Source organism: Mizuhopecten yessoensis, unplaced genomic scaffold, assembly GCF_002113885.1.
Source record: "Mizuhopecten yessoensis strain PY_sf001 unplaced genomic scaffold, ASM211388v2 scaffold6759, whole genome shotgun sequence".
Taxonomy (NCBI): domain Eukaryota; kingdom Metazoa; phylum Mollusca; class Bivalvia; order Pectinida; family Pectinidae; genus Mizuhopecten; species Mizuhopecten yessoensis.
This window is the reverse complement of record NW_018406710.1, coordinates 544,298-616,386: the sequence shown is the minus strand read 5'-3', so window position 1 is coordinate 616,386 and position 72,089 is coordinate 544,298. Positions and strand designations below refer to the sequence as shown.

Here is a 72,089-nt window from a genome sequence, read left to right as displayed (position 1 = left end):
CCTAAGATCACTGATCGTTCTATCTGTAACATAAAACATTTCTCTTTAGTTTCTCCACTTCCCCCTGCAGGTTGAAGGTGTAACAATACAAGTTGAGCACAGGGACTTGTATAGACTTATATGATACATATTAGCTAGAAATACGTGTATATATAGGTATTTCTAGCTAATTTTTTCATATAAGTCTATACAAGCCCCTGTAGGTTGAGCTTACCAGAATATATTGCAATACAGAAGGAAAATATTGCGATAGTGTCGCAATAAATTCTCATAAGAAAAAATGGTATTTTTTCTGATAATTGGGATTAATGGGTGTCAAAATGCTGTCATTAAATCTGAGATAATTTGTGTGATACATTTGTATTGAACTGTATGCTAGTAATAGCCTGGATTATGGTTATTAGCATATCTATCTGACAGTTGCGATTCAGCAATATTTTATTATCGGCTTCGCATTGTGATAGATACATGTACGATATGGCCTGTGTATTGCGATATACTGGTTTTCCAATACATTGTTACACCCCTATTCCGTCTTTGCGTATTGCAGAGTTATCTTCTCTTTAGAGCAGGTATTGATTGTTACGTCATTGGTTCGTGTGAGAAAATTACGTCGTTTTCTCAAAAATTGATGACGTTACTCTCACAAACATATGACGTAACAATCAATACCTGCTCTCAAGAGAAGATAACTCTGCGATACGCAAAGACGGAATAGTCTATGCATGCTTTAATAAACCATGATCACACTAAATATCCCAATTAAGCATTGTAAGATAGCTGATATTTTAACATTTCCAGAATACACAAACTAAAATGGAAGGAAGCACTTCAACAGCTGCAGCAATACACTGCAAGTCATTAAAATTAGTTGGTTTAATTTCTAAACTTCATTTCAGTGGACTTGTTTCAGGTATGGATTCATTTTGAGCAAGATAAAATGTGTATTAAGCAAAACTGCATATTTATTCGTGTTTTTTAATCGGTAATTAATTCTTGTTTTCCGGACGTACTTCCGGTAATTTTTTTGTCAGTTTACAGACGATGGCCAAACATCTAAAATATCTTTGTGTTGTGTCCAGCAGGTCACGTAGTAACGAGATAAAGCTTGATAAAATGGCTGCGCGGAAATATATAACGCGCGGAAACCAATGACTAGACGATATTGACAGTTTTACCAACAAATTATTTTTACTGAGAATTATCACCTGATAATATGGAGTTAAATAACCACCAATACAATACCAGTACAAACTAGTGATAGGGATTGGAAATTCCTTAATTATCAGCCTTTAGTTTTGGTGAAAATGATTTGCTCCAATATGCATGTTCAGTTCTCTTATATCATTTGTTTTTCATTCTAACAGATGAAATATCTCATCCTTGCACTTTGGCATGTTTGCAGAAGGCCAGGGAATGTCACAGAAAAAAAAAATGAAATTATTTGCAGTTTTTGTGTTTTATGGTCATAAAACATGGAACATTTTCTTCAAGTAAATCAATCACATGCTTTCTTATTATATCCTAGTAGGTTGGCATGGTTACCTAAACAGCGTGTATGCATACCTGGTCATTGTTAGACCATTTTGATTGACAGGTGGAAATATGTCAGTTGTAGCTTGGTCAATGATTTATTATACTGAAAATAACAAAGGATATGTTTTCCTTATACACAGTATAATTGTTGTTGCTGTTTTTCTATTGATGCTCATTATTAAAATATGTCATATGATGTTTTGTTTATCCTGGTATTTCAAAGTCTGTTCATTTCATTCTATATTATTATTTACCTTATTTTTATTTCCGTTGTTTGTGACATTTAGAAATTAAACTTATCATTACTTTTATATAATTTCTACAGCAACCAAGAAGGTTTTTATATGTCTTTCAGATTACTTTACATATTTGTTAATTTGATCATTAAATTTTATAATTATAATGTTTTTCCCGTGTTTGTACTATGGTGTTTGTAAATCAAACACGAATACCAAGGGAGATAATCGTGCCCGGAACAAAAATATGGGGTAAGATTTTCCCTTTACAATGGGGTACAACCTACTATGTTTCGTAAAGAAAAGACGAACTTTATTCTCATTAGTCGAAAATGGCATTAACAGTATAAATAGATGTCGGGCTTTTTGATTGGCTGGTTGAGGGAGCTTGATTGAGTGAAAAACACGCTGCCGCGATCATGTCGTCAGCCATTTTCCTAGTAAGTTGGACGGCGATCTAGTTCCGAAAATAGTAGAAAAGACGACTCTAAAGCGTATCCAAATTGTATATGCATATATAGTATGTGATGGGGGACTTAAAGACTTAAACTAGTCATTAGATGGCTGTGGGTTAGAATACAGTCTTTAAATTGAATCTTGATTGATTAATATTTATTCAATTATTGATACTATCCCATGTTTTGTGACGAATAACTAAATCTAGTTGTAGGTTCACTACCTAGTACGATAACATCCAGAAGCGCAACCAGCATTCCACTCATACCCACGTCAACTTAACACAAGTCACGTCGATGGGACAAGAGGACTTTTGTTTATCTTCAACAGTTCATGGAAGCAAAATGATATTTTATGTTTTGATATCTTTCGATATGAGTGCAGAACCAAGACGTTTCAGTAATCCATTGTCTATCGGAGGATCCTATACCTATGTATACATATTCTTTTTCATTTCTGCTTAGTTTTGAAATTATTGTTTCACGTTTATCTAAATTTTCTTCTCAACAAACAAAAGGCCCAGGGTACTGATATTGGGCCAGTAGCATGCTGGGACGAAGGGCTATCAAATTTGTTCAAATGAATGACCTTGACCCACTTTCAAGGACACATGGGTCAAACGTGTTTAATCTTCAAACGACTTCTTCACAATCACCAAAAGGCCCAGGGTACTGATATTGGGCCAGTGACATGCTTGAATGAAGGGCTATCAAATTAGTTCAAATGAATGACCTTGACCCACTTTCAAGGTCACAGGGGTCAAATGTGTTTAAATCTTCAAATAACTTCTTCTCAATAACCAAAAGGCACAGGGTACTGATATTGGGCCTGTAGCATGCTTGGATTAAGGGTTACCAAGTTTGTTCAAATGAATGACCTTGACTAGTGTTCAAGGTCACAGGGGTCAAATGTCTTAAAATCTTCAAGCAAATTCTTCTCAATAACCAAAAGACCTAGGAGCATGATATTTGGCCAGTAACATGCTAGGATGAAGGACTACCAAGTTTGTTCAAATGATTGACCTTGACATATATTCAAGGTCACATGGGTCAAATATGTTTAAAACCTTTACACGTCTTCTTCCCAATAAGCAAAAGACCAAAGGTGATGATATTTGGCAATTAACATGCTGGGATGAAGGACTTCCAAGTTTGTTCAAATGAATAATCTTCGCCCATATTCAAGGTCACAGTGGTAAATATATGTTTAAATCTTTAAATGACTTGTTCTGTATAACCAAAAGGTCCAGGGTACTGATATTTTCCCAGAAGCATGCTGGGTTGGAAGACTATAAAGTCTGTTTAACCGAATATCCTTGTTCGATATTCAAGGTCATATGTTTAAATCTTTTAATATGTTCTTATGAATCAAGCACTGATATTCTGCCTGTAGCTGTATTTTTAGTCCACTTTTAAGATTACAAGTGTCAGATTACATTGTAACACCAGGTGAGCGATTCATTGTATTAACTACGATTTAGTTATCCCCATAGTTTCTTACCGACACGTGCAGTAGGTCCAGAAGCACAACTGTCATTCTCCTCATACCCGCGTCAACTTTACTTAGTTTTGTTTTGTTTTGTTTAACGTCCTATCAACAAAAGCTATGGTCATTTCAACTTAATTTAAGTCAACTTTACTTGTTTAGCCTTGTGTTGTTTAGTTTATACTGAATGTCCTTAATTATGACTTTTACTCTGCACCCGTCCCTTTGTTGTCATACAAGTGACTTCCCACATGCAGGGTTTATGGTATAAGTTGCTAATAAAAGATGATTTGCGTATGTCACTTTTGCAGAGTTACTTTCCTTGTTTGTAGAACGGCAAAGGGCAATTATTTATTATTTATTTCTTTGTACTAGGTAAAGCGCACACCTGTTACCTTTATAGTCGCCCCGGATTCTAATCAGCTAGCCAGTTATGAATTCATTGTCAACCAATCGTTGCAAGAATCCACCTATCTGGTGGGACGCACGTTTGGTTATCTTGAGACCTTAATCTTACATTAATAATTAACAGCTTCCCACTTAGCCCGTTGTATCTTATTACGGAAGTCTCTTCCTGACCCCGTGTTTAATTAACGTTAACAATATTTCACGTTGTTTCATGTAACTTATCGGCCAGGAACCTTGGTCTCTAACAAGTGGTAAACTGATGTCTTATTCATCAAAGCTTTACAGTGACATCGACTTAATCTATTACTACATCGTTACGATTTGGTTTGTTTTGTTTCTGGTTTACGTCCTATGAACAGCTATGGTCATTTAAAGGGGCCATTTAGTCAAGCGACAACCTGAAAATCGAGTCAATACTGAAAATATATATCTCCTAACGAAAGTTTTCGTAGTCGATAATGACATGACCTGACGCCAACGTCCAGTGTTACTGTGTTGTCAGTTTCAACTTTTGGGAAAGCCTGTGATAAAAATAGCTACGACAGAAATAGCGAGTTACGATTCTGAATTCACACATAACGCATTCTTGAATTTGCACAATATATCGCATGTAAGAATTAGTATCATAATATATCCCTCTAATTAGATATTTCTGTTCATATTTGGATTTGAATAAAAACGAACAGGTTTAATTTGAGCATGCACGCACTGAGAGGGTGCCGCAGGGAGAATTTCAATAAATCATTTGATCATTTATAACGATGTTTGAGATTAAGATGATGTTGGAAGATGATTTTTATTCAGAATAAAAGGATGCACTGGTATTCCAGAGAGGCTATGTGAATAAAGCGAGAAGATACCTTCTCCCTTGGACCGGAGAGACCTTTTTGTTAGTAAGAAATTCACCGACAGCTGCCGCTACAACGTACGGCTATACAGTTAAGGATTTCTCCATTACTGATTCAAAACATCGCCTCTTGTCAATTTCTCGACATGAATTGTTCATAAGGAGTAGCAAACTATATAATCATGAAGAATTTTGTGACAACGTTTTAAAAAAACTTACTTCACTAAATTGTCCCTTTAAGAACGTGCCAGGTTTTCGGGGTGGAGGAAAGCCGGAGTTCTCCAAGAAAAAACACCCAGTGGTGGGGGGCTAGTGGTGCCAACAAGTTAGACGCCTTAACCACACTTAGCCATCGCGGTCCCTCATTGTTATAATAACATCAAAAAACTTCGTCATAGTCGATAGCTGACAGGGTTGTACATCAGGAAAATGACATTATTAAATATATTTAAGATAAGTGGTCCAATAATTGCACTTTGGGGCATATCACTTTCTGTTGGATTTTAAGTCCCGAAACACCATGGTTATAATCTGACTACATATTTAGTATGGTATTTAGTTGAATGTGTAGACAGATCCATCAGAATAATGGCTACGTACTGAGTTTCGTCTAATTCTAAATTCCAACCTTAAAGACGATTACTGGCATAGTTTGGCATGCATATGGTCTCAAACAGCACACAAAAGGGTCACCAAAAATGAGGCCGGAAATCGCCACGTTGCTTTAATGAAGGTGCTCCTTTATATAATCTGCGATATTGATGGTATTACACGGACTCAACGACAGCTACCATTTCCTCTGAATAGGTTGCATATGTGTGTATATCCATATCCTACTCTGTATCAACCCGAGACTCCCATATCAGCCCCTAGGACTGATACGGCGAAGGATACGGAAATAGTCATATGACAAACTGTTTAGCATATACTGCTCTAACATCAAAAGTTTGAGGAATAAGACATACAATTGGCAGAAAATTGATATTTTATGAGCGTAACTATACTAGCGGAAAAAAGAAACTGCATGCCTTAAATGTATTATAAAAATAAATGTGTATGACGTAGAACAACAAGATTTCAGGGACAATTTATTTGTTATTTAATAACAGTTGCATCCCATTTTCCACGTTATGGAATCAGTAAGTTCCGCTCAGGAGTGACGTAAACACAGCAGGGGTCAATACTGAGTTCACAAAGTTAATACCTCGTATGTCCACCGTTTGCCTGAATGTAAGCTTGGGAACGTCGACGCATGGAGCCTATCAGACGGTTCAAGAATGCTTGTGGGATGGCATTCCAGATCTGAACCAACGCTGCAGGCAAATCGGCCAACGTCATCGGTTGATTAGGTAATGCCCGTAATCTGTGCTTCATTTCATCCTAGACGTGTTCAATGGGCGACAGATCGGGGGATACAGCAGGCCAGGGCAACACGTCAACGTTCTACTGGGCCAGAAAGTCCATAGCGACACGAGCTGTATGTGGCTTGGCGTTGTCCTGCTGTAGCGTAATGCGACGTTGCTGCCTTTGCACGAATGGAACGACGTGAGTCCGGAGGATCTCGTCACGATAACGTAGTGCGTTCAAATTCCCGTTAACAACCACCAGAGGCGTTCTCCCGTTGGCTGTGATGCCGCCCCAAATCATAACGCTGCTCCGCCGAAAGAACGTCGTTGTACCACACACGCGTCACGGACACGTTCTCCAAAATGCCTTCCCAATCCCGTCTGGTAAATCGCAGATGCCTTCTGCACCAGTCCAGACGTGCTACACGATGACGTGGCAGAAGAACTGGGCGGATTGCAGGACGTCGCGGACGGATAGCTCGTTCACGCAATCGGTTCCGTACAGTTCTCGGGCTTATTGGTAGCAACCCAGGAATTGTCCGTGCAGTCAAACTTGCCGTTTGGAAGCGATTTCTCAAATGGACAAGCGAATATGGTTGTTCTATTGACTTGACGTCACACGTGGACGTCCCGCACGAGGTCGATCGCCGACGTGGCCAAACTGTTGATGTCGTCTCCACAAATCCCGGATTGTGTTTCGATGGACATGAAAACGTGAAGAGACAACGGCTTGGCACATACCAGCTTGAAGCATACCAATAATCCAGAGGCGGTCATTTTCATTTAGCCTCGGCATAGCATTAATCACAAATTAAAACGTTATAATGCTGTTTTTACTGTTCACTGGTCTCAACAGAGTGACCCAACAATTGAAAAAATATACTTTCATTGTCGAATTGGATGGCTGGACGAGAAAAACGTGCAAACTGGTCAACGCCTATAGAGAGCAAACTGCACGGGAAAAACTGTCAATGACACACGGATAGTGTGTTCTGTGTATGTGTCGTACTCGGTCATGTGTGTGAATTTTTATGTATATACAGTTGGTAATACATTATCTATAACAATTCTCCGCATGCACAGTTTCTTTTTTCCGCTAGTATACAATTATTTTCTGCTTTAAAAAACCCAACCTGAACAGAATAGCAAATAGAGACGGATTTGCAATATGTACACTACTAATTTGAGATGCAATATTTGTGGAAAGTGTTCAACCGGAAGTTTAACGGATATGGTGCGTGCTTGGGCGGAAATGAATTGGTGCGGGATATGGCACCATGTACATCCCTTCTCTGTATCCTATACTCTAAACGATTGATAATGACTATTGTTTCGTATGAAAGATAAAAGTAACACACATGTGTAATGCACTAGTTGTGCACAGGCCGTTTAACTTCCGGTTTAACACTTTAAAAAACAAATTCACACCTCAGACTGATATAATGACCTTTGAATAACATTATCAGGCGAAGTTAAAATAAGGCCACGGACTGTGAAGTAACGGAGTTGGTGAAGATGTAGTCTGTAGACGGTGCACTCGGAGCTGGGCTATAAAGCAAACCTATGAATGCACACCTACACTATAGAAAGTATCAAAAGAATTTAGACCCGCCATTTTTTGTCTACAAGAAATCATGCTCAAAAACCCAATCACGCTTAGAAATTTCTCACTCTACACTAACATTCCAACTGTAGTTAGCAGGGCAGCAGGTGGCGCAGCGGTAGCTGTCCATAAAAATATTCCTCACAGAATGATCAAGTTAAACACAAATTTACAGGCCGTTGCTGTCTGCTTTCAACATATTTACGCAAAATCAAAAACTTCTGCCAACATTTGGTATCCGAATTTTGAATTTCCTGCAAGAACTCAGCATAAAATTGACGGACATAGCTGAATTTAACATATCTGATGTTCCTCCGTGGACCATTCAAACCCCCGATTTTAACTTTACATTACATGAGCGAGGGAAATCAAGTGTTATGCCCGAAGAACACAAATCCTCCTTTCGGGAATGCATTTCGAATTACCCTTCTCATACACAACTTTACACCGATGGCTCCAAAGAAGGTGAGAAAGTGGCAGCAGCCTGCTGTACTGCCAATACTTGCACTTCAGTCCGACTACCAGACGGCGCCTCCATCTTTTCTGCTGAAGCATGCGCCATTGGTTTGGCCCTCGACCATATCGATGAACACCGCATTAAAAAGGCAATTATTTGTTCAGACTCTCTATCTGTCCTACAGAGTTTACAGTTACGAGATCCTAAAAACACAATCGTACAAAACCTTGCTCTTCGAATATCTCGTATATTAAAAAAGTCTAAAATAACTTTACTATGGATTCCGAGCCATGTCGGAATAAAAGGCAACGAATTTGCTGACAGGGAAGCAAAAAATGCATTGAATCTCGAACAAACAAATATCAAACTACCATACACAGATTTTAAACCTACTATTCGTACAGCCATTCAAAATGAATGGCAGAAACGCTGGTCTCTGGAGACCAACAACAAACTTTTTAAGATACAACCGAAACTTAAAACATCTATTCCCAGTCGGAAAGATCGTAGAGAGGAAGTTGTCCTCGCTCGGCTCCGCACTGGGCACACATATCCTACTCATTCGTACCTTTTAAAACGAGAAGATATACCTTCATGCCACGCATGTGACACTCCATTTACAGTGGAGCATTTTTTAATAGAATGTTCCGATTTTAAACACATTCGTGATAACTACTTCCGAGTCCCGGATATGAAAACACTTTTCAGTTCCGTGGATTCGAAGGCATTATTTAACTATTTGAAAGACATCGGTCTATTTTATAGACTCTGATGTCTTTTAACCCACCTTATCCTTTTTGACGTTATATATATATCGCATATTCCATATCATCTATTCGTTATCTCTTTTATTATTTTAACCCCCTTTTATTATTTTTAATTATCTACACATACAATGCGAATACTTTTAAAATGAACCATTTTATCTGATTTTATCTTCGCTATTCACATGTTTGTTAAAAAAGTAAAATAAATAAATAAATCACCATGGCCCTAAATGACCACAGTCGTCGATGGGCCGTTAAACATAAACAAACAAACAAATAACGCGAAGGCACCCAGTACATTATTTCAACTGGTCAGATTAGACTGACATTTGCTAAAGCCAGAAGCGAGGTATTGCCAAGTAAGGCGCTAGGGAATAAAATGTCGTTAGAAGTAGAGAGAAAAACAATAATCCGAAGTATTGAAATGAACGCAAATCCCCGATTCCGCAGGGGTTTTCCGGATAAGCTGCCTCTTTTCTTGTGTGTGACTTTTTTGGGCGGGGGTTGGGGGTTGACGTTAGCACAACAATCAGGGTCATAAGAGGACGGGTGCCTTGGGAGACACTGCCGGAAAGGGAAAAAAAGATTGTAAAGAAAGTGGACAGGAAAGATGGGAAACAAATCGAGAACACGGAAAAAGGCTTCCGATTCTTCAGGGGGAGTCCCCCATTGACATGCAGATGACAACAGCAGATACATTCTTGTCTTTATTCCCGACCTTTTTATTCGGTTTTTACTGTATTCCGTTACACTTGAAGGTGGTATTTTCTTGTATTCGCAATGTTTCTGCAGTAACTACATCGCTACAATAAATCAAGCTTAAATCAAAGTCAAATGTTAATTCAAGGTCCAATTATCAGAAGACAAAAGAACCCCAAGCTCGAATATGTATCGGGTCTGACATTAGTCACTTGCGATATGCGTTGGGATACAGACGATCAGGATGCACGGTAGTCTAGTGGTAGGATGTCGGGCTCGTGACCGAAGGGTTCGAGTCACGTCACGGCACTGTGTTGTATCTTTGAGCAAGATACTTTACTCCGATTGTTCCTGTCTACTCAGCTGTAAATGAGTACGGTTTAGCAGTGCTAACCATTGTTGAATGCTAGCTTTGAGCGCCGAAAGGGCAGTACCTGCTGTATGCTCCCAAAGGGAATCGAGAAAGATATTTGCTGGTTGCAAAGGCCCTATAACAATGGATAATAGTGTGTGAACTGATTTGAGACGACCTACGAATTATGTGGTGATCAAGCGGTAACTAAGAACCCCAAATCATTATTATTAGTATATGTTATTTCCCTGAACATGCACATGCGATGAGGACATTTTCTGCAAACCAATTTAGCATGTCGAGAATAAAGCTAAATGTAATTTGAATTAATGTATAATTTTTGCACTTTAACAAATTGGTTTAATCATGGTAAATATGTCGTAAAATGCTTTGACACGAACTGTGATATTTTTGTATTTTGAGCTAGAAAAGCTGTGTGCGCCGTTGAACTTTATTCTGTGTGTTTTGATTGACACAGGTTTCACTTCCTATCAACAGTTAAGGTCATTTAAGGGCGTGCCTCTATGTGTTATGCATGCGTGCATGCGTGCTCGAGGCCCAGGGTCTGTTTGTGTATCCTCTTCATTGTAATTGTGCAGATCTGTTGACATTTCCAGTTGGTAATAAACCGGTAAACCGAATAGATTAATACGAAACCAAAATATTCGCTTTACAGTTGCTTGGTTTATTTATCGCTGTCTACATATATTTTCACGGACAGCCTTCCAATAACTATTATATATTTTCTCACTTCTTAGGCACAGGCGTGGTGGTATAGCGTTGGTAATCACCATGTGGGTTATACGTTTAGAGCATTTTCATTGATCAATACACCCGGTACGACCTCTAAATCAAAGTTACTCACTCACAAAATCCAAACATAGAATGCTTTACGATGTCATTCATATTGATTTGACACAGAAAGGATGAACGGCCCATCACCATCCAAGGTCGTACAGGGCCAGACGTGAAAGGAATAAGATAGTATGTGTTTGCAGAACGTTCTGGCGACAGTTCAAGTCATTTGATACAATTTCTAACGTTTGTATTTCGAGAGGAATCAATGCTTCTACCGAGATGAATGGGTTTTGTTTGTCAGAGTAAAAACAAGCAAGATTGACTAGAATTTTATTGTTATTGAAAAAGCACAAAAGCAGCCTGGTTTTCAATCACCATGTAACTTTTAACTAGTTGTAAAAATATTATCATTCATACTAGCCTGCTTTTATTTTAAATTTTGAGAAGACATTGTTGTTGGTCCTAATGTAATTAAGCCTAAGTTACCCAATATATCTATTTCGATGTCGATAGCATACAGTGTACCACGTGCCAGAAATGCAAGTTCGGTGAAAGAATAGTCTTCTCCTCTCCAAGAGGCGTCTGTTGTTATTAGTGGGCAATGACGAGACCTAACTTGAGATACTGCCCCGATCACAACATTTTGGATCAGTGTTCTTTACTTTCGTTCTTACTTGCTCTTTCATTTCAACAGTGTCTCCCTACTAACCATTCTTCATACCATCTCAGCTGTTACGAGGTTGTTTTGTTCGTTTGATTATGTTTAGCATCCTCTTAACAGCTGATCGTCATTTATAGACGTGCCTCCATGTGAGTAATGTATGTGTGTATGTGTGCTGGAGACAAGATATGCATTTTCAAGGACTGATACTAGTTTTTCCAGCCTGGGACAGAATCCATTGACCACCCCACTTGGGCGCCCGTACAAAACTCGAACTAACAGTAAGGTATTTCAAAGCAATGCTCTAGTAGACTACAATTGGGAGCAAACTTAACTTGGTAGCCTGGTGCATTGGAGTTAACACTGAAGTGAACTGATCTGATGTGCACTGGAGTTAAATACAGTACACAAGGTAATTTTCTTTATCGTATTATGTCTGGCGTTATCATCAGTTTATATATACTGTTATTTTCTCCCCTCCAATCCCATGCTCAATAAATCAATCAGTAAATAAAATATTTGATGTTAGCTATTCATATACTTAAAACATGGGGATGGGGGAGAGAGACAAAGCATCGTATACACACCAGCTGCATGCGTGCATGTATGTGTCTGTGTGCTGGAGACAGGGAATGTTGTTGTTTTTGCCTCATTGTGATAGCGCAGACCTATTACCAAAATATATTTATTCTTGGTACGATATATTTATGCTTTTGACGTAGAGGGAAAAAACGGCATGATGTCCTGGTTAAATCGTGGTATCCCAAACGCTACGTTGGCGTGGAGAAAATGTAGATTCGTGACGATATCTTGTGCAGGGTATTTCAGATATTTCTTTTTACGTTTATTTATAAACTTCATAAATTGAATTTTTTTTTTTTTGCAATCTGAAATTTATATCAATTGTGTCAGTATATGTGGCTTTAATTTATATATAAGGACTTCTATTATTTAATAGTAATAATGAACGTTTTCTGCCCAAACATGGAATATCGCTCACGCAATTGAACATACCATATCTTGCATCAATCACAGACGACATAATTCCCGTCCTCCAGCATTTTAGACGAGCAGAAAAAAATGAATATGGCCTCGTGTCAGACCATTTTTTTTCTCCGTTCGTGTGCCGAAAGCGGGATTATGTCCCAATTTTTTAAACGTTTTAGAACACGTTGCCTCGTTCCCTGTGGTAGAAGTCTATTGTTGTCATGTCGAGTCCGTACGCTTCTACCACAAAATTGGCTATTGCAAATATTATATTATTTCATTACTTAAGGCCCATCAACACAAAGGAGGTCATTAGGACCAGAAACGACACTGTAAAAAAGACATTCACAAAAATTAACACATCAAACTAGAAACAAAAAGAATTTAAACGTTTACAAATAGAAAAAAAATATATGAACAGAGAACGGATTGGTTGTAAAACATTTTTTTTTTTTATAAAATGTAGATAATTTGATATTGATTGTACAGAAACGGCATCAAATTAACACATTTTTTATAGATGTAACAATGTACATTATTGAATCTGTCACGTATTTGTTTTAAGTCAGCGCATTTAATCATAAAATGTTTAGAGTCAAGCATTCTGATAACAGGTGAACCACTTGTTGACGGGTGAAGCGGCCACTTAATGAAACTGCTACAATTAATGTTAAGCGGAGAATAACACCTACCGACATGGGGACACAATCCATCGTCTTCATAATCTTCGTTTATGTTCGTATTAAAAGCCAAAAAGAGAGGTATCACCAGGGAAGGTGGCACTAATAAAGAAATATAAAGAACCAAAATAACGAATAGGTGTTAACAATTTATTTTGGTCGCTTTTGTGTCCTCACAAGAGGGTACACACGTAAATCCCTAACTCTGCAGGGGTTCCCTACATAAATCGCTTATCACGATCATGCAGCGTGTGACAGCAAGTAAATTGTGTTTTTGATCCCCGTCCTTCTAAGGTTTTGTTTGGTTTAGTGTTGTTTAAGCAGCTATGGTTATTTAAGGACGGCCCCTCTTGCGTGCAAGATGCATTCGTGTAGTGTATGCGTGTGTGTTTTGGGAGGCTGCGATATGTTCGGGTTTGTTTCCATGTGATAGCGCGGAACTGATGCCGACTTTATAGTGCTACCTCACTGAAACATACTGCCGAAGACACCCAGCAGGACACCCCACCCAGTCACATTATACTGACAACGGGCGAACCAGTCGTCCCATTACTAAATTGCTGAGCGTTAAGCAGGAGTAGAAAATACCATTTGTACAGACTCTGGTTTGTCTCGGCCAGGGGACAGAACCCACAGCCTTCCTTAAAGGGGCGAACGCTCAACTAAAGGCCAAGTGTGAAGCATTGTCAAGGGAGATATTAGGAAGAAGAAAGTTGTTTAGAAAGAAGAGAAAAGATAAGATCCCAAATTATTGAATCGCCTCTTACGATCATGTAATGGGGACAGCAGGTACAATTCTTACGCCCTACCTGCAGGGACTCATGCTAAGGTTTCCTCTGGTGAGTGATAACCGCAATCTCCGGCGTGCGGGTTTACAACGTTATGTAATTACCATACTTTTGCACAGCTACCACGTGGTACATGTTTTCAGTGGTACACGAGCAGTGCTCTGAACTATGAGATTTTTGTGTTTCCTTTCAAATACAGGCAGGTCCTCTTGCTCTTTTCCCCCATGTAATATTGCTGTAAATGAAGGAATTATGACATCAATAGGACACGTTTTTGTAGACTTTTTTCAAGTCTGTAGGAAATCTCCGATCTAAGTTTGTTTTTATTCGGTTTAACTCACTATTAACACCCAAGGTATTTAAAGGACTTGTCTCCATATTTTTCATTTCAAAATATTTCATTAAATCAAATGATTTAATGGGAATTTGGCAACAGACTATGCCTATACAAGCTTTTGTTTGTTTGTTTGATTTTGTTAAACATCCTATTAACAGCTAAGGTCATTTAAGGACGGCCTCCCCTGTGTGCAAGATGCATGAGTGTAGTGAATGTGTGTATTTTTGGAGGCTGCGATATGTTCGAGTTTGTCTCCTTGTGATAGCGCGGAACTGATACCGACTTTATAGTGCTACCTCACTGAAACATACTGCCGAAGACACCCAGCAGGACGCCTCACCCGGTCACATTATACTGACCACGGGCGAACCACTTTGTTATGTCTCGGCCAGGGGACAGAACCCAAAGTCTTCCTCACAGGGGCGAACGCTAAACAAATGGCCAAAAGTGAGGCATTGTCAAGGGAGACATTAGGAAGAAGAAAGTTATTTAGAAAGAAGCCTTCTCCCTTGGGTGACATACATTTCAAACAATAACAGAATTATAATTTAGACATTCACATATTAGCACTGGCTTGGAACATTAAATAGTACCTAATAGTCTCTATCTATCTCTGAACTTAGCAAAATTAAAAATTGCCGAGGTAAAACAAACATAGTAGTTATTTTTTCTTTACATAGTAACCAGTATATAAAAAAAAAAAAAATCAAAATGGAAATCCATGTGTGTATACTGCATTTGTAAATAATCAAATTTTATTAATTTTACAACATATATTAATATCAAAAACTGGAACCTCCATTCAATACAGTAAATATTTTGTAACACCAACTAACCCTCCATCACCTCTACTACTCCAGATAACAATTATAACTGGGCAGCACTAAAATGTCCAAACACCACCACTGTGTGTTTACCTAGTCATTGATAATCCAGAGCAGGAGCCATGTTAAAGGAGTATTCATATATACATGTATACATACACATTGTGTCTCCATATGTGGTGTGTGTGCGTGCATGTGTTGTATGTGTATGATTACTGGAGCCAGGGTACGGTGGTGTAATTGCCGCCGTGTGATAGTGCGGATCTGATGCCGACTTTATAGTGATATCTCACTGAAAGGCCATGCGGCTATACTGGTTAAAGGAAAATCATTTGAACAAAATTGACAAAGGGACTCATACCGTCCATTTATATTTAATTGAGAACACGCCAGTAACAACAAATCGGATAGTTAGATCATTAAGTGCCCTTTTCGAACCATCTGTCAAAGATTTAAAAATCTGTTATTTTCCACATTTACCCCAATTGTCCCACGTGTCATCAAAAAGTGCTTTTCTGGTTCTTTGCTCTTTGGTTTAGCTTTTTACATTATTACGTCTTTTATAGTCTGCTATACCATTAACATATACAACCTATCAACTTTCTTTATTGATGATATCTATTGGAACTCAGCCAGGATAGAGGTTTTGATTGATGTTGGAATTTCCCCGTCAGCTCATCGAAACCTAACGCCAACAATCTATATTAAGCGTCAAGTGATGTGTGGGTGCATGTTCGATAACTTGCGCTAAAGTATCAAATCAGTCCACGCAGTGATATCACCGGAATTGTCTGAGCTTTTTCCATCAAGTATTACCTGAAAATTGATATAGAGATCTGTCAGAACTAAGATTCCGCTAGATATCTTGCTTAGATATGTTTTATTGATGGAACATTGTATTTATGACACCCTTGCAGCGATTAGAAAGCGATCAAAATAAATCTGCTTCATTCATTGCAATCAATTGTTATTTTTTGTTCTTGCTTGGCAATACATCACTTTTGGCCTAAGTGTTGTGCTGCTCTGTTATTTACGGCCACTGGCGGTCTGATTAAAGTCAATTGTTAGATGGCTTCGTTCATTAACGTACAACGAAGCCATGGATTAGACACATTTAAGTTGGATTTCAGACAGGCTTATTAGTTAACGAACCCATTAAAAGGATGATTTGCTTGATTGAGATTAATTCCTCGCAATAGCCGAAGGAATGTGTATCCCCGAACACATATTTTTTGAAAATTCCTTATCGGCATTTGTGTTGTTTTTGCAGTTAAAGTCTAAAATAGAATAGTGATTGTTAACAAGCAGATTTTGTTTTCTGTTGAACAGTATGTAATGAGCTTGTTAATTCTTTTATATATAAAGATGAGTTATTCCTATATTTCTGAACAGTAAGGTTTTGACACTGATGGGAGATTCCAAGCTGTTTTATGTAGTATGTATTCTGTACGACACATATCATAGACATTCCACCTTTGCGTTTATACTGATAAAGAGAAACTTTTTTTTAAACTTACATTAATTGTTTTAAGAGGTGGTGAAAACCGGGCACACGATAGTTATATTTACAGGGCAAACTGAATCACTTGTGAAAGGTACAACAGGTCCGAGTTTTACATGGCTTCTTAAGTTAACCAAAAGAAAAAAGTCAACTAAGAAATTTCTTAAATACAATCCTAAGTTACAAGTTGTCTGTTTTGTTAGAGCGTTTGCAACGTATTGTCGTAAACTTAACTATGCAGAAGCTTAACTAAATACTATGCAGAAGACACCCAGCATAGTATTGCGTATGGTTTATTGGGCTTTTGTTGTCTCCCGGGGCACAAGTTTTAATATTACTTGAGGTTAGATGTTGTGGGGACGATAAAATACAAACAAAGTATTGAATATGCTTAACAAACAAGAATGCAATATTAACCCAGAGCTGGACAAGTTAATTTCATGAAGTGTTAACAATGACTTATTTAGTTTGGTTTGGTTTTATATAGCTTAACTTCCTATAGCAGCTAAGGTCGTTTAAGGACGTGCCTTCATGTGTGTTGTGTAAGCGTGCATGTGTGCCGGAGACAGGATATGTTGATGTATTTACCTCCTTATTATCGCCTGGATCTGATGCCGACTTTATAGTGCCATCTCACTGAAATACCATGCCGAAGGAACCCAGCATTCCGCCTGGTCACATTATACTGAAAACGGATGAAGCGGTTGTTGTTATTTTCTTAATTGCTAAACGTTTAGCAGGGTATAACAACTACCATTATCTAGGACTTTGATATGTCCTGGAATAGGGAAAGAATACATTGCTAACATAAATGGTAGTTGTAGTTCCCTGTTTAACTTTCGGCATTTATTTTTTATCGAAATAAATGATTTACGGTTGTCAGTATTATGTGACCGGGTGGAATTCTGTGTTAGGTGCCTTCGGCATGGGCTTTCAGTGAGATAGCATTGTAAAGCTGGCATCAGGTCAGTTTTATTCAGTTCTGTTTAATAGAAGTGACAAAATATTTATATTTTCGAATGTTATAATCATTTTATGAGTAAAATGTAGGAAACATAATACAGTATCATAAACAATACGTACGCTTATGCATGAAGCTTTGCCGTATTCATATGTTTTATAAATACATTTCTATTTAATGGATGTCCAACGTTTCTCACTGAATTGGTTTAAGCATTTAGGACCTTAAACCTCAGTCTTCAATGTCATTTTTTTGCATGCGGCAATTTTTTAACGAGAAAAATTAAGAACAATTTTCTAATAACAGGCGTCGATGGTTTTTAATGGCACATGGAAAGGCAGGCATATTGAAAAATTTCGTTGTATATGTGATATACTTCAAAAATATTCACTTTGACTTGATCAAATAATAATAAAAGGCAGTCACATTGTGTATCACACTTTCAGCATGTTAAATATTTAATATAATTGAGCAATCATAGAAGAAACTTCTCTTTCCGTGCGTCCACGTAAAAAAATGCAATATGTTTATAACAATAATTACAAAACAATTAAATAATTAATAAAACATTTTCATATATAATAAATACGTAATCAACATAAACCCAAGCACTTGTTGATTGGATATACCAATGAATTCTTTGGAAATCACGATATCCTTGAAAAAGAAAACAAAGCACTTACATTTTATATAAATAAGTCTATTGACGTCCACTGGAAACTTTGTGTGATTGTATCGGATATTCTTTTGAAATCACGATATCCTTTCGAAACAAGAGGCCCATGAGCCTAAACGTCCAACTGGGTCCTACAGTATTTATTTTGTTGTTGAAATATGAAGTGGAGATAATGATGTCAATCATCCCTACCAAATTGAGTAAAATAGTTAAGTATATAACGTAAAGTTAAGTTTGTCAGGACTATGAGCTTCAGTTAAATCGGCCCAGTAGAACTTGATTTTAAGTTGGAAATTGTTGGGTTTTTTTCAAAAAAGAAGAAGAATACTTTGCCAGGACCATGAATCGATAATTCTTAACAAGTTTCAATTCAATCGACCAAGTGGAACTGGACTTCAAGTTAGAGATAATAATTTTCAAATTACGGCCTTGGCGGCCATATTGGATTTCTGATTGCCCCAAAAAATAACAACACTTGGTCAGGGAGATGTCAATAACATTACCATGAAGTATCAATGAAACCCCTTAAATAGTATTTCAGCTTAAGTTGAAAATGTAAAATGCTAACTGACGACGCGGCGCACGACGACGGGTAGCAATAGGTCAAGCTCAAGTGACCTAAAACACAAAGCACTTACATACTGTATAAATAAGCCAGGATGACGTCCACTGGAATTTTTATGTTATGATCTCGATTAAAACACCACAAATAAATCTCCAATCAGTTTTGTGGATTTTTTAAGTGATCGTATTCTTTGGAATTAGCGATGTTTTTGTACAAAGGACAAAAGTCGTTTATACGCCGTCTGTTAGATGACGATGACGACGATGAAGATGCCTGACGGTGTTGTAGTTCTATCCGTATCAAGTTGATTTCACCTTTACAGTACATCCCACTGGACTCTCGGGATTTCCTTTCAACAACACGTCTTTGAGAGGAATTATTTCTATTTCGCCTTCCACGGAAATAAACCATCATTTTAAACGTCCTTCTGAATTTTCTTGAAACAAAATTATACACGATAGGGTTAAGTGCATGATTAACATATAGAAATATTCTTGCTGTGTAAACTATTGCAAGATATTTCTCCAGTCCTAAACTTGCCACATTTCTACTGCTTTCAAATATTAGCCATAAGCTTACAGCTCTATACGGAAGGTGACATATGAAAAACATAGAAACTATAGTGGCTATGATGTTCACGACTTGTTTACGCAGACGCAGTTTTTCCGACACATAACGCTCGTACATATCAAAAGGGCATTCAGAGTCGGGGATAAGTTTACGACAAAGGCGGCAATACAGAGTAAAAAGTAGAGCACACGGAATTACGTAAATAAAAAACGTTGATATGACAATATATGACTTTTGAATTGTGGTTCTCACAGGAACCCGACAGACTTTTATCGGAGTGCCATCAAGAAGACTGCTGTCTTTATATGTTACAATAGATAAAATTGGCGCACTGATAAAGATGGCGGTTAGCCATATGACGACAATCACTTTGGCGACGTATAGCACGTTTTCCACCGTAACGGACAAAGGCTTGCACACGACTTTATACCTCTCCACGCTGATGGCGATGATGGTGAATACTGATGCTGATGCAACTACCATCTCCAGGAACGGCACAGTTTTGCCTGTAACAGAAAACAATTCATCACATAACTGCTTCTAATTTTAAGTAATATCCCATTTTGTAGCTTTGCTCGGTATAATAATGATTCGAACGAATCAACACATACATGCGTTCTGTTGTTGCACCGTGAATAGGAACATCTTAAGAGGCGACTAATGACTAACCTCCTCCTACCCTTCCTTGTTTGCTGTTAAGGGGACACTGAAGAAACCAAGAAACAGATAATTCGAAGCGACTAAAGGACCCCCTGCTGAATCGGGGGGGGTGGGGGGGGTGNTAGGACGTTAAACAAAATTAAACCAAACCAAAATTTTCTGTCCACGTTCTTTCTTTCTTTCTTTGCTAACTATTTTCTCTGAACTCCACATGACCCTGGCTGTTGCGGGCGAAGACGTTAAACTGCAAACAAGACAACGGTTGGTTTGGAAAAAATAATAGACAAGCTGTATCCCACTGCATGTCGTGAGAGGCTGCGTTTTGCCTCCACCATGCAGAATTGGTACTTAATTTCTTCAGTGCGTTGTTTGGTATTATTTTGTTTCACGTTCTTTTAACAGCTGAGCTCAAGCCACCATGTGTGAAATGCATGCATGATTGTGTTAATGTGTGCTGGAGGCAGGGCATGATGATGTATATGCCTCCTTGCAATAGTGCCGATCTGATGCCGACTTTGGAATATGCCTGCGTTACCCCACCGATGTCTGAAGAGCCGAGTTACGTGGGGCTCCTGCATATCAACGTATTTTTCCTGTTTTGGCAAAAAAAAAACTGCTGCTAAGTATCCTAATCGATCTTTTCCCGAATCTACACAAGTAATCTACTTTGTATAATCAGTCCGCCATAATCACGCTTCAACTGCAAAAAACATTCGGTTCAACATTTAACTCAAAACCTTTACTCTTCAAGCTATGGTATTTGTGAAGATCATAGAATGTTGATTGTCCACACCGTTTGTTAAATGTCATTTGCAACCTTGAAATGAAGGTTGTTTGGCATTTAACCTCCTCGTAATATTAAAGGTCATTAAGACGCGTGTCTAGAGGTAGACTATCTACACAGGCCACAAAATACCTAGTCTACTGAATCATGCCCATTTTGCATCTTACATTCAAAATTAGTGTATTGACACACAAACACACTTTAAAGCATACACTAAACACATGGTTACATATCCTTAATGACCCAATATGCTAATAAGACGTTAAACAGAATAAAACCAAACCTAGAGTCGTTTAACGCAAATGTTTTGTGAGAGCATAATGCACAAGACAATCAGGCAACAAAAGTCAAGTCCCTTGTGTAGTATAACATCTTATCACATACCTATTGAATCTTGTTATAGTAATACAAGCAATTTTCAGACGATGGAATACAACGTTCTGTATTGCGCATGTGCAATACGGAATGTTGTATTTGCTTACTAGCCGGAACTACTTTTAATTGGAATCCCATTGTCATGGCGAACTGAAAAGTTTATAAAATCTTTGTGTCGATCTCTACCAAGTGCGGAAGCTATGTAATAAAAGCAAGACCTCACACTTGTGTTTTTCTAACGAATCAGAAAGCACTCATTTATTGCGCGGACGTATATATTCACTCGTGCGCTCCGCGCACTCGGGAATATATTCGTCCGCGCAATAAACTCGTGCTTTCTGTTTCGTTAGAAAAACACAAGCGTGTGGTCTTGCATATTTATTTATATAATGTTACGGATGATGTAGCCTCCATATTTATCGGATCAGTGTGGCTTTTGTTTGCTAATGGAAGTAACAGAAATGTCCGAAATCTCAATAAAAATCAAAGAATAGAGCATTATCAATGTAAATGTCACAACGAAGCTTCATGTAGGTTGGAAGAAAACATTCAGTGAAAGATAAGTTAAAATGCAACAGACATGTATCAATTTGTTTGTCGTATAACGTTTGCAAAACACATCATTGTCGGAGTAAATGTTGCAACAGTATATAACGTTTCATGCAGATTTGTTGCAAAAAGTCAAAAAACCGAACAAAAAAAGAAGAATAAAATTATTTAATAGAGAATGTCAATGATTTTTTCTTTACTTACAATGCAGCAACAGACGAAAACCCCATACAATCAAAACATATCTCTGGATTAAATGTTTCAGCAACAAATTACATTTTATGTTGGGATTCAGGAAACAAATTAACCAATAAATCGATTCGAGATTGGAGATCCCGGTTCATAGACGCCACAGGCGTCTATGCTGAAAGTTAAGGAATACCAAGGACAATTTATGATGTTTATGCTTGGGCCTGTTATTTTTATGTGGAACAACCAGTTTGTCTATTTGTAAATGTAATATTTGCGGGTATAAATCCTGGCAGACCTGCAAATGTTAATGCAGGGCTTGCAAGGCTTTGTCAAGAGGCTCGCCGGAAAGCAGCATAAGATTACCTGGCCCGACCTTATTTCATAAACGAACAGCTGTGGTCCAACCGTTTGGATAGCGATAAACGAAAACGGCCCTTGTTTCGGAACGGAATCGATTGCCTTCCCACCAGAAGAAGTCATAAGGATCAACAAGTCGTCGTTAAAACATGTTAAAAGATATACTATAATATAACAAACGAAAAATAATTTAACTTTAACATCAAAAAGAGGGTATGGTTTGATGCATCTTTTAAAAAAGACACCCTTATGCTTAATCTCAATTGGTTTGTGCCATTCAGTGAGACCAGACTGTCAATTTGAGTCTGCGTGCCATTTTCATGGTATTTCCGTGAAATAGCACTATAAATTCGGCATCAGATCCGCGCTATCACAAGGAGGCAAATACACCAACATACCCTGTCTCCGGCACACATACACAGCACACACAAAGCCACGTCCATTACTGACCTAAGCTGTTCATAGGACGTTAAAACCAAATTAATTTTATTCCAGCCTATATTATATGACCTTAGCTGTGATTAACTATTGTACAAACTGGTTCATTTTTCAAATATTGTTTCAGCAATGTATGATGAAATAAATAGATCCCAATATTTTCAATCACAGTTTGCAAAATTTGTTATATTTGTCGTTGCCAGTGACGTCTTATACTTTTGGCTCGACTCAATAACGTTTTGAAAGACGTATTTTATAATTGCAAATTATTTGGTTCGACGGAATTCTTGCTGCAAGATATATGATTTTCTTTGTAGACAAAAACCTACTTACAGGCATCGCTTTAAAGTTAAAATTAGAATTTTAATCATAGGCTAACGGTCTGGTTAACAAATACCTTGAAGGTGAAACTAGCTGTCTAGCTAAGGATCTTCATCCAAACATGTTTTTGTAAAATCGTTGGAAATAAGTGTAATTTAAATAAAGAAATTCATGCACATCAAGATGAGGAGATGAACTGTGAATAGAGAATGTGACCGTTTAATAACAATATATAATCAAACCTAAAGGATTTAGGGCACGGTATGTTCTCTGTGTAAAAAAAACAACCCATTAGAACCGCTTACAGTGTAATACACATATTTGATAATATTGTAGATATCTTAATAGGTTAATAGCGGTCGTTCATTGCTCTGTTTTTACTCAATTATGTTAAAGCATTGGATATAAAATCTAATCTGACGAATGAAATATTAGGGTGAAGGGGTTGTCCGAGAACAAAGGATTTACCTATTTAATTACAGTATCTGGTATAGCCGAAAGGATTTTGGCCAAGGTATTCTGTTTGAAAACCAGATTGCTGTTTTCACTCATTTACCCTAAATCATTGGATACAAATCTAATTTGGAAAAATATCAGAACGAAAAGTTATCTGTGAACAGTGGATTTTACCGTATAATAAGGATATTTTGTTAGCTGAAGGGCTTTTTAGAAAAAAGCGAAACCTTCATTACAGTAAAATGAATATATAAGCAACTTTCAACGAGCATGCAAGTGTGCCTTCTTTCGTACTTAAATGCCTGAAAATGCAGCAATATTACAGGTTCCAGCACACAAGTGGACATTACCAGCAAAGAAGCACATTATTTAGTTACCCCAAGTCAAACCTTACCAATGACAGTAACCTATTACGTGGTAAGTGTTTGTCGTTAGGATCATAGAAATCAGCTGAACCAGCAGAACTTTTCAGGAGCTACGACTCATCACATATTTTATATTTCTCATGACACAAATATTCTCAATGTGTATTTGGTTGTGTTAGATTGAACGTACACACAACAGCTAAGGGGCATACGAAAATTGTTGGTTTTATAGGGTTTAACTTCCTATCAACAACTTAGGCAGTTTAAGAACGCGTCTCCATGGGTGCATGTTTCCTGAAGACGGGGATATATTGGTGTAGTTACCTCCTTGTGATAGCGCGGATCTGATGCCGACTTTATAGTGCTATGATGCCGACTTTATAGTGCTATATCACTGAAAAACTATGCCGGAAGCATCCAGCACAACATTCCACCCGGTCACAGACGGATACAAAGGAGGGCACCGTCGAAAAAGAAAGATTGTTTAAGCAAGAGAATAAAAATGTGAGAGAATGAGACCAAATATTTCAATCAGGAAGCAGATACATTTTGGTTTTTTTCTAATGTCCCCGTACGAAGAAGACAATGAAGAACTCTTCCCCTCCGACTTTGCAGGTTGCCCAATATTAGTCGCCTTATTATATCATTTATAAGCCTGCATAAATGATATGAGAAAGTTTTACCCGAATTTCTTGCTATTAGTGTAAAACTCACCTGTACGCACATACGGATAACGCTTCGATATGACCTTTATCTGTATGACAGGCCTTGGTCAGAATAGCAAGTGTACACTACGGCAAGTGCGTAAATATACCATACAGGGGAAATTAGTTTTTTAGTCACTTAAAACAACGTTTAATGTATAATCAAAGGTAGCTTCGATACCTGTTACATATGTAAAATAAACAGATTTTCATGCGAACTATAGATGTAGTCAGAAAATTCCAAAACGCAGAAAAATATAAGCAATGGCCGGGCCGTGAGCTGACATGTTTAGAGAATGTTATGTTTTCTTAATCAGGTTACTGTGAAAAAATATAATGGCTTCCACCAGTCGATAAATCACTATTTTGTTTCCATTTTATTCAAATTAGGGCTATGTTTTCGTCTTAAAATGTACATAGTTGGGACATACGGTAATGGAAAGATTATAGTAATAGACAGACTTCTTGGTTCCAAAATGGACACAATTATGTAATATTTGTCATAAAGTGGTTGAAACATTTGATTAAGAAATAGGAAAGCAATTTTGATTATCAGTGATTAACGGGCCGTTTCGTTGCCGAAATGTAGTTGGGATAGATATGCATAGACACATCACAGAGTTATCCAGCACATATGGTTGTATCGTATGAATCAGCTATGCCCATAACGGTCACCACGCACGAGAGTTTGTAAGGCTTGGTTTGGTTTTGGTTTTATTTAGTTCACCGTTCTATGAACAGCTAGTCATTCCAGGATGTGCCTCCATCCACGTGTGTTGTACATGCGTGTATGTGTGCTTGGAGACAGGGTATGTTGTTAAAATTGCCTCCTTGTGATAGAGCGGATCTGATGCCGACTTTCTAGTGCTATTTTACTGAAATACCATGCCAAAGACACAGCATTCCAATAAGTGACATTATTCTGACAACTGGTGGACAAGTTATTCTCAGAGTGCACTTAATTTACTATATAGCAATTTATAATCACCTCATGGGCAGGTGTAAAAATGTGCGAGGGATGTCTGCCTCAGATGTCTCCTGGTCTACTGAACGGCTGTGTAAACAAGATAATTTACCTACTGTAATTAGTGTCATTGCAATTACGCTAGTTTGGTTGTGTATTATCACTGACATTGACCAGCATATATACATATACCACAGACATGAACAAAGAAATAGTTGATGTATTGTTTTTAACGAAGTACATCATGAAGAGTACATTGTTTAAATTAAGTTACAGTTATTATTGGATTCTTAACGGTCAATCCACACGGGCCAATCATTTCAATTCGTTTTTTATGAGGGGGCGGGTGGGTGGCGGTGGTTGTAAACGTTTTTTGGAAGTGTGTGGGGCGGGGTGTAAACGTCCCCGGGATACACAAGGTCTATTCATAGTCAACACGCACGGTACCTGCTTAACGTTCAGAATTTAGTATGATGACCTTGTTAACCTTTTGTCAGTAAATGTGACCGGGCGGAATACTGTGCTGTGCTGGTTGCCATCGGCATGATATGTCAGTGAGGCAACTCTTATATCTGCATAAGATCTGGGCTATCGCGATGGGACAAATACACCAGTATATCGGCTCCAGCACTCACGGAAGCAACTCCTGAATTACCATAGTGTAAAGAGGACGTTAACACATAAACCAATATGATTGATTGTTGATGATTCTGCTTCGGCATGCCGGATAATTAACTTCATTTTATACAGAATCCTGCTGACAACTTGCAATATTCACCATAGTAATAAGATGCAACAATACATAATCAGTGTCATTCAATGTTTGGAAGTTATATTCCGTCCCTGTCAAGCTCCGACATTATCTGATGGCGTATCAAACACTGACAATTACCATTAGCCAGGAATCCTATTGCACCAACTCGATCATATTCGGATAAATAAAAATGTTATCAATATTTGGCCAGCATCGGAATTCTGATTGAACGTTAATGTACAATATTTTTTATCGTTGTCCACGATGGTTCAATGGTCGTGTTACTAAGGTTAAAGCAAACGCACAATTCGCCCCGCTCCAAATAATCAAGAGTGCTCTCGGTTTAATTTCAGCGAACGTCCTATTAACAACAAAGAGTTTTCCTAAAGACCTTCCTATGTGTGCATTGTGTAATGGATTTGAGGTAGTATGCTGGTGTCTTTTATGCCCCAGCCATAAAATGGGAAGAGAGGGGTGATAAAGTATTGCCCATGTCCGTCCTGTCCCGTCGCGATTCAATGTAAACATTCTAGCAACTTGTCGGATTATATGAAGGTCAAGTATGAGAATACCCCGACATCTCTGTGTTTCAGGGTTCCAAGGTCAAAACTAAGGTAACTGTTGTTGTACATAAAAATCATCAACTTTTTCATCGTCCTCACTCTAGCTACTTATTATCATCATTGGGTTGTCAACGACCTATCAACAAAAAATAGGTCGTCAGGGCCAATAAAAAGTAGGTAAAACATGTTAAATGATATGACATCAAACGATCGAAAAAGTAAAAGACAAACGTCAACTTGAAATGTACAAATTGCTATGGCTACTATCTTTTTGAACTGACAATAGGGGACAGTATTCATAAAATTATTCTCATGCTCAAGCATGGTTTCCGTGCTCAAACAAACTTTCTTGTAACTCGCTTAAAACATGTCAAACGATCAAAAAGTAAAATGTAAAAATTGAAAACAGCATTTAGCTTTAAGTCTCTTCAATGTTTTTCCAAATCGTTGTCAATTTTTTTTTATTAATTTATAATGGTAACAACAAATTCGCTTGAGCACAAAATCTATGCTTGAGCATGAGAACTCTTTCATGAATACCGGCCAAGTTTTTAAGCATGTAAGAATGTACATATTCTCTAGCTAAGCGTTACGATCCAGTCTATCTACTCTACATCGCTACAGTTTCGAGTCATAGTCGGTCCCATCTGATTTAATGTAGCAAGGAAAACAGTAAAAACGAAAATGTAGACATTGAGTCGTGCAACCTTAGCACGACTCCGTACCGAAGACGAGATATATTTATGATACTTTCAGCTCAAGAAGTATTAAGATACTTAAGATGGTTTGGTTATATTTTGGTTAACGTCCTATCAACAACTACGGTAATTTAAGGACGTGCTTTCATGTGTGTTGTGTATGCGTGCCTTCATGTGTGTTGTGTATGAGTGCAAGCGTGTGTATGTGCAGGGGCAGAGTATGTGGCGTTTATGCCTCCTTGTAATAGTGCGGAGCTGATGCCCACTTAAGTGATATGTCACCGAAATATCTTGCACCAAGCACATCATTAATATTTCGCTCGGTCATATTATAATGACAGCTGGAGCACCAGTTTTTGTTATCCCCTTGATGATAAACGCTTAGGAGGGACTAACAACCATTTTAACGACTTTGGTATGTCCCGGCCTGGAACAGAATCCTTTGCCTTTCTCACCTAGGCGAACGTGCACAGTATTAATCATTAAAAAAGGGTCACACAGCGATGCAAGATAAAAGAGTACTTTTAAAGAACGACATAGTATTTGTGGAAGTCTTATCATCTTACAAATCTCTCTTCCGTCAAGAGCTATGTTCATATGCATCATTTGATTAATCGTTTGTCCAATCGATCACTATACATTATAAAATGACTTTTAATCGATATTACATAGCATGTTATGAGCGTATAAAGTTCCACCCCCGCATAGCCTGATTGAGCACAACACATTTTCAGAATGATTGCAAATGGATGTGATGGCCATTAGATACCGGATCCTCTGGTGATCTTTTGACATGTTCCACTGGAATAGTATTTCCTCCTCGAATATATGTCCATGTTTTATTAGGCTGGTTCGAGCATGAAAATCGTTTTATGACGAATGACTTTTGTTTGAACTCACGCTCTATTATAGATTGTTCATCTTTGAATCTTTCTTTCGAGTTGTTTCCGCAGTGTGTGCTATTGATAAGGCATGCTCAAACTACAGCAGTTGTATATGATTGGGGAGTTCTTCCGGAAAGATATCTGCTCTGACAGATGGACGTTTACGTCGTCAAGTAGAATTATAAATATATTTAGTTTGTCGGTATTTTTAACATGCTCACTTTACTTTCTATTTGCCCTAATGACATATTTTGTGATGATGGACATTTAAGAATCTTCTAACTAACTACCTATAACTTCGTGTAAAAAAGTGACGTGCATAATACAATAGATTGTTACCTATCGGCCATCTTGGTTTTGTGATCAGTCCCTTAATTCTATTTGCATAACTAGGGACAATGGAAAACTTTAAAGTGAAATTAGAAAAAGATCCCTCCAGCGCTTACAAACTTTAACACTCAAATTCAAGATGGATGCCTGTCGACCATCTTTGTTTTCCATATAATTTGATATGCGTAACAAAGGACCATAGAAAAAACTTCATATGCAATTTGAGAAAGATCTCTCCAGAGAAATAGAGCGGTAATAAACTTAAACACTCAAATTTAAGATGGCTGCCGATCGGCAAACTTGGTTTCATGATCAGTCCCGAAATTCGATATGCGAGGCAAGGGACCATATGGTACCCTCTTATGAAATTTGAGAAAAGATCTTCTAGCACTTCTATGAGAAATAGCGATAACAAACTTAAACACTCAAATTCAAGATGGCTGCCTATCACCAATCTTGGTTTTGTGATCAGTCCCCAAATTCGATATGCACAACTAGTGATGGGACGGGACCATGTAGAACCTTCGTGTAAAATTTGAGAAAGATCCATTTAGTGTTGTGTGAGTAATAGCGCTAAAAAACTTTAACTCTCAAATTAAAGATGGCTGCCTGTCGGCCATCTTGGTTTTGTGATCACTCACTAAATTTGATATGCATATCTAGGGGCTATAGGAACACTTGTAAGTCATAATCTTAAAACTAATAAAAAGTCTAGTCACTAATCAGTATTCAGTTAAGTCATCAGATTGTAATGCTTTATTTAATCAAGGTATGCTTTTTAATTTCAGGTTCCTTTGATTTGTTTAATTGTTCATAAATTTAGATCAGGCTAGAACTGTCTTGCTCTTAAATACTCTATAATAGAAAATAACTTATAGTTAATTATTAACGTATATATATAACACTCTTTGAAGTCTTTTAGAATGACTGAAAATGTACAATATATATTGTTGTATCACAATGGGGTCAAACCGTAACACAATATATCGTGGTAAGTTGTTACCGTATCGTGACAGCACAAGAAAAAACACGTGATATTTACCAAGATATGATGGACATCTCATATATTACTTTTTATAAAGAAAAGAGTTAATTGACAAAAGAAGACGTCACATTTTTTTACTTACGTTTTCCGTTTATTAGCTCTTAGGGTGCATATAAAATGTACAGCATTGTGTGACATCATAGATTGTCTATCTTTTGATCACATCATAGTAATTAAAGATGCATAATTATTAAAAAGATCATAATATGTAACGAAATGCGTTTACGGAGGTTTTTTGTTTGCCCAACGTAAAACTCTAACACTTCGGACTGATAATTAAGTAAATCATGTTTTTTGTTTGCAATTCATACTGGTTTTCACCTTACATCTTTTTCCATTTTACAATGTCACAAATTCTGTTATACTTTTGCAGGCTCCACAACTTGGTTCCTTGCATGCACTGAATGTTAGTGTTTTCTATCTCAAACATCAAATGCTCCATAGGTAAGATAATTCCTCAAGTTTCTAGACTGACGGTTTTCATTTGATTGTTTGGGGTTTAGGATCCTTGCAACAGCAAGGGTAATATGAGGACGGATGCCTAGGGAGACACCACAATGAAAGAAAATGTGGATAGAAAAGGATGAAGATAGGAAACGAAAAGATTCCAAGTGTTGCAATGGGGGCAACAGATCAAGTTTGGTCTCTTCCATGTCTTCTTAGTAGAAGATACAGAGAAAAAACCCCGATTCTGCAGGGGCCTAACATTAGCCGCCGTTTATGATATTCATGAAGTGTGATACAGCAGGTCTATTCTTGGCTTCTTCAATGTCCACTGAACAGACGACAAGGAAGACACCGCCCCCACCCCCGAATCTGCTATGGGATACAGCAAGCCAATTCACCCCGAACCTGTACGGTTGAGGCGTACGTTACTTACAATGAAGTTTGTATTTTTCGTTATTTAGTTCATCCGTTTTGTTCTATCTGAAATGTTCATCTTCTGTTATCTTCTCTAAATTTACGAGTTGTTTGGATTATGGGTCAATACAAGCGACAGGACACAAGTCCTCTCCTTTCTCTTTTGTTGTTCCGAGCTCTGTAATGTGAATGTTTGAAGCTCTTTTAATTCCGCTTTTTACAAGAGCTTTTATTTAATCCTTTTTCGCTAGACAACAGTCCAGTTTCTAAAGTCTCCATTTCGGTTAGTCTCTTTTTCTATGATCGCGCTTATCCGACGTGCCAAACACAAAGGCTTATTTTCATTATGAGCGAATCTTTAAAACTTCTGGGTGTCAGTGGATTTGTGGTTGATATTGGTACAAATATATCTTTTGTCATAAAAGGGCAGAGTTGTCACTTCATATATATAATTAGATGTAAGGGGATTCATCATTATACAATGAATATCAAGTGTTTCATGAGTATAGGATTTTTTTTCGAGTTGGCAGAAGGTCGACGCAATCATAGATTTCGCCTACCTAAGAAAATTCAGTTGCAAACGTTGCAGTTAACAGTAACATTGCGCAAAAACAAATTAAATTGAAAATAAACCTGCCAGCTGTTGTGGTATCGGTTTCTCTCTATAGACAGGTACCATTAGTAAATTACAAGTTCTAATATCATAACTAGTGTTTCTCAGCTACCCAACACTTTTTCTCTTTTAAATGAGTGTTGTTGTTATTCCCAGCTGAACCTTCGTCATTTAGGGGAATTATAACAACTGGTTCGCCCGTTGCCAGTGTAATGTGACCGGGAGGAATGCTGTGTTTTGGCCTTCAGTATGGTATTTCAGTTTTTCGGCATCAGATCCGCGCTATCGCAAGGAGGTAAATACATCAATATGCCCTGCCTCCTGCACACAAACACGCAAGCACGCATACACAACACACATGGAGGCTTGTCCTTAAATGACATTATGTGTTGAAAGGACGTTAAACAAATTTAAATCAAACCATAAAAACTAAACAATTTGCGTCAACGGTCATAACAGCTTTTTTCTACGACTTTCACACTTATCGCCAAACAGCACCAACCTTCGCATATAAAAGATAGTGTCATCTCTTTTTAAAATTTCAAAGTATCTCTGATCTGCAGTCCCTGCAGGCAGGGCGTACGAATTGTACCTGCTGCCTTCATTGCATGATCGTAAGAGGCGACTAAATTTGGGATGTTATCTTTTTTGTTGTTTCTAAACAACTTTCTTATTCTTAATTTCTCCCTTGACAATGCCTCACTTTTACACTTTAGCTGAGCGCTCGCCCCTGTGTGAAAGGCTTTGGAGAAGTCCCCTGGCCGAGACATACCAGAGTCTGTAAAAATGGTAGTTTCTACTCCTGATTAACGCTCAGCAATTTAGGAGTGGGACGACTGGTTCGCCCGTTGCCATTATAATGTTACAGGGTGGGGTGTCCAGCTGGGTGTATTCGGCAGTATGTTTCAGTGAAGAAGCACTATAAAGTCGGCATCAGTTCCGCGCTATCACAAGGAGACAAACACGAACATATCGCAGACTCCCAAAACACACACGCATGCATCTTGCACACAGGGGAGGGCTTCCTTAAATGACCATGTTGATAGGACGTTAAACAATACTAAACTGGTCTGTGAGTGATGACCTGAATAAGAGTGACCATTAGGAATACTACTTTGTTTAATTAACGACATCTGTATACGCTTGATAAGACGATAAACAAAATGTAACCTAACCTAACCTCTTTACGCCTGCAATTACACAACCATATTAGGTCTTAATTTGTTTGCCCTATCCGAGGATGATTTTGTTTGCTACTGTTCAACGTCCTATAAACAGCTAAAGTCATTAAAGGATTTTTTTCCATTTAAGGATGTTCATCCCATATCAACAAGGAGGCAATCGAAAATAAACATGACGTAGGACGTCTGAATAATACCATATTTGGCTGGTCCTGGCAATCTCAGTGATTTGGTTTTAACGGTAAAGAATTTAATGTCATTCTTAGCCAGGATAAATCCTTAAATCTTAATCCGAATTTTAAATTGAAACTATAAAAATGTTTTGTAAATGTAAAGGATTTAATATCATCGCAACAGCAACCACTTCTTAGTGAAACACCATCAAATATAGATGTGTGAATTCAGAAAAAGTCAAATTTTGGATAGCCTGCAACTGTTATGTTTCCGAATAAGTTTGTTGAGGCGTTCAAGAGAAGTTGGTTTGGGTTAATAGGGTTTAAACACCCTATTAACAGCTAAAGTCGTGTAAGGCAATAGATCCACGCCATCCCAAGACCAATGAACAGTCGCGAGAGGACAACATGCAAATGAAACTATATAAGGTTGAATTGCATATAACGTATTGTTTATCTTTTCAAGATAATCATATTTTGGCATACGTTTTAATGAACTTCACAGTAAAAGGTTTAAAATCAGAAAAAAACCCAGTGAGGTCACGTTCTTAAATGAAATTCGCTTTCAAAACGGCATTAACCAAAATAAAACTGAAACCAAACTCCTTCCGATAGATAGCGCGGTTTCGATGCCTTCGCGTTTTTATTAGCAAATCTATCTGATGTGAATCCCACATCTCTAATGCAGGGTAATTCTCACATAAGCTGTATCTAACACAATGCAGTGAGTAACAACAGGTGTATTAATTTCTCAATCCATAAAATGCATGATTTTGTAGGGAAGAGAAGGATTTTAAATCATGCAATTATGACCTATATGAATAGCTCCAGTTGTCTGGTACATATGTACTAGTATTACTTGTAAGTCCTCGCAACAACAGCAAGGATCGTGTGGGGCGGATGCCTAATTAGACACCTGCTGAACGCGGTTTGTTTTCATATAATATTGGTTAGCATAATCTTAACGGATAATAAAAACAACAGAGGCCATTATGGCCCATTAATACCGATTAGGCCAAGATCTTTGGTAGGCAAATTCACGGCGCCAAATAATAAACGATACCATGAATTTGGTGCTGTTGGTCCTGACATTTGATAAATATTATTCAGGAATTAATAGCACACATAGTGCAGTATCTTTGACAAAACAGTTTTTTTTTCTCCATCATATTTTTATATTTAATATCGATTATTCGCATTCATAGCATCAACATCAGAAATGTAGCCAAACCAGCTCCGTGGATACTTCCTAACATCTAAGGTACACAAGAATATTAGACACACCCACCCCAGCGTTTTAAAATATGCAGGAAGCAGAAGGAATTATTAAACAACCCTTTCATTGAGCGAGTGTTTAATGTACCTGTCTTGCACATAACTTATACTAACAGTTCAAAAGTTTGTGATGACATCGACCGATTGGTGTAATTACAATATACAGCTTCCTGTTTGAACTCCATCCCCGCAGGTCGGAGTGTATTTGACTCCTTGTGATAGCGCAGACCTGATGTCGACTTTATAGTGCTATCTCGCTGAAATACCTTGCCGAATGCACCCATCACAGCATTCCGCCCGGTCACATTATGGTAAAAGGTGAACCAGTTGTTGCCATTCCTCGAAATGCTGAACGTTAAACAGGGAATAATAACAACCATTTTAAAGAGACAGCAGTAACTGCTTTCCTCACTTGGGCGAAACGTTCAACAGTAATACCAACAGTGAAGTATTGCGAAGCAAGACGCTAGGAAATAAAAGGTAGTAAGAGACAGAGAGAAATATAAAGATCCCACCAATTGCTTTGGTGCAGTAGATTCATTTTGGTCGCTTTCGTGTCCAAAAGGAAATGGCACAGAAACAAATCCCCAATTCTGCAGGGGGTTCCCACTAGTCGCCTGTTACACTGCAAGTGGGTAACAGCAGGTGTATTGTTTTTCTCGATCCCCGACCTGAACGGGTCTCACCACAACAGACTGTGACACGTAACCCAATAAAGAAAAAGCATATGGCCGATACAATGTGGCATGCGGAAAACATTTCAGAAAATTAAATCATATTGTGATGTACCTTGACAAGGACCAAGACCAAAATGCGGTATCGCCAAACAAGGCGGTATCGCCAAACAAGGCAGTTGAAAACAAAACAAAAGTTAGTAAGAAGTCGATGAGGTGTAGTTTTGTTCAGCGTCCTATTAACAGCAAGGGTCATGCAAGGACGTGCCTCCATGTACGTTGTGTATGCGTGTATGTGCGTATGTGTGCCGGAGACAGGGTTTTAGTTAGAAGTGGAGAGAAATATAAAGACCCCAAATATTGACATGTGTGCAACAGATATATTTTGGTCGATTTGTTGTCCCGTGCGCAAAAGCAAATCCACTATTTGGCAGGGGGTTCCCTAATTAATTGGCTCTTAAATCATGCAACGGATAACAGAGGGTATACTCTTTACTCAAGTCCCAACCTGTAGGGTTGATAGAGACGGGCGCCTATGAAAACATTGCCGCAAACAAGAAATTTAGGGTTGCATATACACGGAAGGATACATACAGCAGACCGGCCATCCTCTTACACATGCAGCAGCATTCCACCTAGGATACTTCCTATAAGGCTTGAACGATGTATAATAACCGGTTTTAAAAGGAGAAGTCAAAAGATGATCGACTGCAATAAGCCGCTTATGTGACCCAGTATCTAATAAGCTCTGACAGTTGGGAATACCCTGTTTTGTCTGCTGTATTGATAGAAAAACATCTATTCGTTGCAGGCCTTGGGATTTAATTGATTTATTTTTACTTGTCTAGACGACATAACTGTGGACACTTCTAAATGTCTGTATCAATAACAGTGACAGAGGAAAATTCCGTCAAGTTCTATTACATCGCACTTAAATAGTAAAATGTTAGAGTGCAAATTGTTTCAACATGGTGGTCACCTTATTTTCGTGTTATGTTTTTGCATTACGGCAAACCGACATTTTAAAGTCCTCAATGGGTGCTGATCTTCCGTGTTTAACGTTCAGGATGTAAAGTTATCGCAACAACTGGTTGTCGGTATACTGTGACCGGATTGAATTCTGTGATTTGTGCCTTTTGCATATCATTTAAGTGAGGTAGTACTCTAAGGTCGTCATCCGATCCGCGCTATCGCAAGGAGGCAAATTTATCACCATTACCGAGCCTCCAGCACACATAAAAACACAAGCACCCATATTTTACACATATGCAGGCACGTCCGTATATGACCTTAGTTCTTAATAGGGCGTTGAACAAAATAAAACCAAACTAAACCCTGTCTCAATCATACACTCGTGCAAGCTTACACGAAGGCTCTGTTGTTAGCTGTGAGTATGACGAAAAACCCTATAAAATAAAACAAAACCTCCTCATTTCTTGGCGTCTGCTTTAATCTAGATATTTGACCAAATTCCCTCAAATTTACTTTGGTATACAGTTGTATATTGGTACTGCGAGAACTACCGCAACACCCATTAACATCATTGCCGACTGCATAGAAAGTTTTGAGGACTTCTGTAATGAAAGGAAATACATTACAACTGTATTGTCTTGCGTTTCATAACAAGAGGCCCATGGGCCTTAACGGTCACCTGAGTCTATAGTATTTATTTTTGTTGTTGAAATATGTACCAATTTGAGTAAAAAATAGTATAATGTTAACTTAACTTTGTCAGGACCATGAGCTGATCATTCCTAGACCAATTTTAAGTGAGATCGGCCTATTAGAACTTAGTAGCAAAATAGCGGCCATGGCAGCCAAATTGTATTTCTGATTGACCCGAAAAATAACAACACTTTGTCAGGACCATGATTCGATCATTCCTACAAAGTTTCAGTTCAATCGGCCAAGTAGATCTTTACTTTAAGTTTGAAATAGTTTACCAAAATGGCAGCCGTGGTGGCCATATTGGATTTCTGATCGACCCGAAAAATAACAACACTTTGTCAGGACCATGAGTCAATCATTCCTACAAAGTTTCAGTTCAATCGGCCTAGCAGAACTTGACTTTAAGTTTGAAATATGTTTTCAAAATGGTGGCCGTGGCGGCCATATTGGATTTATGATTGACCTGAAAAATAACAACACTTTGTCAGGACCATGAGTCGATCATTCCTACAAACTTTAAGTTCAATCGGTCCAGCAGAACTTGACTTTAAGTTTGAAATAGGTTTTCAAAATGGCGGCCGTGGCGGCCATATTGGATTTCTGATCGACCCGAAAAATAACAACACTTTGTCAGGACCATGAGGCGATCATTCCTACCAACTTTCAGTTCAATCGGCCCAGCAGAACTTGACTTTAAGTTTGAAATGTAAAATGTTAACGGACGACGGACGACGGACGACGACGGACGAAAACGGATAGCAATAGGTCACTTGAGCTAAAGCTCAGGTGACCTAAAAACTACGACGATTTTACATAGTGTCACGCATGCGCGGACACGTACGATGTAATGGCGGCTATGCTGAAACAGACAGACGAACGTTAAAAAATAGCTGGAAGATCAACAGCACAACAACGATGTAGTTGTTATTCCCTGCTTAACGTTCAGCATTTAGGGAAACGGCAACTGGTTCACCTGCTGTCAGTATGATGTGACCTGGCGGAATGCTGTGCTGAGTGCCTTGGGCATGCTATTTCATTGAGTTAGCTATATACAGTTGGCATCAGTTCCGCGCTATTACAATGATGCAAGCTCACAAACATACCCTATCGCCAGCACACATACACGCATGCATGTGTCGAAGGAAAAACCTTGACAAACTCCATTTCTCTGTATACATTTATTAATTCATTTCCCCGGGCCGACGTATACTGTACAGATATAGTACTGGATTCAGAAACACAAAAGAACCCCTGCAAATACAATTTGCCAACATTACAAATAGACCAATTCATACAAGATACCATTAGTTTATAATAATGAATTCGACGCGTTTCGACCGATCAAATATTAAATTGTAAGAACAACTACTGTTACAAGTATTATTTACCTGATACCGTCATGTTGCCTCGCAGTAGGAAATATTGGCCCGTCATGTCAAGTAGCGCTGATCCCCGAAGGTTATCGTGTCAAACGCTCTGGCTAGAATGCAACGCCCACCGCTAAAGTAACTCCTTTCATACGACACCCCACCCATTCGCGCATTAATTTCACTCACCGACACGCCCATCGACCCACCCTGGTCAAACTGGACAAACGGGTACAATACAGGTAAACACAATTACGTCATATTTTACAGGTTATACATAGACACCGGGGAAACCCCGCACAATACATTGTAAACAAAGACACTCCATGAAACTAGTACCACACATTAAATGTGACCCTACGACACATGCGTACAAAACACACACGGAGGCACGTCCTTAAATGACCGTAGCTGTTAAAAGAACATTAAACAAAATTAATCCAAATCAAACAATATTGATAGCAATAAAGAAAATAATTTATGGACCATTTTTTTAGAGGGAGATAGGGATTTAATATTTTTTAGGTTAGAATTATCTATACATTTTTTTCACGTTTTGGTTTTGACTTTGATTCCCCACCTCCCTAAAAATAGCCAACACAAAGTTGACATTAGAGGGTTGATTGTAAAGTAGGATATCACTCCTCAATATCTTTACTGTTAAGCAATTAAAGGAACATTACGTTGAAGTACATTTTTATGGCTATGTTTGAAATACTGCATGAATATATCAAGCGAGTCTCGTAATTGGAATGACGGTCGCCGATACATATTCATAAAAATGGATATTTACTTATAAAAGAGACCTCCAGCACATAAACATACGTGCACGTTTACGCATCGAAGTACATCCTTAAATGACTGTAGCAGTTGATACGACGTTGAACCCCGTACAACAAACTATGAGGGCAGCAGACCAGGTTTGGTCCCTTCTGTGTCCTCTTTGTTAAAAACACATAAGAGAATCCTTGATTCTACAAGTGGGATACAACAGGTCGATTGTTTGGTTACTTCAATGTCCCGTGAACAAACGACAAGGAATGAACCACCCCCGATTATGCAGGGGGACACATGAACCGCCTCTTGGGATCATTCACTTGGATACAGCTGGTCAATTATGTCCTCGAACATACACGGGTCTAATCAGTTTTACTGTAAATTGTTCGTGACATGCTATGTATATGCATTGAGGCGGATGTAAATATACCAATTGGACATATCACCCCCATATCTATCAGTTGAATGCTTGAATAATTAAAAGTAAACCAAACAAATTAAGAGCGTTCCTCGCAATTTGTGAATGTATCCATTATAAGGAACTATGCCCTATTTTACTCCAGGAGTTACACGCTCTCTGCACCCTTGGAATATGTTAAACAAGGCACGCTGTTGGCTCTTTGATTTGTCTTTGGTAAAATCATGACCAATTGCTAGGCTGATAATTGTCCGTTGTCTTCTTTCTTTCGATGTGCAACAAAAGAACGCACTTAGCTTCTTGTCCATCAAGGTGGCGCACACTGAGCCTTCGATTTTTCATGACGTATTCTAGTGTTGCGAAGAGCTAACCCGGTACAAATGTAGTACAGAGGATGAGTTTGCATAGAGTATAGGTAGATGCGGAATTTATCATCAGTTTAATAAGGGTTGAAAACAAGACGTGTTTCCGAATGAATTATTACCAGGTTATTATGTCTAGCCGTAGGAACTATTGATTTGGTTTTATTCTCAACTGCTTAATAAGCAGCACATGTCAAAAAAAGGGTATGCTTATAGCGGCAAATTGCATCGTAATGAACGCTATGTTATTGAACATAAAATGCCTAGAAAGTCACCAAAGGAAATGGGTCAACAAAACAGATATTTTATCCCCGTGACAATGTTGCATTGAAAATTGAATTCAACGAAGAAGGTATTGAAAGTCATTTTAAGTCGAAAAGCTGCTCGAGAAAATTTGAAAACTGCCCATGCAATCAAAACTTTTAATAACTTAAAATTTCAAGGGTGACTGCACGTAGTCTACGGTCTAATAAAGGACATCAAATGGAAAACCTCAAAACATCATCCAAGAAAGTTTGGAACATCGTTACAATAAGAAGTGGAAAGAGAACCTAAGACGCCTCTTCTCATCAGCTTACTTCGAATAATAAAACCATTTCGGCTAAACATGAAATTGCCAATGAGCTTTAAGGGGGCATTTGCAGGGAAATCATCAATACTCAACAACTACACTAAAGGACCTGTTGCAGCTATATAACAAATTTAGTCTTTTTCAGTAACTATGACTGATTTATCAAATATGAATAGTTTCCTCATGACATAACGACATTTTAATATATTTACTCGTTTGACTACAGGCTGCGTTCTGTCAATAGCCTCGCCCAACTGTTAAGATATTCCTAAATATCGGCCAATATCTTGTATGAATTCAGGTAGAATAAGTTACATATAACTTTTTAAAAGTCGGAACTTGTGCAATCATGAAATTGTAGTAATTTTGTAAACAATATTTCCATTTTATGCGTCACAATTCAAAATCTAAAATTCGCAAAATTATTAAATTTTACCAAAACAAACCATCAGCTATTTTTGGTAATGTTCATACTTAATCACCCGTCTTTATAAACAAATAATATACGTCTTTATAAACAAATAATATACATTTCACATTGATGCATCATTAAGCAGCTCGACATGTTTCAATGCAATGATGCATACCTTCCTGAATTTTGGGCATATCAAAGTACTGAAAATACTGCGAAATATGTACAGTATTTTTCTCGTATTATTTTTAAAAATTGTCCATATCATAAATCTATAAAGAATTTCTTGATGCTTTCTGACTTTTACTTCTCCGCTGCAGCCAAAATCATATATTGATGGGCGCCTGGTGGACGCCGCGGGAAGGGAGAACAGAACGTACATATCACAGATGTTGCATTGGGAGCATCAGATCGATTTTGATTTGTTCAATGTCCCCAAGCAGCAGTAGAAAAAAATCACTGATCCATGGGGGAAGGGGGTCTTATAAGTCGCATCTTACGCCATGCAATCCAATACAGCATTCTTTACTGGAAACTGCACGGATATTATGAATATCTTTTTCACATTCATCTATCAGATATCTGTAAATTTTCATTCTCAGATATATTGATGATGAGTTATTAATTAAAAAGCGACCTAGTAAAAAGTCCTTTGTACTCGCACACTGAGCAGCAGACACTCATTGAAGCTTTGTTTGTATTTATCTCTGCTAAATATTCAGTATTTAGGGTAAAGATAACGACTCGTTTACCTGTTTTTATTTGGCCAGGTCTAGTACTGTTTAAGGTACCTGAAGGTAGCGCTCGACATCAGATATCTGTTATCGTAAATTAACAAACTATTCCGGCACACATGCATGTATTATATATGGAAGCACGTCATTAAATGACCTTAGCTATAAGACGCTAACCTTTACAAACAAAACCAACTAGGTTTCAATTCCGTGATGTTAATCTTGCTACCTCCCCCTACTCGATAGTTGGTTACTAACAATTTATGCAAGCAACGGGTGTTGTCAATAAATCAGAAGACGCTTACATCTTTGGAGCAAATATCATAAAAGCCGATTACTCATTGTTTCTTTGATAATGGCCCTATTATTCTTGTGATTTTTCAGAGGTCGCAGATATTCTAACGATTTCCTACAGATACCTTTATTCCATATTTATCCAAATGCCGTTACTTAACATTCAATACTAAACATGTCTTTTTTTTGTTTGTTTGTTTGATTTTGTTTAACGTCCTATTAACAGCTAAGGTCATTTAAGGACGGCCTCCCTTGTGTGCAAGATGCATGCGTGTAGTGTATGTGTGTGTTTTTTGGGAGGCTTAGATATGTTCGTGTTTGTCTCCTTGTGATAGCGCAGAACTGATGCCGGCTTTATAGTGCTACCTCACTGAAACATACTGCCGAAGACACCCAGCAGGACGCCCCACCCGGTCACATTATACTGACAACGGGCGAAGCAGTCGTACCACTCCTTAATTGGGATGCAAGAGAGAAATATATATTGCCGACTTATATAACTACTTCGCTATAAATAACGCTATAAATGACGGGACAATCAGTTGTTGGGATAACCAAAAAAGGCTGGTCTTCAGCAGGGTATATCACAACTACTATTTTAATAAATTTAATTGTGCCCGGGTTTTTTGACAGAACCCATTCCCTTCGCCCCTTAGGCGATCGTTCAACACCAAATGAGTCTGGCTTATTTTGATAAATGTGATTTTGTATAAAATGTTGATATACACAAAAGCCCACAACAAGGGTTTAAGAAATGGGTGCCGAAGAAAGATGAATGGAGGAACACGTTCTTTAACTAAAACATCGGCCTGCCGACCACTACAAAGAACATAACCGACAAAAACCGTACAAAAAGCGAGGTTCCGTCACACCTGTAAATTCCTACACCTATCGATAGCGGTGGATACATTTCTCACCCGTAAACCGAATGGCAAGAACTGGTTCATCCATTGTCAGTATAATGTGATCGGGCGGAATGCTGTGGAGGGTGCATGTGGCATGGTATGTCAGTGAGATCAATTTATAAAGTCGGCATCAGATCCGCACTATCAACAAGAGGCAGGTACACCAACCTATCCTGTCCCCAGAACACAGACACGTATCCACAATATACACAGAGGCACGTCCATAACTGACTTAAGCCGTTAATAAAACTTTCAACAAAACAAAACAAAACCGACTGGACATGAGGCAGTCAACTTCGCCGCCCGTTTTACGACGACGTTTGGGCGATCGTTGAATACTTAAAACCAAATGTTAAGGCGTGTTAATTTTTTTACACTGTTTTAACGACCCATTGATATTGGGAGTAAATTGGGTTAAAACAACATTGTAAAAGGAGACATTCACAAAAATGAATACACTAAATATGTAAAATATGTAAATGATTTCAAAAAATACTTCCAATAGCATCCGAAACGGTTGTAAAAAGTTCATATTTTATCAACAGAAACTGTATCAAATAACTTTTCATAGACGGTACACGAAGAAAATATTAAAAAAATATTGTCTGGAAGTATAAAAGGACGGAAATAATCAGCATCTATAGATCATTCTGGGTTTCCTTGTCGGATATATAAACATTGAAGTAAATGGGCATAAAATGCCGATCAATCTGTTACTCAGATGTTAAACCCTATAAAACCAAAGAAAATCCATCTATCAATATCACAACCTGCAAGGTAGGGGGCAGCCGGACATTGTTGTGATCTTTGCAAGACATAGCGCCGAGGATGCATTATCTAAGAAAAACAAACCTCCAAGAACCTTATCGATTTCGTATTAACTTGCAACAATTTACGTCAATGTTTGTCTGCTATATATAAATCTAACGTCTACACATGTTAGAAGGAAACGTGTTTTGAATGTCGGTTTGCCGAGCGACAACACTTTAAATTACATTCCGTTCGGACTTAATATTTCGCCTGGTTCTCCAAGAGGACTCAGGACCCCGCCTGGCCACAACCTGCTCATTCAATTCCAATTCTTCATTTGTTCATTGTCTACCAGCTCAAAACTTTAATACTTACTTCGTTTCCCTTAACCAGGACCGCCGTTTCCTGTTTATGGGATTAGGACTTGCACCTGGTAGGGAATCTTGAATTTATCTTCCTTCATGCTGGTAATTGTGTAATTATATGCAGCAGCCAAGACAGCCCTAAACGCACCTACCAGATATATTGCCTGAGGAAGGATAATATATTTTAACAATGAAAAGGGGGGAACTACGGCATAACAAACGGAGTGTTGACTGCAAAATTAAATCAAATGTACTTTGATTGAAGTCATGTGTTTATTTAGTTTTGTTTTGGGTTTGTATCCTCGCAACGTTTAAGATCGAATGAGGATAGATGTGCCTGTCTCCATAAAACCTCTTGCGAGGGCACAATAAATCCTATTCAAAACAGCACAAAGGGTCAGAGGGCCTGTATCGTTCACCTGGTTATTTAAGCCATCATGACAATATTTTCCTTTGAAGTAGTGAAGCAAACATGGGACAGGGCTAGTTCCCGGAGCAAACAACCCATGGTAGCATATGTGTATCTAAATCTTCACGCTGAGCTATTGTTATAAATGTTTCTAGGTTATAAAGCTGTTAATAGGACAACCAACCAAGTTATCAATTGGTTACTTACTACATGTTTACATGCAGACCACAAGTCAAACCATTAAAGCATGATTGTTTTGTTTCTTTATGCTCAGCGTTTGTAGACATGATTATGGGTGGGGATCCGAATACTTTTCAACTTTTGACCCAGGAACTAAGTCCTTATTAAGTTGCGTGTCTAGACGCCAGACCCAATTCTAATATCATGATTATGTGCATACATGTACATTTATGACTCCATGGAAAGGTCCAAGGCAATCCTGAAAGTGTATGTTTATTCGTCTCTTTAGGCACAGCAATTTTATATTTGTTTAAATTATTGACACGTTTTGTCCTATCCCTAGTCCCCCACTCAGCCCTTCAACAGATACAATTATGTATCCAAACGAACTAAGAAAGCGTCAAACCAAAAACTATTGATTTCTATATCTTAAGTCTCGGAGAAAATGGTGTCTAATTCTTAGCTCCGGAAAAAAAGCCCATTTAAATCAGTATGACCTAATGGCCAAACAATCAAACCCAGGGGGTCAGCTCCTTCATTTGGGTTATAGTGCTGTCTCACTGAAATGCAATACTGCAGATACCCAGTACATCATTATTTCCAGTCATATTACACTGGTAACAGGTGAACCAGTTATTACCATTACCATGGTATAGCAACTACCATTTTTAAGGACTTTGGTATGTCCCGGCCTGGTTGCAGAACCCACTGTCTTCCTCCTTTTGGCAAACATTCAACATTAAAGCCAAAAGTGAGGTACCGCCAAGGAAAGCGTGTGAAAAGAAAAGGTAATTAGAAATATAGAGAAAAAATCGGTGATGCCAGGGGCCAAAAAGTAGTTTTTTCACTTAATATGAAACGCAGTAAAACGTTAATCCCCCTTCGTTTGGGGACTTAATTAATTCGTTTCTGGTTGATGTTGTGTTGCTTTACGCCTAAACAGCATTGTATCATGAGGTCCCGGAGAGATCATTGTGCCCACTATCGTACTATCTGACATTAAATTATTTGTCAGGATTTTTTCTCTCTTTTGTGTTGTATTAAAATGATTGGTTTATTAGTTTTTCGTCCTATTAACAGCCGCGTTCATTTTAGGACGCACCTCCATGTGTGTAACTTAACCTTGCATGTGTGTATTTTAATCTTGCATGTGTGTAATTTAACCTTTGTTTGTTACGGTATGAAAGTGTAATTGCCTCTCTGTGTGATTGACGCGGATCTGATGCCGAATTTCATATTCCTACCTCGCTTAAATATCATACCGCAGGCACCCAGCACAGTATTCCACTCTGTCAAAATATTCTTCCGTTTAACCATGCTTACCATCTGGCATTTTTCTAGTAAAAGTATATAGGCGCCCGTAAATAGATATATCCCGGAAAGCCGAGAAAACAGCATGGTGTTTTACACATAAAATCCCGATGATAATGTGATGTCAAATTTCCTCTCAAACTCGGGATTTCTTTATTTGACCAGTATCATAGATAGATGATATAAATGTCAAGATATGCATTTGTGTTGCCAACGGAGAGATGCGAGATAATATCAGTTCATTATTTTTGCAAACCTCTACTGAACAGTTACATGTTAAATATTTATTTATTCAATAGTGTTTCAGTTACATGAATATGCGTAGGTTATTAATAGTTAGCAAGCCACTAAACAGTGATTAAGTCAAATTATGAAGCATCGTCATTAATACGAAATTGTGAGACACATGCATATTTAATATATTTAAGATATTCTGTGGTATCGCATTTCATTTTAGATGCTTTAAAATGTAAATTTTCAGATACGTTACATGGATTATATCATTTATTTAAATACTGCATATGTTACAATCATACGGCGGATGAGGGCAGGATATATTAAAGTTACTTTCTGATGCCATATGTTGTTTTACAATAGATACCATGTAAATCTGCAGGCCTGTTTCTGGGGTTATGTAGATAATATAATCACATCTTGTGTTTGTATCAGACGGGAAAGTGTCCAGAGTAAACCTGCTGCACCAATGCGACATTTTGGATCTTAATATTTCATTCCACTTCTGTCTTGTTTCCTATGGCCCTGCTTGTGACTCCATGTGTATAATGAATACGTGCATGTGTTGTTTTTCTGAACGTATATTTTCAATGTTGTTTAATTTCTTGCAATAGCGGTCCAATACAACATGCAGCAGGTAAATACAGGTATATTGTGTTCTCAATCCCTGACCTGCAGGGTTACACACTACAGATACGTCCTTAATCATATTAAGGGTTACATATAACAGGACGCTAACACACACCCTTCCACACAGTAAAACCACGACATACCGTCAGCGAATATTGAACTCAATTTGCAACAGTATAATCGCGATATACCGCCGCAAACTTAATACGCAGCATGAAATTAATTTGTTTGTTCTTGAGGACAATGCCATGTCACCAACTCTCTCTTTAACGTTTCACAAAGTGACATTTACAAGGTTATTTCTTCTATGGGAGACATTAATGTATGTTAAACATTTCTGTGTCGTAAAGTTTTGATTGTATCTACAACGCGTTTATGTAGTTGCATAACGACATCTGCATTTCGACGTTAAACACGTATAACAGGGCGATCAGACTTGACAGATATAGCGTTTAGTTGGGCAGGCAGGCGGTATAGGCGAATACTAGTAGAGACGTACTCTAATGTGGCAGGTATTGCTTTCTGAAGTGTAAGGTGTGTTACATTTTTTGAGCTGAAGATCAGCAACTGATATGATTTCAGCTCTGTCAAGTAACATGAAATGAAGTGCTCTAGTTGGTTGAAATAGATATAGTGTTGTATAATGTATCAATAGGTAGCATAGAATTTGTTGAAATAAAGTTAAAGAAAATATTGACATGAAACAAAAATCGTGAAACAGTTCAGTGAAGATATGTCAATGTCGACCAATTAGAGTGATCGTTTTATTTATAGAGTTTGTTCGACTTTGGCGGCTTAGCTGTACGTGTAAAAGTTACCTCTTAAATGAATCTCTATCCAGTATAATGTTATAGGACTTGCCAACAAAATAAGAAGTTATATCTTTAAATAAAGCTCTATCGAATATTATGTTCTATTGTGTATACAACTATGCATATGAAACGCAAATGTTCTTCAGGTTCGGGGAAATATAGATCTGGTGTATCCCACTGCATGGGATCGTAAGAGGCGACGGATGTCGGAAGGGGAGGGGGTACAGTGGCTTCCTACGAACCCGTCTATAAATAACTTTTTTCTGATGCGGGGATGTTAAATCTTATACAATACAAAGTAAATTATCGATATGTGTACATTCTTTTAAGTACTCTGACTGTAACGACCGCATTACAGATGTCGTCCCTAAAAGATTACGAACAAAGCTGTAAGAAGATGGTGTGCACGATAACACGTGAATTAATGTAACAGAGAAATGACGTTTGCGAGTTAAGCGAGTTAGAACTACAAGCACGCGTAGACGATCTCGTGCTGAGATTACACAAGCTGAAAAGTATCGGTGGACAATCATGGGCATGTAACACATACTTTTACATCGCTTAACGAGATTGTTCAAGATCAAGTACAATATATGACGTTATTGCAGATTAAAATTAAGACCAAAGTTAACCCTGTATTGTATTTACGGAATTTAATACAAGCGCAACAAAAGCTTATAATATAGAAACATATATGAAGTTTTCTGCAAAGAGTTTTACGTACTCGTTACAGCTAATTCAGCTCAAATGAAGCCGGCTGTGTGGAGTAGCACAGCCGAACAGAAAGATAAAGTAAGATAGACACAGAAAAAAATGGTCCAAAGAGATGCAATAGATCAGTTTTGGTTTCTTTAACTTTAATTTCCCCCAAGTTCAGATGTTAAACTAATTCTGCAAGGAAAAGGTGAGTATGTACTGGATTATTCTTTCCCGCAACCTTGTTTTGGTTTTGTATTGCTTAACGCTTTCAACAAATTAAGTCATTTTGGAATAATAGACATTCCCAAAAAACAAAAAACAACCCACCTCAGACTTAAGATAAAAGGTGTAAATGTAACAAAAACATCAAAAGCAAACGAACAAGATATATTATCATTCTGTACAAATCTATTTAGTGTGAATACAAATAATCCTGCATTAACAGCTATGGGCATTTAGGTACGTGTCTCTGTATGTTTCTTGTATGCATGCTTGTGTGTATATTGTATGTGTGCTGGCGGCAGGGTAGGTTGATGTTTCTGCTTACTTCCTGATACCGACTTTGGAGTGCTAACTCACTGAAATACCATGCTGAAGGCATTAAGCATACTTTCCATGCCTTCCTGTCACATTATACTGACAACGGCTATCCAGTTGTTGCGATCGCCGAACGTTACGCAGCACAGAACAAATAGTCAACCCCCCCTCCCCCCGTTGATTTCAGCTCTGTCAAGTAACATGAAATGAAGTGCTCTAGTTGGTTGAAATAGATATAGTGTTGTATAATGTATCAAGTATCAATAGGTAGCATAGAATTTGTTGAAATAAAGTTAAAGAAAATATTGATATGAAACAAAAGTCGGGAAACAGTTCAGTGACGATATGTCAATGTCGACCAATTAGAGTGATCGTTTTATTTATGGAGTTTGTTCGACGTCAAAGTTTGGCGGCTTAGCTGTACGTGTAAAAGTTACCTCTTAAATGAATCTCTATCGAGTATAATGTTTTAGGACTTGCCAACAAAATAAGAAGTTATATCTTTAAATAAAGCTCTATCGAATATTATATTCTATTGTGTATACAACTATACATATGAAACGCAAATGTTCTTCAGGTTCGGGGAAACATAGATCTGGTGTATCCCACTGCAAGGGATCGTAGAAGGCGGCGGATGTCGGAAGGGGAGGGGGGTACAGTGGCTTCCTACGAACCCGTCTATAAATAACTTTTTTCTGATGCGGGGATGTTAAATCTAATACAATACAAAGTAAATTATCGATATGTGTACATTCTTTTAAGTACTTTGGGTGTAACGACCGCATTACAGATGTCGTCCCTAAAAGATTACGAACAAAGCTGTAAGAAGATGGTGTGCACGATAACACGTGAATTAATGTAACAGAGAAATGACGTTTGCGAGTTAAGCGAGTTAGAACTACAAGCACGCGTAGACGATCTCGTGCTGAGATTACACAAGCTGAAAAGTATCGGTGGACAATCATGGGCATGTAACACATACTTTTACATCGCTTAACGAGATTGTTCAAGATCAAGTACAATATATGACGTTATTGCAGATTAAAATTAAGACCAAAGTTAACCCTGTATTGTATTTACGGAATTTAATACAAGCGCAACAAAAGCTTATAATATAGAAACATATATGAAGTTTTCTGCAAAGAGTTTTACGTACTCGTTACAGCTAATTCAGCTCAAATGAAGCCGGCTGTGTGGAGTAGCACAGCCGAACAGAAAGATAAAGTAAGATAGACACAGAAAAAAATGGTCCAAAGAGATGCAATAGATCAGTTTTGGTTTCTTTAACTTTAATTTCCCCCAAGTTCAGATGTTAAACTAATTCTGCAAGGAAAAGGTGAGTATGTACTGGATTATTCTTTCCCGCAACCTTGTTTTGGTTTTGTATTGCTTAACGCTTTCAACAAATTAAGTCATTTTGGAATAATAGACATTCCCAAAAAACAAAAAACAACCCACCTCAGACTTAAGATAAAAGGTGTAAATGTAACAAAAACATCAAAAGCAAACGAACAAGATATCATATCATTCTGTACAAATCTATTTAGTGTGAATACAAATAATCCTGCATTAACAGCTATGGGCATTTAGGTACGTGTCTCTGTATGTTTCTTGTATGCATGCTGGTGTGTATATTGTATGTGCGCTGGCGGCAGGGTAGGTTGATGTTTCTGCTTACTTCCTGATACCGACTTTGGAGTGCTAACTCACTGAAATACCATACTGAAGGCATTAAGCACACTTTCCATGCCTTCCTGTCACATTATACTGACAACGGCTATCCAGTTGTTGCGATCGCCGAACGTTACGCAGCACAGAACAAATAGTCAACCCCCCTCCCCCCGTTGATTTCAGCTCTGTCAAGTAACATGAAATGAAGTGCTCTAGTTGGTTGAAATAGATATAGTGTTGTATAATGTATCAAGTATCAATAGGTAGCATAGAATTTGTTGAAATAAAGTTAAAGAAAATATTGATATGAAACAAAAATCGGGAAACAGTTCAGTGACGATATGTCAATGTCGACCAATTAGAGTGATCGTTTTATTTATGGAGTTTGTTCGACGTCAAAGTTTGGCGGCTTAGCTGTACGTGTAAAAGTTACCTCTTAAATGAATCTCTATCGAGTATAATGTTTTAGGACTTGCCAACAAAATAAGAAGTTATATCTTTAAATAAAGCTCTGTCGAATATTATGTTCTATTGTGTATACAACTATACATATGAAACGCAAATGTTCTTCAGGTTCGGGGAAACATAGATCTGGTGTATCCCACTGCAAGGGATCGTAGAAGGCGGTTGATGTCGGAAGGGGAGGGGGTACAGTGTCTTCCTACGAACCGGTCTATAAATAACTTTTTTCTGATGCGGGGATGTTAAATCTTATACAATACAAAGTAAATTATCGATATGTGTACATTCTTTTAAGTACTCTGACTGTAACGACCGCATTACAGATGTCGTCCCTAAAAGATTACGAACAAAGCTGTAAGAAGATGGTGTGCACGATAACACGTGAATTAATGTAACAGAGAAATGACGTTTGCGAGTTAAGCGAGTTAGAACTACAAGCACGCGTAGACGATCTCGTGCTGAGATTACACAAGCTGAAAAGTATCGGTGGACAATCATGGGCATGTAACACATACTTTTACATCGCTTAACGAGATTGTTCAAGATCAAGTACAATATATGACGTTATTGCAGATTAAAATTAAGACCAAAGTTAACCCTGTTCTGTATTTACGGAATTTAATACAAGCGCAACAAAAGCTTATAATATAGAAACATATATGAAGTTTTCTGCAAAGAGTTTTACGTACTCGTTACAGCTAATTCAGCTCAAATGAAGCCGGCTGTGTGGAGAAGCACAGCCAAACAGAAAGATAAAGTAAGATAGACACGGAAAAAAACGGTTCAAAGAGATGCAATAGATCAGTTTGCGTTTCTTTAACTTTAATTTCCCCCAAGTTCAGATGTTAAACTAATTCTGCAAGGAAAAGGTGAGTATGTACTGGATTATTCTTTCCCGGAACCTTGTTTTGGTTTTGTATTGCTTAACGCTTTCAACAAATTAAGTCATTTTGGAATAAACACCAATAATAGACATTCCCCCCCCCCCCAAAAAAAACCCAAAAAAACACCTCAGAATTAAGATAAAAGGTGTAAATGTAACAAAAACATCAAAAGCAAACGAACAAGGTTTCATATCATTCTGTACAAAGAGAGAGACAATATGAAAATACCAAAGTTTTATGCGATATACATTGTAATAACAGACCTTTTCTAAATAAAGAGGCCTGCGAATCCGGCATTATTTTTCTTTTGATTTTCCGAAAGTTGCCAAAGGGTGTAGGATAGGGACATTTCACCTTCGAGTTTTCAAGTTTGAGGTTTTTACCACATTTGAAAACCCCATCGGATGGCATCTCCCTTTCCTACACCCCTGGGCATGAAATAATAATCTTAATAATTATTAATACGTCTAATAATTTTAAACGTATTAACTTCAGACTTCATCGGAAAATTAATTACCATGAGAGCGCAAACGTGTTTGATAACTACCGTTATCCGACTGATTTACGGAGCTATGCCCCTTTATTTAATTGCCGAATCGTTTTACCGGTCAGTATCTCGAGTCATTTCCAACGGATTAACTGAATTTCTCATATGGAGGTTAATTAACACGAGAACAATTTTTATAACGCCTTTTTTATAACGCCTTTTATCTGTCTGTATTTTATGGAGTTATAACCCTCAACCTGAGATTGAGTGTTGTCACAATAACATGACCATAATTAATAAGCTTGTTTTCCTTGGTTTCATTTATGAAGTTAGGATTTACCATAAGTATAACGGATACTATTATCCATATGTTATAAAGCGCTTTAGAATAAGTTTACAAATTATATAGGGCGCTATATGAATGTTGTATATTATTATATTATTATTATGAAATACAAACATGCATTCCATGATGTCTCATTGCAGTCATTGATCTACTGGGTATATTTAATTATTTCTCCTTTAACATCAATCACTCACAAATATTTTTCATATTTCAACGATTCAAACACCTGCTCGCTGAACGTGTGACGGGCGTACCGCATCGTTAGTAAAGATATGCCAAAAAAAATACACTGAATAATACAACTGTTCCGTACGTTTAGGACTCGTCGGTGATGATAGGGGCAAACACATTGGAATTCCAAAGTTTTGTCTAAATTACTGTTAATACGGAGGGGATGGTCAATAAAATCCCTTAAGGTTCAACAAGCCCCCTAAAAGATGTAATAGTCACCCTCAATTTCAACCCCCTGGTAAGTCAAAGACCCTAATTAAAAATCGGAAAAAAATGCATGTAATTAAAATATATTAAACTTGTACATAAGCTATTAAAAAGGTACGTCACAAGGGTAACGGAGTCAAAAATACAGCATTAAAGCTGATGTCTTCATGAAAATAGCTCGTTCCCGGACACATGTCAATCTCTTTAGCGACCTAACTATTCATAGTTTATTGATATACCTTGATCTGTGAAGAGAGGTATACCGGCCTCAAAAGTAGATGATTGTTGCTATGGGAATGTACAAAAAGCATAGCTAAACGTCAGAGTAACATATTTTACTGGTATATGTGCAAATCCTTAGACCTATGTCCATAAAAAACGTCATATAAAGTGTCCTTTCTTAACATTTAATGTTGTTATAAAATAGCTAGACTTTTTATAAACATTATAGTATTTTCAGCTTCAGTGTTTATAACATGTCCAGCATGAGAAAATGGCATATCATTTAAAGTTCATTTATCGAACAAGGTTACTTAGCATTTGTCTGCTTTTTCATAATCTGCTTAACATCACACCATGAGAAAATGGCATATCATTTAAAGTTCATTTATCTATCAAGGTTACTTAGTCTTTGTCTGCCTTTTCATAATCTGCTTAACATCACAACATGAGAAAATGGCATATCATTTAAAGTTCATTTATCGATCAAGGTTACTTAGTTTTTGTCTGCTTTTTTTATAATCTGCTAATATTTAAGTGGTTTCGCATGACAACATATGTCTTTATTTGAGGTCGGAAATCCTCTTAAAAGCTAGTAGAAGAGAAATAACGCTCCTCATGACCTTTAATAAACTATTTATTATGGGTCATTACTTAGAACTCGATTGGGTCGCAAAAGAGATTGACGTCAAGTGAGCTATTTTTTAATGAACACATCAGCCTTAATGGCTTATTTTCGACAACATTAACCGAGCTAGGTACATTTTGTATAGCCATTGACAAGTTCAATATATACAAATTGCATATATAAGTACGTTTTTTATCGAGGTCTTTGAATATGACTTATCAGAGGGTTGGAATTAAGGGGTGACTAACAATAACTTTATGATTGTTCAGAAGAGTACTGGTTACTTTCAAGCTAAGTAACGAGTACTGATAACTATGTCAATACTCATTGCCATGGCTATCAAGGTATCCACAAGAAAAAGTCAACCAAGAATGTAGCAATACTGAATAACATTGAAAATTAAAAAGCCATAAGCAAACAATTAATTCAAAGTAAACATCGTCTTGGTGACTCAAAATCATTGTGTATCTGTTCGTATAATATACATATTTAAAGTTTATTCCGTCTATGCGTATTGCAGATTTATCTTCTCTTGTAAGCAGTTGTTAAGTCCCTACAGGTAGGGCGTAAGAATTGTACCTGCTGTCCCCAATTGCATGATCGTAAGAGGCGACTAAATTTGGGACCTTATCTCTTCTCTCCTTTCTAAATAACTTTCTTCTTCCTAATGTCTCCCTTGACAATGCCTCACTTTTGGCCATTTGTTGAGCGTTCGCCCCTGTGAGGAAGGCTTTGGGTTCTGTCCCCTGGCCGAGACATACCAAAGTCTTTAAAAATGGTAGTTTCTACTCCTGCTTAACGCTCAGCAAATTAGGAGTGGGACGACTGGTTCGCCCGTTGTCAGTATAATGTGACCGGGTGGGGCGTCCTGCTGGGTGTCTTCGGCAGTATGTTTCAGTGAGGTAGCACTATAAAGTCGGCATCAGTTCCGCGCTATCACAAGGAGACGAACACGAACATATCGCAGCCTCCCAAAATACACACACATACACTACACGCATGCATCTTGCACACAGGGGAGGCCGTCCTTAAATGACCTTAGCTGTTAATAGGACGTTAAACAAAATCAAACAAACAAACAAATGTTGATTGTTACGTCATTGGTTTGTGTGAGAAAATTACGTCGTTTTCTCAAATTTGATGACGTTACTCTCACAAACAAATGACGTAACAACCAACACCTGCTCACAATAGCAGATAAATCTGCAATACGAAAAGACGGAATAGGGATAACAGGGACATGACATTTTATAAAGCCAAAGAGACAACCAATGTCCAAGCGTTCCATAGATAACCGTCTATATTTTTGACGTGAATAGTATTAAGGTCCGCTCAACTAGAAACCGTATGACATATGGTACCAATCCGTGAGTCCCGCCTATTGTTGTAATCGATAATACTCCCGAGTATACATCACAGAGTGTTCATGATTCAGATAACAGTTAAACATGAAATATGGGATGCGTGCTTGATGGAGGCCAGTTATAATAATTGCATACTGTATACACAGGTGGTGATACTCTTCTGATTTTTTATTTGTCAGTTTCAATTAGTTTTATTAATTGGCACATCGGAACGGTGCATTTGAAGGAAACTGTTACCAACCTGTAAAGTTTGTTTTATAAGAAGTTGTATACATATGGCTCCACTTACGTAAATGCCAGGACATATTTCATTCTGGGAAGGCTGCATTCCAAACTCCCGGTATATGTACAAGACAGGTTTAACTGCCTTGCATCAATCATCAGTCATGGTATCATTTCAAACACTAAAAGCTCCGAATTGAACTAATTCCAGAAAGGCAGAAGGGTAAGAGTATTGTTTGGCCGTGAGGTAATAAAACTAAATAATAAAAAAAACTTCACTTGTCGACACAGGTACCCGATAGATCGAGTATGAGCATCGATGTTTCATAAGTTGACGGTATCCGATAAATGTGAATAAATATGAACCAAGTGGAGACTCTTGAAAGTACACTGGTACCGGACATGTGTAAAATCCCATCGTTATCATTTAACACGGTACCGTACCTTGCATTAATACAAATCACGATAGTAATATGGGTTATTTAATCTGTTTTTGTATTGTGTAACGGCTACTTGAAAATAATCTCAATAGATTTATTGTTGATGTACCAAAAGCACACTGTCATCTGTACCTTGTATTAATTTCAAAAGACAACGGTAACACTATCATTTACAAGACAGGTAACATAGACTACTTACACATGACTTCGCCGAAGTACCAAACTTCCTTAGTATGCAACTCCACGAGAACGGGTGGCATGCATACCACCATGACAAGAAGGTCGGCTACACACAAGTTAATTAGGTAGATGTTGACGGCATTCCTAATACTCCTTCCGTAAATCACTACAGCGATAACAGCCGCATTGCCTAAAATTCCCACAATAAAAATCACCACATAAAACAGGGTTGCGAAAACCAACAGGTACACTGGTGCCTCAGGCACGGCCCCTTTACCTGACCCGGAGTTCAGATCGTTGAAGGTTTCGTTTAAATCCAAATTCACCGATAGATTCCCACTTGAGTTATTGTATCCAGTGATGGTATGTTTTGTTGGTAAAACTGTTGTAGTGTTCTGTTGTACAAATGGTCCCGTCATGGATTGATACGGACCATTCATGTTCGATCCAGGATCACAACTATTGTGCAGCTCTGGAATTGTCTCAGTATTGGTTTTACTGTTTGTTTGGCTTTGTACGCTTCTAATACACTAGCGTTACGCTGAGATGGGCGTACACATAGATTATATCACTTTCTGATAAACTGTAAGTCACCACGCTCTCCTCACGATCTTTAAGCAGTCAGCTGTATATGCATACGTAGGTACATTTGTGTATGTGCCTGTTTACAGGTAGAGTGTGTTATTATTTCTGGCGGCTTGAACAAGTAGTTTTATGTAAAATATGATTGAATGATAGGCTTTGAACTTTATGTAACATACTTTTAATCAATGTTGCATTATCACTTTTATCAAATGAATATTTATACACACACATGCGATGCGTGCAAGAAACGTTTCGTAGCACATCAGTAATTATTCTTCCATCGAAAACAAATGTTGGTTTCGTTTTATTTTGTTGAATGTCCAATAAACAGGTAATTTAAGGACTTATCCCTGTGTGTAACGTAAAGCAGGATGCTGCCGTAATAATTAGAATGAATAGTTTTTTTTGTTTTAATTTTGTTTAACGTCCTATTAACAGCTAAGGACATTTAAGGCCGTGCCTCCATGTGTGTAATGTGTGCGTGCTTGCATGTGTGTATGCAGGAGACAGGGTATGTTGTTGTGCCTGCCTCCTTGTGATAGCGCGGATCTAATACCGACTTTTTAGTGCTATCTCACTGAAATGCCATGCCGAAGGCACCAAACGCAGCATTCCACCCGGTCACATTATACTGACACCGGGTTGAGTGAATAGACCTACTGTACCCATGCTTCATGATTGTATGAGGCGACTAATACATGGGATTGAACAGAACCAGGGAGGGGATCTGCTGGTGTCACTCCCTTATTACACGGTTAGCATATGTTAATAACCTCTGCAGGTATGATGACTTTATAGGTTTAACGTTCTTTCAACAACTGTGGTCACAAGATTAAGAGTCCTATTAATAGTCAATGTCATTTATATTTCAGCTTGTATATGTGCTGTAGGCTGTATGTTGGTGTACTAGATGCTTAGTATCCCACTGTAGATTGTTGCTTGAGGCATCTGCTTTTGGGTTTCAACACAATCTCACACATGTACACTTTCACAACACACATGGATGCACGTTCTTAAATGACTTAAGCTGTTAATAGGACGTTAAACAATATAAATCTAAAACCTACAGAATCTGCTATTTCCTTCTGTTATTCCGTTAGCATCAATTTTGGCCGAAGTTTTATTATTTTCTACAGGCTTTTCTTTTTTTGTGGTATCTTACTCTCCCCCTTAACAGCGACGTATTCATTCAATCATTGAGTATATACATTACATATGTCTGTATTATATATATAATATAGCGTGCACTACATGTTTATAAACATTTTACCAGTTTTAACCGTAAGGATGCTTTTAATGTAAATGGTTTTTTTAGCTTTTTTCATATAATAAGATTTAACAACGATGTTGTAAAACATGCAAAAAGCTGCAAATAATGAAACTATTGTGATATTTTACATAAATATGCCGGCGCTTATCTTCAAATGAAACCCCTATCCATACACCTCCGTCAACATCGGCCTTTTTTTATCGTGAATGTGGTTATACGATTTTCTAAACTTAGCTTCAGTTTCATGTTAGCAATTTGTGTTTGACACCGAGTTGAATCTCGGCAAGCTAGCACGTTTATTATCGCGTTACAACGAAAGATAAAGAATAAAAAACGAAGGTCGTTTCAAGTTCAACGATTGCGAATACATGCACGCTGTTGTGGAATGTGCAATATATGAGGCGGTCGGGAGGAAAATTCCATATCAATTACATTTGATAAGTAAAATTCAACAAATCAATATAAACGGTGAAAGTCTATGAGATAGGCATGTGCATATCATGAAACACAATATAACCCAAGGCGATGCGTCTCCTGTACTATTAATTCTCAAGGGAGAATCACTAGATAGCTTGAATGAGGGTCAATGCATTTTAAAATTATAATTTTGACATTTATTGAAATTTGTAGGGCGCAAATATATCACAATCTCAATAATATTAAAATTTCTATCGATTAGGCGTATTATCACTATATGTGAAAGTTAAGTTTGATTATAGTTTGTTTAAGTTTGTTTTGGTTTGGTTTTATTTCGTTTCACGTCCTATTAACAGCTAAGGTCATTTAATGACGGCCTCCCTTGTGTGCAAGATGCATGTGTGTAGTGTATGTGTGTGTATTTCGGGAGGCTGCAATGTGTTCGTGTTTGGCACCTTGTGATAGCACGGATCTGATGCCGACTTTATAGTGCTACCTCACTGAAACATACTGCCGAAGATACCCAGCAGAACGCCCCACCCGGTCACATTATACTGACAACGGGCGAACCAGTCGTCCCACTTCTTATTTGCGTAGCGTTAAGCAGTAGTAGAAACTACCATTTTAAAGACTTTGGTATGTCTCGGCCAGGGGACAGAACCCAAAGCCTTCCTAACAGGGGCGAACGCTCAACAAATGGCCAAAAGTGAGGCATTGTCAAAGGAGACATTAGGAAGAGGAAAATAATTTAGAAAGGAGAGAAGAGATAAGGTCCCAAATTTAGTCGCTTCTTACGATCATACAATTGGGGGCAGCAGGTACAATTCTTACACCCTACCTGCCGGGGTAGGCCATATAAAGAAGACGGCTGCCCAGGGAGACGCCGCCGATAAGAATTAGGACGAAGTGAAACGATGTTTTTTGCTGGTTTATAATGGGAGGGGAAAAAGATCAATGTTAGTTTCCTCAATGAAGAATACCCCACAGGACGATCCCATCAGCGTTACCATAGCATACAGAGGGAAACAGCAGGTCTATGCTTGTTTTCTACAAGTGTTTCCTGAACAGAAGACACGGCAGAAACCACCAGTGATTCTGTATTCCGTCTTTGCGTATTGCAGAGTTATCTGCTCTTGTGAGCAGGTATTGATTGTTACGTCATTTGTTTGTGAGAGTAACGTCATCATTCTTTGAGAAAACGACATAATTTTCTAATGAACAACAAATGTTCCTTGCGATAGGACGGATTTGATGCGGACTTGATAACGTAACCAATACAAAAGAACCAATTTATTTCCGACATTTAACACGACATCGTCTTCTTTTGTCTTCCGGTGCAAACAGTAGTTCTAAATTGTGCTTTATAGTTCTACTAATCAATTACTGGGGGTTAAGGCTCCCCCTGGTGTCGTTTGAAAACAAATGCTACATATTTTTCAGGAAGAACAAAGTTATATTTTGCTCTACTGTTCTTGATCGGAAAACAATGATCGACAGTAATGAGATATACATACATGTATATACCATTATAATCTGTCTTATCCCTGATTATTAGTATCTTTATCAGTTTTAAGCCGACCTATTATAATCATCTGCGTTTACCAATTGTTGTCTGTTAAGTGCAACGACTAGGGTATAGAATGAAGACAGCTCTGTCAAAATGAGGAGATATCAACTGACTTTATTTATTTCACAGAAAAAATGTCTCCGGATTGTTTTCTCGTGAAGAATTGTAATGGCTACAAGCAATCTTAATACGGTATCTTTTTTCTTAGCCAAAACCAATTCTTTCCTTTTGTTGGAAAGGAAGGGTCAACGCCTATGGAGATTTAAAATTAGCGTCGGCCCCCGCTTGGAATTTCAAAACAAGATAAATCTAAAAAGGTTCGGGTATAGGTGGCTTAAATCAGGAACAGTCAGTTTCAGAATTCATTTTAAGATAAATGGGACCTCATTGACTTTCACCTGTGTGTGTATTAAAGTTGCGGTAATACAACTCCTTCAAGAGCATTTAAATGACACAATAACTGTAACATTATATCTTCATCGTGTTCAACATATTCCAACTGTTATTTTGATACCGAATATTACACTATTTCAAGATGGAATTGATCTTTTTATTGAAGATTTAAACAGAAAAATATAAATTACTTAACCGGTTTTGATATTACATACAAATGATCCTGCAGACAGAATATATATATGGAATGTTTTAAAAAAAGTTTGAAATATAGACTACCATTTTAACTACATATAGGCAAGTTGACAATGTTGGTTATATTTCAAATTTTGTGAATTTTTAGCATGCTTTTTTAATCAAAAGTTTCACTTAGCTTACTTCATGTATACCAATATGATATATCGAGTATCCGAATAACAGTAATTGTAATCACTATACACTATCATAATTCATTTTCAAAATAACATTCGCCTGTAATATTTATCTGTCATTTTGTCAGGATGCTTCCGTCACTCAACCTGGTATTATGCAAGGAGGTTTTCTACGGTTATCAGTAGTAATTAGGAGTAATCATTTATGCAGTTATTGATAATTTTTATGTATCTACATATGCCAAATTATTACTCCACCTTTCTTAGCTGGCAAAATTGAAATAACCGGATTGCCTTACTGGACCTTAATACTGGATGTTTAAAACTATTTGTTGCTATGGGCGTAGCTACGCATGTTGTGTAACCAAATACCCGTATCTTATCAGCGCGAGGAGGCAATGTCAAGAAACTTGATTCCTCAGGCAGATACAAATTAATGGATTTACCAATGTCATAATTGGTTTGGTTTTATAAAGTGTCACGTTCAATTAGCAGCTAAAGCCATTATGAGGACGTGTCACTATGTGTGTAATGCATGCTTGTATGTGTGATTGAGACAGGGTATACACCAGTCCGTATCATCATTCGCGAAAGAAATATTATAGTTGAAATATATTTTTGCATACAGATGACCCGTTTATTCTATTTAATTAGAGTTAGGGAAAGAGAAATATCTCCAGCTCTCAGGTTAAGAGAAAGTTACATAATCATGTGTTGTTAGCAATATTTCTTACCTAGTTCCCTGCCGTTTACCAATAATGCCTCTTATCTAAACAGGTTGTTAAAGGGACATCACGTGAAGAGCCATATTTTTTTTAATGAATGTATGTATTGTATGCACTTCCACTTATGTTACCTCGCTATCCCTATATTCATAGTCCGTTCCAAATGTCCAGTCTGACCACTTGAATTGTTCGGGAAGGCCCTGCTAAAAATAGCGCCGATAACGTCACCTAACTAGGCAGTAAACACAAGTGGTGTGAGCGAGATGAAACGGTTTCCAAAGGGGCCCCCAGAGAGGGGCCGTTAGGCAACTGCAACTTCTTACCGCACTATGAAACCAAGTGATATGATTTCTAAGTCCGTATTCAAACTTATTGAACAATAATTATTCATCATCAGAAGTTAATTGCACACTTGCCAATATTCAGAATTTAAATTTATTTAGCGTTAAACATATATTTGCTGCCAATAAAATTGAACAAGGTATGGGGCACAAGTTTTTACAATTTATCACAGCCTTTTCCCGTCATACATTTACAATTAAATGTCAACAATGATAATAGGCATAAACATAAAGTAGATATATATAAATATATATTGAATTTAGTACCGGTACGGGGCTAAACACCTTCCCTCAACCATGGGACAAACCTTTCTGTAAAAAGAAATATTGACGAGACGAATATCCCTTTTCAAATGTTTACATAAAGTGCATATATGCAATGACAAACTACACGCGTATACAAAAGAGAAACGTTTGTGAATTCATTTATTACATTGTATAACTCAGTCTTCGGCCAATTTTTTTCCCTAGACCATGCATATAAATGTATGTATACTCCCTTTACCACTTTCACTGTCTCCATACGCTAACACTTAGTAAGTCATATTAGCCATCACACACAATAAACTGTATGGCAAATATGGAAAGTGTTGAGATACTTGATAATTATATTTTTTCAATACTTTATAGAGATTAAAGCATACTTGAGACAACTTTTCTTTAATCAGTTCCTTTTGTCCGAAACAGATAAGCCGTAGTTATCGGCAGCACGCGCCATTTTCACAACGTAATAACATATTTTTTCCCCTGTTTTCAATACGTATTCCGATTCTACCTGAAGTCGAAAATTGATTCTTTATAGAGAAAAGGTTGTTACATGATCATACATTCTAATTCAACATCATATGAAAACATGAACTGTTGTATAATTACGATTTAAATAAAAATATTATGCGATCCTATTTACTAGAAGTAGATTCTCCTTCCTCAGGTATTCATCCTGGTCCGTCATTTTGACATTTTTAATCTAGCTGCGATAACGTAGCTTTTTGACGAAGAGCCGGGTATTCATATTAGTACTAATTTAAATCTTGCATGTCAAAACAAAAACATTCGTTTAATTCAGCAATATAATTAAATCATACAATTTTACTGATCCTGGTAATATTATAAATTATGTAAATCTAATAGCGCACGTATCTCATTTGACCCCGAGCACCGACAGAGGACAGAACAGAATACGCCGTGGCCATCACAACTGTTGTGATGGCCACGGCGTATTCTGTAATTTTTATGAATCTGTTTCAGCCAAATCCGATCGCTATTTTCCAGAAGGAGTCTCACTTGATATATTTATATAGTATTTGAGAAAAAAAGACACAAAGTAACTTCAGGGTGATGCCCCTTTAAGGACGTGCTCGATGTGTGTTTTGTATGCCTGAAGTGTGTATGTGTGCCGGAGACAGGAAATTTGGTGTATTTGCCTCCCTGTATAGCGCAGATTTGATGCCGGTTTTTATAGTGCTATGTCATTGAAATACCATGCCGAACGCACCGCACCCATCACAACATTCCGCTTGGTCATATTATACTGTCCTACTGTTGAACCAGTTGTTGCCATTCTCCTTCCTGCTGTGCGTTAAACAGGGAATAACAACTGCAATTTTTAAGGACTTTGGAATGTCCCGGCCCGGGGCAGTATCCATTACCTTCCTCACCTAGACGGACTTTCAACATTAATGCCAATGATGAGGTATTACCAAGCAAGGCCATAGGAAATATAAACTACAGTTGCGGGACCGTACAACGCACCAAATATTGCGTGCATACATCGTGCACACACCGTCCGCACATCGTCCACACATGGTGCGCACAACTGTGCGATTTAACAATCGTTCGCCCCGGGCGTTGTGCGCTTCTCTCCGCACAAATGTGCGATATGGTAGAATAGGTTGATCAATATTACGGAACGGAAAAAAAATCGGGAGCCCTCGTATGGAATAAGGAACACTATATATAAATTGCTTATCAAATTAATTAGGATTATGTTTAAATTGACAATGCGTGTTACACAGCATTACAGTGACCTTTATACTATCACGAATGGTTTACCTCCCAGGTAACAGAACAGGTAAATAACGATTTTATGATTGACCGGAGTTTTACCTAACCTGTGCCTTACAAAGAGAGTTGATATGTGATACCGTATGACCGCTATGAAAGTACAACTGAACGTCACGTATTTGTTATTTGCATTCGATTTGATCTATAGAACCCCTATATGTCGATGGGCCGTAAAATAATACAAAACAAACAATTGCAATGTATAACTGTTAACAGTTTTTCAGGAGCCGACTAGCAGTAGATATGTTTTATTGAAACGCTGGTTCTATTTTCATATTTCAATACACACATAATAATATAAACAATGCTGTTAACTCCGTCCCCGATGTACAATAACCCCGTTCCAGGAAACAAGCGATTTTGTCATGCTCTTCATAAAATCATGCGATTTTTAATTTAATTTCTAATTTACCATAAACCATGTTGTGTCATTTTCGGTAGACATCAGACATTGATCGAATTTAATATGGTTGGTCACTGCGCTGTCCCCGGGATGAAACGCTTTTTCCCTAGTGGGTAGCTCATCTGCTTCTAAATATGACGAGCCAATAATCGTTGAGGTCACAAAAGTTACCTTGGCTAGCCTGAAAGGGCATACACTATCGTACAAGTAAGTCTGTATTCTATCTAAGATCCTTATTCTGACATTGAATAGCGTGCATGCCGTGTGATCGACACTACCCAACAGGGATTTAGGGTGTCATCCCGACGACAGCACAGTGTTTGACTGTTGATATAATGAGTTGTTATGACAAAAATCATGCTTTCTGGAACGGGGCATTATACTAGGGGGATTGGTGGCCAGACTATGAGCTGGATTAATTGACAAGGGATTAATCGCCTTTTTATGACACAAGGTGACCGTAATCAGGCTCAACCCATTAAATTCTAATGTGACAAAAATAAACAGTCTATGTGTCATCGCTGCTTATATTCCCAAATAAAGATATCATATTGAAAAGAAAAATATCTCTCGGCGGATGGTGTTGTTCTCCAACAACCGTTACATCTGCCACTGAAATAATATTGTAACTGCCTGATCTCAACGCGAGGTTCCCTGAGATTTAAACTCATTGATACTTCATTTGATCGTTTAACAGTATACAAGATATCAAAATTATCGAAAATGTCCACTTTTACGGACCTTATCACTTGTTGAAAATACTAATAGTTCAACGCTGTTATGCAAGTTTAAATGAACTAAAATCATATCAAAAACGGTCAACAGGGCAGTCCATGTAAAAATTATACCTACATATAAGTGGCCACAACATATTAATGTGTACACAGTAGGTGATAATTTGATTACAGTTTACTCCTTTAAAGGTGCATACACATTTGATTTTCTTTCGAGTGAAGTCACTTGCGGATGACGACGCTAGGTATCGGTGCTTTCAAACGGTTAGTCTGTATTTAGAGGTTTACCCTTTAAATTATGACACTCGTAATACTTTGCACGACACATGGGATGCATTGCACAGCGAAATTTAACCCCCGCGAATATGTACTGAATATGAAACCGCGAAATATTGACCCTGCGAATTTAAAGCGCTATACAGTAACTAATTTGTGTGAGACCTACAGTTGTTTATACCCATACAACCAGGGAGTTTGTTATCATTTAATAAGGCACAGGTCTTACCTTATTGCCAACTATTTCGATTTTCTAAGCTGCTGGTGTTGCTGAACATACCGTGTTAACGGGATTGATTACGTCTGTGTATGTAGCAAAGAAGTTAAAAAATCAAATCAACCCTAAAAAAACCTCGTATTAATTAAACACATCTTTGGGCTTTTATTTCATCTATTTATGCCATGATATACTATTATTCCGGAATGTTTTTTTTTTTTTATATCTAAACATATTGACTTAGTTAAGCATGTATTTTATTACCTTTGATGAAACTTATGAATTATGAACATTCGCCGTTTCTAATATAAAATGGTGAGTGAAATACTCTTTGATGTCATGTTTTTTTCATGTTCATAAACATTGTTTTGTTTACATTTATTTTAATGAAAAGTTAATGAAGTATGTTACATTGATTGAAGTTCGTTTTAAAACTACTCCAAAATTCACATCCAAATTTTCAGTTAAATAAATTATCATCATATTATTACAGAAAATATATTCCTACATCATTGTACAGTTATCAACTCTTACATAAAGGCACGCCATTAAATGACATTAGCTGTTAATAGGACGTTAAACAAAACTAAACCAAACCTTTGAAAGCATACGAATGTTTATGGATTTCAAAATTCACCAGAAATAGTGCGTCCTGCTGGGTGTCTTCGGCAGTATGTTTCAGTGAGGTAGCACTATAAAGTCGGCATCAGATCCGCGCTATCACAAGGAGATAAACACGAACATATCGCAGCCTCCCAAAAAACACACACATACACTACACGCATGCATCTTGCACACAGGGGAGGCCGTCCTTAAATGACCTTAGCTGTTAATAGGACGTTAAACAAAATCAAACAAACAAACAAACAAAATCACCAGAAATATTGTACATTTGTTCTTGTAAACATTTACCCCGTTGAAATTATGAATTCAATCATAATTAATGATTATAAAAATCATGTATATAGATATTATGTGAACTCGGTTAATAGAATATCCAATATTAAATGTCCATAGCAAGAAAGAATCCATTTACTATAAATAGATAATTGCGATCTGTACTTCAGCTTTTAAACTAGGTTGGGCACTTTGTTGCACTTTAGTTAACATTGAAATGAACCGGAGTTAACTACAATGTTTTGTTTCGCTCTACCTTGTTCACTTTGTGTGTACTGCGAAGTGCACTAGAAACCGGTTAAAGTTTTTGAGCTGGAATGCACTTAAATGATTGTACAGTGCACTACCTTGTTCACTACGTGTACTACAAGGTGTACTAGATACCAATATAAGCTTGCTGAACGTCTTTCCTGGGCTGAATTCAACTGCTCTTGATTTATCTGGTTTGCCTTTAAGTGGCTTAAAAACTTCACCTTGTTACATAGCATTTGAAAGTGTTTTGTGAGCCCAGACATTTATATTGCACAGTTGATGATACGCAGCATCACCAGCTGGCAAATCAAGTGCAAACTGCAATCTCCCTGTACCTTCAAAGACCATTCATCACCACGTTGTACACAGGGCTTCAATTAATTCCTGATAGTCAAATGTTCTCCCTGGTTAAACGTCAAAAACAATGAAATGTTCATCCAAACTGACATTTTGTTCCACCGAAAAGACATTTTATTGGTGATCAAAAAAGTTTTTCTGTCAGGTGTGGTTATTTAGCAATTTGAGCGTCGTAAATCTTTGTGTCTACAATGATCATGGCGGCAAACACGATGCATCGTTTGTCCTAAGTGTACTTGTCTTGCTTGCAGCATTAATACTGTCACATCCCTATGAACGTAACACAACCGTAGGTCCGCCATTATTGACACTTTCATCAATAATACCCTTTCTTTAAACTTCAAAGCACTTTGGGACAGCTTACCTGCAAACGAAAATAATAATTTTCCTTACTTTATTACTTACTAGTTTATAACATATTCGCATGCTATTTATTATGCAGAGGGAGGTTTCCAAAATTGCCCCTCCTTTGATTTCATTTTTTTTGAAGTGTATACCTGAACCTTGTTACAACAAAAACACCCACTTAAATTCAAATGAGCACTTGGCTTGGTTTTCGTAAAAGCATAAAACTGAAATTCTCAAAAGGTCAGAGTTGTTTTCCCAAAAGACGAATGTTGTCAAACTAATAATGCATTGAAGGATCATTTTTGATAAAGCAAAACTAAGGATCATTTGTTTCAGTTAACGTGTAAAAATATCTTGTTATGGTTAGTTATCAGATATTTACAGACAAATCAACAACAAGAAGCAAGAGTAAATGTATCTTATAACTTTTGTATACCAAATACATTTTGATTTTGATTGGATATCATGGCTATGTGCATAGTCGAAGCATTATGACTGACAATTGACAGAAAAAAATTATCTTCCAGTTTGGATGGAATGAATAAAGAGATTTGCTGCCTTATCCCTTTTCAAGATGGCCACCAAAACACTCAATAGTAGAAAGCAAAACAAAGGAAGAAACTAGTGATGCGGGGCTTATTATTTTGTTTTTAAAACGGGGGATTCTAGATTTACAAGAAAACAACTTATTTCAAGCTTTGTCGGAATTTCTTAGCCCTTGGGTGCACTGTTTTGTATTATGAATTGCTATGATAGCCAATAAGAAAACAAAGTATACAAACACACATTTCCATAGTTATTTGACTAACTGGGCATTGGCACCAGTAATATTTTATTGTATTACAATTTAAATGGATGAGGTATTAAGATTGCTGATTCACCCATATTTCATAATCTTTACGAATTCTGACTTTGTTCTCTTCTGTTTTGTCATTCTTAGCCTGTAGATCAGAGTGTTGGCTCTGACCAGTCTTAAAATACGAATACATACTGGTATTAATATCCGATGCTTCTAACATTGGCACGACATCTCTATAACCACGATCAACGACTAAATTGTCGTCTTGCTCCAACCATGCGAGCTTGTCTATGATGATTTTTGTAATGCTTGCATCTTTGTGGCATCCAGGAAATGGTCCTACTGTGTCCAAAGTGTAGCCATCAGGCAGAGCTATGCTTATAAAGTTTAAGATAATTTCTTTCCTTCTGGCCACCGTAAGACATTCTCTGAAGCTTATAGTCAGCACTTTGTTAAACAAAAATATATAAGTAAAATCTAAGGCAGTCACTTTGTCTTCAAAGAATGTTTCGGATAATAAAGTATTGTATGAAAGTAGCTGAACCCTACTCAAGTGGTCAGGACCAAGGAACAGTGGATTTATTAAATGCTTGTACTACAAAATGAAAGGTTTTTGAAAAAGTTGGCCAGGAAATGGCAAAAAGAGCGAAACATTTAATTACAAGAGATATCAGTTTTCATCTGAACTCAAAACAGAATAAGAGCATTTTGTGTAGTTTTGGAAGATACTGAAGAAGAAACAAATGGGACAAAGTACGTATGGATTTTGAGAAACAGTTCTTTGACCAATCTCTTCAAGCTTTGCAGCCAGGGTCATCCAAGAGACAAAACTTGAAAGTGACGGCTGATTGATTCTTCATAAGATGTACGGAGTTCTAAAATGTCATCAATTAGTTCAGATGACCTACTTCATTACTGAGAGTTCAAAGACCTTTTTCTTTATAACATAACCTGTGTACAAGGGTTGAGGTCATAACCAATAAGATGAAATGAGCATACACGTTAAAACAGACAACATTTCTTATGTGAACAGGATCCGTAAAACAGGTTCTTGATTGTTTAGAGAGGAAAGCTTCGCAGATACCTTATGTAGCACTTCGAACAAATACTAACGTCTTCATTTGAGCAATGTATGCCACTTTTAGTCAGTATATCCAAAAGCCATATATATTATGAACTTAATTTTACATTGCGTGTACCTTTTCGTTTACGAGATTTCGCGAAGATACGATGACGACCTTCACCAATACATTTGCTCTTCATTATGAGATGAATATTAACAAATGAGTATGAAATATCCCCTAAAAGAAATGTAGAAACGAAAGTCTGATGATAAAATAAGAACAAATTATAAAAGGTGATAAGACAATTACATTTGATCTCGGAATTTATTGTTAACATAACCGTTATCAATCACGCCAAGTGATGGAATAAATTGGAATTTGGAATTGTTTGTCTACAATAAACCTTTCAGTGCATGCTAGGGCACATGCAACGAATTTTATTACCAAATATCTGAAATCAGGTGCATTGTTTTTTGTGGACGCCAGGGAGGTATCTTAGGTCCTCACCTTTTTGGGTACACAGGGTTCTTTATTGTGCGAAATGAATACGTTCCACTACTTTTTTTAACTGAAGTTTTCCATACATATTTTAAATAACACCACTTTTTCATACTATTAAAATATTTTGGTATACAAGAATAGTAAGAATGTATAATCATATATTTAACATTATAATTTTCACAAGATGTTTTATTTAACTTATATTTCGGAATAAATATACTATTAAAACACTACATGAAAGAAACAGTTCCTTCACAAGTATTACGATGCAAAAGCACGATTTATTTTCAGAAAAGAACTTTTAGGATGATATTCCATTTTTCGACCCCCAATGCTGTTATTAGGTTAATTAATCATTTAAGTAAGTATAAGAGTGATTCAAAGTAATAACTCCAGATGCATAAGGTATTGAAAAAAAGTTAAAACAGCAGCATAAATCTCGTAGCACTTCTGAAACAAAAGTATAAGAGTGCCCGGCTCCCGTGTAATCTTAACATAGCTGGAAATAGTTCCTTTAAATCAAGAAATATTTTATTATTGCACCCTTGCACTTCAAATGTTTTTTTTTACAGTTGGCAAGGCCCCATTTTTGAAAAACCCGAGTTTTACACAATTTCAATCTAAAATATCAGTTGCATCATTATATGAAATCAGTTCGTTATTCATGTTTTCATCAAATTATCAAAGAATTATCAAAGAATTGTTTAATATATTTACTGCGCTTATCAGTGTTAACGAGTTGCCGGATGGAGACAACACGTGTGTAACTATATTAACCCTTTTGTCAATTGACAAGTACTAAATCAATTAAAGTATATTAACTGTTCTTTGCATTCGTTAATGACACTTACCGGCAACTTCTTCATAAAAAAGCCGTCAGTATCAGCTGTATGGGTATCCGTCAAATGAAAGAATGTAAACAACAGTTCAACACGTAAAACGTACGTCTACGGTAGCCTATACATGCGGCCCGTAACTCGTTATAAGTCCGAGTTTAATATAAATAATTTTACTGTGTCCCGTGCATATTTTTTTTCAGACGGCAATCATATTATGTAAAGCGTTTGTTTATCTTAGTGTTTGGCCCACAGAAATTTCTTTCGTGCTTTGTTTAGATTTAGAAATCATACAATTACTGGACTATATTTCTGAACAAACTTTATGTTTCCTAGCCCATTGATGACATATCCCTTTTGAACATCCGTCAATGTAATTAAGGGAAGGCAATGTTTTATATCTCTACATAATGTAGGTTCCCTTTTGAAGTTCCGGATCTGTTTTCTCCATTGTCCATTTTCTTTCGGTATTGTCTCCCTCCCTAACATCAGTCCTCATTCATATGGTCTGTGCTGTTGAGAGGATAGTAAACCCAAATGAAACAAACTGCACTTGTAACCGGACCTGTACTCCGACATGCCCTATCCTTTAGCGGACGTGGTATTTCGTACTTCAATCAAGTTTGTTGTGAAAAAGAATAAAGGAGAGTTTTAAAAAGTTCGCCGATACTAACAGGATAATTATTTTCAAATCCGACATTATAGTGTTCGCACAATAAAATACCATAGAGTATTTAGATTTTGCATAGAATTCCCTTCTAAAATACAAGTTTACAAAAAGAAACACGCTGAAAAAAGTCACATTATTTTTCTGCCAATTTAGTCATATATTTTTCATTACCCAGAAACCGACACTTGATCAAAGTGGTTGGAGTTTTCCTTTCCATGTCCGTACTCTTCACCTTAGGGCTGTAGGGAAGCAACCAGGTCCGGTCCCTAATAACAACGTGTCATTGACCAAGGGATACACCAGTTAAAATATGTAACAAGAGGGTAGCACCCTTTTGGGACTCCTCACGTCTGCGGGCAGCTGCCTCCTCCCGGCGTTTGAGTTACTTGACCGGATTAATCTCAAAGATGATTAGCGAGAGTTCTCTCGTGGTCCACATTGGTACTCTGTCAAAGGGCATGCCACGCCTAAACTGTACTATTTCCCAAGAAAGGTTTGAAATGATTTATATACATCTACGAAGGGGAAATGGACTAGACCAACATTAATGTGCTGCCCCCATTGCAACACTTCGGATCTTTTTCGTTTCCTATCTTCGTTCTATTCTATCTACTTTCTAATTCAGGCGGTGCCTCTCTAAGCACCCGTCCTCATATGACCCTGGCTGTTGCGAGGACGCGGAACCCTAAACCAACAAATTATATGGACCTGTCTAGCCGTCTCTTAGTTTGTTGGTCATAGCGGGCAAATAGCATCAGGCATCAAACACATATTGGTTTGGTTGTATAGGGTTTCACATTATACTGACAACGGCTATTGCAATTATCCTATATGATCTCTAGACAGAGCAAGTATCGTTGACACAGTGATAATAGCGACATGCCCATCGGCTTTTCAATGTTGTTTGCAGTGCAAAATACTTGCAAAAATGCAATATGTGTTTCTGACACTCCACGCATCGTTTAACAAACAAGGCATAAATGACATTCTTATCCGATTTACGCGAAATTAGCTTCGTCGTAAATACAAATATAAACCCGATGTTACAAGTAATTGATATGAACATGATGTGTGCATTCATTTTTTGCACTCAGGTGTTATTTTTACATTGCCATCTTTGAATACGTTCGGCTGATTTCATTCTTGCTCATTGATCTATATGAATTGAATGCATGCAACAAGGAATCGGAACATGTTTCAGAGAGAATGAGGATGGAGGAAATACCCTAATTATACCCCAAACAAGGAAATGAACTGACTGCTGGGGACATATTACACACAAATTCCAGTGAAATTCGAATTCAATATGCGTTGAGGGAAATTATTTCCAATTTTGAAAATACTATCGAGACAAACTCTTTTGAAAGTAACACTTACATTTATTTTTTATAATTTTTACTTTAAAACTGTTATTGATTAACGCCTAAACGAACAGTCTTAGTGATCTAATGTTTATGTCCAATGCATATG

General features: G+C 37.5%; 1 protein-coding gene across 1 annotated transcript; it reads right to left on the bottom strand.

The window, feature by feature from the left end:
• Positions 1-18,902: 18,902 nt before the first annotated feature.
• On the bottom strand, positions 18,903-56,120 carry LOC110452605 (pyrokinin-1 receptor-like). Its single transcript, XM_021501239.1, has 2 exons — positions 55,552-56,120; positions 18,903-20,046 (listed from the first exon to the last, which is right to left on the bottom strand). Exons 1-2 carry the CDS (start codon positions 55,970-55,972, stop codon positions 19,127-19,129), a joined length of 1,341 nt encoding a protein of 446 aa, XP_021356914.1. The 5' UTR covers positions 55,973-56,120; the 3' UTR covers positions 18,903-19,126.
• Positions 56,121-72,089: the final 15,969 nt, after the last annotated feature.

Bases quoted from the DNA above. Each gene is read 5' to 3' on its own strand.
- LOC110452605 (XM_021501239.1), bottom strand. From the start codon at position 55,972: ATGAATGGTCCGTATCAATCCATGACGGGACCATTTGTACAACAGAAC. The intron at 20,047-55,551 runs GTAAGTAGTCTA...TTTCTGTTACAG, and splicing joins GTACTTCGGCGAAGTCATGT to GCAAAACTGTGCCGTTCCTG.